A 72,089-nucleotide genomic window follows, 5' to 3' on the forward strand; every position below is an offset into this window, starting at 1 on the left:
ATGTTAGATCAGGAGAAAGCAGTAGTGTATGCTCCAATGTTAGATCAGGAGAATGCAGTAGTGTATGCTACAATGTTAGGTCAGGAGAAAGCAGTAGTGTATGCTCCAATGTTAGATCAGGAGAAAGCAGTAGTGTATGCTCCAATGTTAGATCAGGAGAATGCAGAAGTGTATGCTCCAATGTCAGATCAGGAGAAGCAGTAGTATATGCTCCAATGTCAGATCAGGAGAATACAGTAGTGTATGCTCCAATGTTATATCAGGAGAATACAGTAGTGTATGCTCCAATGTTAGGTCAGGAGAATACAGAAGTGTATGCTCCAATGTTAGATCAGGAGAATACAGTAGTGTATGCTCCAATGTAAGGTCAGGAGAATACAGTAGTGTATGCTCCAAAGTTAGGCCAGGAGAAAGCAGTAGTGTATGCTCCATTGTCAGATCAGGAGAAAGCAGTAGTGTATGCTCCAATGTCAGATCAGGAGAATACAGTTGTGTATGCTCCAATGTTATATCAGGAGAATACAGTAGTGTATGCTCCAATGTTATATCAGGAGAATACAGTAGTGTATGCTCCAATGTTATGTCAGGAAAATACAGTAGTGTATGCTCTAATGTTATATCAGGAGAATACAGTAGTGTATGCTCCAATATCAGGTCAGGAGAAAAGAGTAGTGTATGCTCCAATGTCAGGTCAGGAGAAAGCAGTATTGTATGCTCCAATGTCAGATGAGGAGAATGCAGTAGTGTATGCTCCAATGTCAGATCAGGAGAAAGCAGTAGTGTATGCTCCAATGTTAGGTCAGGAGAAAGCAGTAGTGTATGCTCCAATGTTAGGTCTGGAGAATACAGTAGTGTATGCTCCAATGTTAGGTCAGGAGAAAACAGTAGTGTATGCTCCAATGTTAGATCAGGAGAATACAGTAGTGTATGCTCCAATGTCAGGTCAGGAGAAAGCAGTAGTGTATGCTCCAATGTCAGATCACGATAATGCAGTAGTGTATGCTCCAATGTCAGGTCAGGATAATACAGTAGTGTATGCTCCAATGTCAGGTCAGGAGAAAGCAGTAGTGTATGCTCCAATGTCAGATCAGGAGAAAGCTGTAGTGTATGCTCCAATGTCAGATGAGGAGAAAGCTGTAGTGTATGCTCCAATGTCAGAGCAGGAGAATACAGTAGTGTATGCTCCAATGTTATATCAGGAGAATACAGTAGTGTATGCTCCAGTGTTAGATCAGGAGAATACAGTAGTGTATGCTCCAGTGTTAGGTCAGGAGAAAGCAGTAGTGTATGCTCCAGTGTTAGGTCAGGAGAAAGCAGTAGTGTATGCTCCAATGTCAGGTCAGGATAATGCAGTAGTGTATGCTCCAATGTTATATCAGGAGAATACAGTAGTGTATGCTCCAATGTTAGGTCAGGAGAATACAGAAGTGTATGCTCCAATGTTAGATCAGGAGAATACAGTAGTGTATGCTCCAATGTAAGGTCAGGAGAATACAGTAGTGTATGCTCCAAAGGTATATCAGCAGAGTATAGTAGTGTACGCTCCAATGTTAGGCCAGGAGAAAGCAGTAGTGTATGCTCCATTGTCAGATCAGGAGAAAGCAGTAGTGTATGCTCCAATGTCAGATCAGGAGAATACAGTTGTGTATGCTCCAATGTTATATCAGGAGAATACAGTAGTGTATGCTCCAATGTTATATCAGGAGAATACAGTAGTGTATGCTCCAATGTTATGTCAGGAAAATACAGTAGTGTATGCTCTAATGTTATATCAGGAGAATACAGTAGTGTATGCTCCAATGTCAGGTCAGGAGAAAAGAGTAGTGTATGCTCCAATGTCAGGTCAGGAGAATACAGTAGTGTATGCTCCAATGTTTTATCAGGAGAATACAGTAGTGCATGCTCCAGTGTTAGATCAGGAGAATACAGTAGTGTATGCTCCAGTGTTAGGTCAGGAGAAAGCAGTAGTGTATGCTCCAGTGTTAGGTCAGGAGAAAGCAGTAGTGTATGCTCCAATGTCAGGTCAGGATAATGCAGTAGTGTATGCTCCAATGTCAGGTCAGGATAATACAGTAGTGTATGCTCCAATGTCAGGTCAGGAGAAAGCAGTAGTGTATGCTCCAATGTCAGATCAGGAGAAAGCTGTAGTGTATGCTCCAATGTTAGATGAGGAGAAAGCAGTAGTGTATGCTCCAATGTCAGATCAGGAGAAATCAGTAGTGTATGCTCCAATGTCAGATCAGGAGAATGCAGTAGTGTATGCTCCAATGTTATATCAGGAGAATACAGTAGTGTATGCTCCAATGTTAGGTCAGGAGAAAGCAGTAGTGTATGCTCCAATGTTAGGTCAGGAGAAAGCAGTAGTGTATGCTCCAATGTCAGATCAGGAGAATGCAGTAGTGTATGCTCCAATGTCAGATCAGGAGAAAGCAGTAGTGTATGCTCCAATGTCAGATCAGGAGAAAGCAGTAGTGTATGCTCCAATGTCAGGTCAGGAGAAAGCAGTAGTGTATGCTCCAATGTCAGATCAGGAGAAAGCAGTAGTGTATGCTCCAATGTCAGATCAGGAGAAAGCAGTAGTGTATGCTCCAATGTCAGATCAGGAGAATACAGTAGTGTATGCTCCAATGTTATGTCAGGAAAATACAGTAGTGTATGCTCTAATGTTATATCAGGAGAATACAGTAGTGTATACTCCAATGTCAGGTCAGGAGAAAAGAGTAGTGTATGCTCCAATGTCAGGTCAGGAGAAAGCAGTAGTGTATGCTCCAATGTCAGATCAGGAGAATGCAGTAGTGTATGCTCCAATGTCAGATCAGGAGAAAGCAGTAGTGTATGCTCCAATGTTGGGTCTGGAGAAAGCAGTAGTGTATGCTCCAATGTTAGGTCAGGAGAATACAGTAGTGTATGCTCCAATGTTAGGTCAGGAGAAAACAGTAGTGTATGCTCCAATGTTAGATCAGGAGAATACAGTAGTGTATGCTCCAATGTTGGGTCAGGAGAAAACAGTAGTGTATGCTCCAATGTTAGATCAGGAGAATACAGTAGTGTATGCTCCAATGTTAGGTCAGGAGAAAGCAGTAGTGTATGCTCCAATGTCAGATCAGGATAATGCAGTAGTGTATGCTCCAATGTCCGGTCAGGATAATACAGTAGTGTATGCTCCAATGTCAGGTCAGGAGAAAGCAGTAGTGTATGCTCCAATGTCAGATCAGGAGAAAGGAGTAGTGTATGCTCAAATGTTAGATCAGGAGAAAGCAGTAGTGTATGCTCCAATGTTAAATCAGGAGAATACAGTAGTATTATACAGTAGTTATATCAGTAGTTACAGTAGAGAATACAGTAGTTATATCAGGAGAATGCAGTAGTGTATGCTCCAATGTCAGGTCAGGAGAATACAGTAGTGTATGCTCCAATGTTAGATCAGGAGAAAGCAGTAGTGTATGCTCCAATGTTAGGTAAGGAGACAGCAGTAGTGTATGCTCCAATGTCCGATCAGGAGAAAGCAGTAGTGTATGCTCCATTGTCAGATCAGGAGAATACGGTAGTGTATGGTCCAATGTTAGGTCAGGAGAAAGCAGTAGTATATGCTCAAATGTCAGATCAGGAGAAAGCAGTAGTGTATGCTCAAATGTTAGATCAGGAGAAAGCAGTAGTGTATGCTCCAATGTTAGATCAGGAGAAAGCAGTAGTGTATGCTGAAATGTCAGATCAGGAGAAAGCAGTAGTGTATGCTCAAATGTCAGATCAGGAGAAAGCAGTAATGTATCCTCCAATGTCAGATCAGGAGAAAGCAGTAGTGTATGCTCCAATGTCAGATCAGGAGAATACAGTAGTGTATGCTCCAATGTTATATCAGGAGAATACAGTAGTGTATGCTCCAATGTTAGGTCAGGAGAATACAGAAGTGTATGCTCCAATGTTAGATCAGGAGAATACAGTAGTGTGTGCTCCAATGTAAGGTCAGGAGAATACAGTAGTGTATGCTCCAAAGTTATATCAGCAGAGTATAGTAGTGTACGCTCCAATGTTAGGCCAGGAGAAAGCAGTAGTGTATGCTCCAATGTTAGATTAGGAGAATACCGTAGCGTATGCTCCAATGTTAGATCAGGAGAATACTGTAGTGTATGCTCCAATGTTAGATCAGGAGAAAGCAGTAGTGTATGCTCCAATGTCAGATCAGGAGAAAGCAGTAGTGTATGCTCCAATGTTAGATGAGGAGAAAGCAGTAGTGTATGCTCCGATGTCAGATCAGGAGAAAGCAGTAGTGTATGCTCCGATGTTAGATCAGGAGAATACAGTAGTGTATGCTCCGATGTTAGATCAGGAGAATACAGTAGTGTATGCTCCAATGTTAGGTCAGGAGAAAGCAGTAGTGTATGCTCCAATGTCAGATCAGGAGAATACAGTAGTGTATGCTCCAATGTCAGATCAGGAGAAAGCAGTAGTGTATGCTCCAATGTCAGATCAGGAGAATGCAGTAGTGTATGCTCCAATGTTATATCAGGAGAATGCAGTAGTGTATGCTCCAATGTTAGATCAGGAGAATACAGTAGTGTATGCTCCAATGTTAGGTCAGGAGAAAGCAGTAGTGTATGCTCCAATGTTAGGTCAGGAGAATACAGTAGTGTATGCTCCAATGTTAGATCAGGAGAAAGCAGTAGTGTATGCTCCAATGTTAAATCAGGAGAATGCAGTAGTGTATGCTACAATGTTAGGTCAGGAGAAAGCAGTAGTGTATGCTCCAATGTTAGATCAGGAGAAAGCAGTAGTGTATGCTCCAATGTCAGATCAGGAGAATGCAGAAGTGTATGCTCCAATGTCAGATCAGGAGAAGCAGTAGTATATGCTCCAATGTCAGATCAGGAGAATACAGTAGTGTATGCTCCAATGTTATATCAGGAGAATACAGAAGTGTATGCTCCAATGTTAGGTCAGGAGAATACAGAAGTGTATGCTCCAATGTTAGATCAGGAGAATACAGTAGTGTATGCTCCAATGTAAGGTCAGGAGAATACAGTAGTGTATGCTCCAAAGTTATATCAGCAGAGTATAGTAGTGTACGCTCCAATGTTAGGCCAGGAGAAAGCAGTAGTGTATGCTCCATTGTCAGATCAGGAGAAAGCAGTAGTGTATGCTCCAATGTCAGATCAGGAGAATACAGTTGTGTATGCTCCAATGTTATATCAGGAGAATACAGTAGTGTATGCTCCAATGTTATATCAGGAGAATACAGTAGTGTATGCTCCAATGTTATGTCTGGAAAATACAGTAGTATATGCTCTAATGTTATATCAGGAGAATACAGTAGTGTATGCTCCAATGTCAGGTCAGGAGAAAAGAGTAGTGTATGCTCCAATGTCAGGTCAGGAGAAAGCAGTATTGTATGCTCCAATGTCAGATCAGGAGAATGCAGTAGTGTATGCTCCAATGTCAGATCAGGAGAAAGCAGTAGTGTATGCTCCAATATTAGGTCAGGAGAAAGCAGTAGTGTATGCTCCAATATTAGGTCTGGAGAATACAGTAGTGTATGCTCCAATGTTAGGTCAGGAGAAAACAGTAGTGTATGCTCCAATGTTAGATCAGGAGAATACAGTAGTGTATGCTCCAATGTTAGGTCAGGAGAAAGCAGTAGTGTATGCTCCAATGTCAGATCAGGATAATGCAGTAGTGTATGCTCCAATGTCAGGTCAGGATAATACAGTAGTGTATGCTCCAATGTCAGGTCAGGAGAAAGCATTAGTGTATGCTCCAATGTCAGATCAGGAGAAAGCTGTAGTGTATGCTCCAATGTCAGATGAGGAGAAAGCTGTAGTGTATGCTCCAATGTCAGATCAGGAGAATACAGTAGTGTATGCTCCAATGTTATATCAGGAGAATACAGTAGTGTATGCTCCAGAGTTAGATCAGGAGAATACAGTAGTGTATGCTCCAGTGTTAGGTCAGGAGAAAGCAGTAGTGTATGCTCCAGTGTTAGGTCAGGAGAAAGCAGTAGTGTATGCTCCAATGTCAGGTAAGGATAATGCAGTAGTGTATGCTCCAATGTTATATCAGGAGAATACAGTAGTGTATGCTCCAATGTTAGGTCAGGAGAATACAGAAGTGTATGCTCCAATGTTAGATCAGGAGAATACAGTAGTGTATGCTCCAATGTAAGGTCAGGAGAATACAGTAGTGTATGCTCCAAAGTTATATCAGCAGAGTATAGTAGTGTACGCTCCAATGTTAGGCCAGGAGAAAGCAGTAGTGTATGCTCCATTGTCAGATCAGGAGAAAGCAGTAGTGTATGCTCCAATGTCAGATCAGGAGAATACAGTTGTGTATGCTCCAATGTTATATCAGGAGAATACAGTAGTGTATGCTCCAATGTTATATCAGGAGAATACAGTAGTGTATGCTCCAATGTTATGTCAGGAAAATACAGTAGTGTATGCTCTAATGTTATATCAGGAGAATACAGTAGTGTATGCTCCAATGTCAGGTCAGGAGAAAAGAGTAGTGTATGCTCCAATGTCAGGTCAGGAGAAAGCAGTAGTGTATGCTCCAATGTCAGATCAGGAGAATGCAGTAGTGTATGCTCCAATGTCAGATCAGGAGAAAGCAGTAGTGTATGCTCCAATGTTAGGTCAGGAGAAAGCAGTAGTGTATGCTCCAATGTTAGGTCTGGAGAATACAGTAGTGTATGCTCCAATGTTAGGTCAGGAGAAAACAGTAGTGTATGCTCCAATGTTAGGTCAGGAGAATACAGTAGTGTATGCTCCAATGTCAGATCAGGATAATGCAGTAGTGTATGCTCCAATGTCAGGTCAGGATAATACAGTAGTGTATACTCCAATGTCAGGTCAGGAGAAAGCAGTAGTGTATGCTCCAATGTCAGATCAGTAGAAAGCTGTAGTGTATGCTCCAATGTCAGATGAGGAGAAAGCTGTAGTGTATGCTCCAATGTCAGATCAGGAGAATACAGTAGTGTATGCTCCAATGTTATATCAGGAGAATACAGTAGTGTATGCTCCAGTGTTAGATCAGGAGAATACAGTAGTGTATGCTCCAGTGTTAGGTCAGGAGAAAGCAGTAGTGTATGCTCCAGTGTTAGGTCAGGAGAAAGCAGTAGTGTATGCTCCAATGTCAGGTCAGGATAATGCAGTAGTGTATGCTCCAATGTCAGGTCAGGATAATACAGTAGTGTATGCTCCAATGTCAGGTCAGGAGAAAGCAGTAGTGTATGCTCCAATGTCAGATCAGGAGAAAGCTGTAGTGTATGCTCCAATGTTAGATGAGGAGAAAGCAGTAGTGTATGCTCCAATGTCAGATCAGGAGAAAGCAGTAGTGTATGCTCCAATGTCAGATCAGGAGAATGCAGTAGTGTATGCTCCAATGTTATATCAGGAGAATACAGTAGTGTATGCTCCAATGTTAGGTCAGGAGAAAGCAGTAGTGTATGCTCCAATGTTAGGTCAGGAGAAAGCAGTAGTGTATGCTCCAATGTCAGATCAGGAGAATGCAGTAGTGTATGCTCCAATGTCAGATCAGTAGAAAGCAGTAGTGTATGCTCCAATGTCAGATCAGGAGAAAGCAGTAGTGTATGCTCCAATGTTAGGTCAGGAGAAAGCAGTAGTGTATGCTCCAATGTTAGCTCAGGAGAATACAGTAGTGTATGCTCCAATGTCAGGTCAGGAGAAAACAGTAGTGTATGCTCCAATGTCAGGTCAGGAGAATACAGTAGTGTATGCTCCAATGTCAGATCAGGAGAAAGCAGTAGTGTATGCTCCAATGTCAGATCAGGAGAAAGCAGTAGTGTATGCTCCAATGTTAGATGAGGAGAAAGCAGTAGTGTATGCTCCAATGTCAGATCAGGAGAATACAGTAGTGTATGCTCCAATGTCAGATCAGGAGAAAGCAGTAGTGTATGCTCCAATGTCAGATCAGGAGAATGCAGTAGTGTATGCTCCAATGTTATATCAGGAGAATGCAGTAGTGTATGCTCCAATGTTAGATCAGGAGAATACAGTAGTGTATGCTCCAATGTTAGGTCAGGAGAAAGCAGTAGTGTATGCTCCAATGTTAGGTCAGGAGAAAACAGTAGTGTGTGCTCCAATGTTAGGTCAGGAGAATACAGTAGTGTATGCTCCAATGTTAGATCAGGAGAAAGCAGTAGTGTATGCTCCAATGTTAGATCAGGAGAATGCAGTAGTGTATGCTACAATGTTAGGTCAGGAGAAAGCAGTAGTGTATGCTCCAATGTTAGATCAGGAGAAAGCAGTAGTGTATGCTCCAATGTTAGATCAGGAGAATGCAGAAGTGTATGCTCCAATGTCAGATCAGGAGAAGCAGTAGTATATGCTCCAATGTCAGATCAGGAGAATACAGTAGTGTATGCTCCAATGTTATATCAGGAGAATACAGTAGTGTATGCTCCAATGTTAGGTCAGGAGAATACAGAAGTGTATGCTCCAATGTTAGATCAGGAGAATACAGTAGTGTATGCTCCAATGTAAGGTCAGGAGAATACAGTAGTGTATGCTCCAAAGTTAGGCCAGGAGAAAGCAGTAGTGTATGCTCCATTGTCAGATCAGGAGAAAGCAGTAGTGTATGCTCCAATGTCAGATCAGGAGAATACAGTTGTGTATGCTCCAATGTTATATCAGGAGAATACAGTAGTGTATGCTCCAATGTTATATCAGGAGAATACAGTAGTGTATGCTCCAATGTTATGTCAGGAAAATACAGTAGTGTATGCTCTAATGTTATATCAGGAGAATACAGTAGTGTATGCTCCAATATCAGGTCAGGAGAAAAGAGTAGTGTATGCTCCAATGTCAGGTCAGGAGAAAGCAGTATTGTATGCTCCAATCTCAGATGAGGAGAATGCAGTAGTGTATGCTCCAATGTCAGATCAGGAGAAAGCAGTAGTGTATGCTCCAATGTTAGGTCAGGAGAAAGCAGTAGTGTATGCTCCAATGTTAGGTCTGGAGAATACAGTAGTGTATGCTCCAATGTTAGGTCAGGAGAAAACAGTAGTGTATGCTCCAATGTTAGATCAGGAGAATACAGTAGTGTATGCTGCAATGTCAGGTCAGGAGAAAGCAGTAGTGTATGCTCCAATGTCAGATCACGATAATGCAGTAGTGTATGCTCCAATGTCAGGTCAGGATCATACAGTAGTGTATGCTCCAATGTCAGGTCAGGAGAAAGCAGTAGTGTATGCTCCAATGTCAGATCAGGAGAAAGCTGTAGTGTATGCTCCAATGTCAGATGAGGAGAAAGCTGTAGTGTATGCTCCAATGTCAGATCAGGAGAATACAGTAGTGTATGGTATGCTCCAATGTTATATCAGGAGAATACAGTAGTGTATGCTCCAGTGTTAGATCAGGAGAATACAGAAGTGTATGCTCCAGTGTTAGGTCAGGAGAAAGCAGTAGTGTATGCTCCAGTGTTAGGTCAGGAGAAAGCAGTAGTGTATGCTCCAATGTCAGGTCAGGATAATGCAGTAGTGTATGCTCCAATGTTATATCAGGAGAATACAGTAGTGTATGCTCCAATGTTAGGTCAGGAGAATACAGAAGTGTAGGCTCCAATGTTAGATCAGGAGAATACAGTAGTGTATGCTCCAATGTAAGGTCAGGAGAATACAGTAGTGTATGCTCCAAAGTTATATCAGCAGAGTATAGTAGTGTACGCTCCAATGTTAGGCCAGGAGAAAGCAGTAGTGTATGCTCCATTGTCAGATCAGGAGAAAGCAGTAGTGTATGCTCCAATGTCAGATCAGGAGAATACAGTTGTGTATGCTCCAATGTTATATCAGGAGAATACAGTAGTGTATGCTCCAATGTTATATCAGGAGAATACAGTAGTGTATGCTCCAATGTTATGTCAGGAAAATACAGTAGTGTATGCTCTAATGTTATATCAGGAGAATACAGTAGTGTATGCTCCAATGTCAGGTCAGGAGAAAAGAGTAGTGTATGCTCCAATGTCAGGTCAGGAGAAAGCAGTAGTGTATGCTCCAATGTCAGATCAGGAGAATGCAGTAGTGTATGCTCCAATGTCAGATCAGGAGAAAGCAGTAGTGTATGCTCCAATGTTAGGTCAGGAGAAAGCAGTAGTGTATGCTCCAATGTTAGGTCTGGAGAATACAGTAGTGTATGCTCCAATGTTAGGTCAGGAGAAAACAGTAGTGTATGCTCCAATGTTAGATCAGGAGAATACAGTAGTGTATGCTCCAATGTTAGGTCAGGAGAAAGCAGTAGTGTATGCTCCAATGTCAGATCAGGATAATGCAGTAGTGTATGCTCCAATGTCAGGTCAGGATAATACAGTAGTGTATGCTCCAATGTCAGGTCAGGAGAAAGCAGTAGTGTATGCTCCAATGTCAGATCAGTAGAAAGCTGTAGTGTATGCTCCAATGTCAGATGAGGAGAAAGCTGTAGTGTATGCTCCAATGTCAGATCAGGAGAATACAGTAGTGTATGCTCCAATGTTATATCAGGAGAATACAGTAGTGTATGCTCCAGTGTTAGATCAGGAGAATACAGTAGTGTATGCTCCAGTGTTAGGTCAGGAGAAAGCAGTAGTGTATGCTCCAGTGTTAGGTCAGGAGAAAGCAGTAGTGTATGCTCCAATGTCAGGTCAGGATAATGCAGTAGTGTATGCTCCAATGTCAGGTCAGGATAATACAGTAGTGTATGCTCCAATGTCAGGTCAGGAGAAAGCAGTAGTGTATGCTCCAATGTCAGATCAGGAGAAAGCTGTAGTGTATGCTCCAATGTTAGATGAGGAGAAAGCAGTAGTGTATGCTCCAATGTCAGATCAGGAGAATGCAGTAGTGTATGCTCCAATGTCAGATCAGGAGAATACAGTAGTGTATGCTCCAATGTTATGTCTGGAAAATACAGTAGTGTATGCTCTAATGTTATATCAGGAGAATACAGTAGTGTATACTCCAATGTCAGGTCAGGAGAAAAGAGTAGTGTATGCTCCAATATCAGGTCAGGAGAAAGCAGTAGTGTATGCTCCAATGTCAGATCAGGAGAATGCAGTAGTGTATGCTCCAATGTCAGATCAGGAGAAAGCAGTAGTGTATGCTCCAATGTTGGGTCTGGAGAAAGCAGTAGTGTATGCTCCAATGTTAGGTCAGGAGAATACAGTAGTGTATGCTCCAATGTTAGGTCAGGAGAAAACAGTAGTGTATGCTCCAATGTTAGATCAGGAGAATACAGTAGTGTATGCTCCAATGTTGGGTCAGGAGAAAACAGTAGTGTATGCTCCAATGTTAGATCAGGAGAATACAGTAGTGTATGCTCCAATGTTAGGTCAGGAGAAAGCAGTAGTGTATGCTCCAATGTCAGATCAGGATAATGCAGTAGTGTATGCTCCAATGTCAGGTCAGGATAATACAGTAGTGTATGCTCCAATGTCAGGTCAGGAGAAAGCAGTAGTGTATGCTCCAATGTCAGATCAGGAGAAAGCAGTAGTGTATGCTCAAATGTTAGATCAGGAGAAAGCAGTAGTGTATGCTCCAATGTTAAATCAGGAGAATACAGTAGTATTATACAGTAGTTATATCAGTAGTTACAGTAGAGAATACAGTAGTTATATCAGGAGAATGCAGTAGTGTATGCTCCAATGTCAGGTCAGGAGAATACAGTAGTGTATGCTCCAATGTTAGATCAGGAGAAAGCAGTAGTGTATGCTCCAATGTTAGGTAAGGAGACAGCAGTAGTGTATGCTCCAATGTCCGATCAGGAGAAAGCAGTAGTGTATGCTCCATTGTCAGATCAGGAGAATACGGTAGTGTATGCTCCAATGTTAGGTCAGGAGAAAGCAGTAGTATATGCTCAAATGTCAGATCAGGAGAAAGCAGTAGTGTATGCTCAAATGTTAGATCAGGAGAAAGCAGTAGTGTATGCTCCAATGTTAGATCAGGAGAAAGCAGTAGTGTATGCTGAAATGTCAGATCAGGAGAAAGCAGTAGTGTATGCTCAAATGTCAGATCAGGAGAAAGCAGTAATGTATCCTCCAATGTCAGATCAGGAGAAAGCAGTAGTGTATGCTCCAATTTCAGATCAGGAGAATACAGTAGTGTATGCTCCAATGTTATATCAGGAGAATACAGTAGTGTATGCTCCAATGTTAGGTCAGGAGAATACAGAAGTGTATGCTCCAATGTTAGATCAGGAGAATACAGTAGTGTGTGCTCCAATGTAAGGTCAGGAGAATACAGTAGTGTATGCTCCAAAGTTATATCAGCAGAGTATAGTAGTGTACGCTCCAATGTTAGGCCAGGAGAAAGCAGTAGTGTATGCTCCAATGTTAGATCAGGAGAATACCGTAGCGTATGCTCCAATGTTAGATCAGGAGAATACTGTAGTGTATGCTCCAATGTTAGATCAGGAGAAAGCAGTAGTGTATGCTCCAATGTCAGATCAGGAGAAAGCAGTAGTGTATGCTCCAATGTTAGATGAGGAGAAAGCAGTAGTGTATGCTCCGATGTCAGATCAGGAGAAAGCAGTAGTGTATGCTCCGATGTTAGATCAGGAGAATACAGTAGTGTATGCTCCGATGTTAGATCAGGAGAATACAGTAGTGTATGCTCCAATGTTAGGTCAGGAGAAAGCAGTAGTGTATGCTCCAATGTCAGATCAGGAGAATACAGTAGTGTATGCTCCAATGTCAGATCAGGAGAAAGCAGTAGTGTATGCTCCAATGTCAGATCAGGAGAATGCAGTAGTGTATGCTCCAATGTTATATCAGGAGAATGCAGTAGTGTATGCTCCAATGTTAGATCAGGAGAATACAGTAGTGTATGCTCCAATGTTAGGTCAGGAGAAAGCAGTAGTGTATGCTCCAATGTTAGGTCAGGAGAATACAGTAGTGTATGCTCCAATGTTAGATCAGGAGAAAGCAGTAGTGTATGCTCCAATGTTAAATCAGGAGAATGCAGTAGTGTATGCTACAATGTTAGGTCAGGAGAAAGCAGTAGTGTATGCTCCAATGTTAGATCAGGAGAAAGCAGTAGTGTATGCTCCAATGTCAGATCAGGAGAATGCAGAAGTGTATGCTCCAATGTCAGATCAGGAGAAGCAGTAGTATATGCTCCAAAGTCAGATCAGGAGAATACAGTAGTGTATGCTCCAATGTTATATCAGGAGAATACAGTAGTGTATGCTCCAATGTTAGGTCAGGAGAATACAGAAGTGTATGCTCCAATGTTAGATCAGGAGAATACAGTAGTGTATGCTCCAATGTAAGGTCAGGAGAATACAGTAGTGTATGCTCCAAAGTTATATCAGCAGAGTATAGTAGTGTACGCTCCAATGTTAGGCCAGGAGAAAGCAGTAGTGTATGCTCCATTGTCAGATCAGGAGAAGCAGTAGTATATGCTCCAATGTCAGATCAGGAGAATACAGTAGTGTATGCTCCAATGTTATATCAGGAGAATACAGTAGTGTATGCTCCAATGTTAGGTCAGGAGAATACAGAAGTGTATGCTCCAATGTTAGATCAGGAGAATACAGTAGTGTATGCTCCAATGTAAGGTCAGGAGAATACAGTAGTGTATGCTCCAAAGTTATATCAGCAGAGTATAGTAGTGTACGCTCCAATGTTAGGCCAGGAGAAAGCAGTAGTGTATGCTCCATTGTCAGATCAGGAGAAAGCAGTAGTGTATGCTCCAATGTCAGATCAGGAGAATACAGTTGTGTATGCTCCAATGTTATATCAGGAGAATACAGTAGTGTATGCTCCAATGTTATATCAGGAGAATACAGTAGTGTATGCTCCAATGTTATGTCTGGAAAATACAGTAGTGTATGCTCTAATGTTATATCAGGAGAATACAGTAGTGTATGCTCCAATGTCAGGTCAGGAGAAAAGAGTAGTGTATGCTCCAATGTCAGGTCAGGAGAAAGCAGTATTGTATGCTCCAATGTCAGATCAGGAGAATGCAGTAGTGTATGCTCCAATGTCAGATCAGGAGAAAGCAGTAGTGTATGCTCCAATGTTAGGTCAGGAGAAAGCAGTAGTGTATGCTCCAATGTTAGGTCTGGAGAATACAGTAGTGTATGCTCCAATGTTAGGTCAGGAGAAAACAGTAGTGTATGCTCCAATGTTAGATCAGGAGAATACAGTAGTGTATGCTCCAATGTTAGGTCAGGAGAAAGCAGTAGTGTATGCTCCAATGTCAGATCAGGATAATGCAGTAGTGTATGCTCCAATGTCAGGTCAGGATAATACAGTAGTGTATGCTCCAATGTCAGGTCAGGAGAAAGCAGTAGTGTATGCTCCAATGTCAGATCAGGAGAAAGCTGTAGTGTATGCTCCAATGTCAGATGAGGAGAAAGCTGTAGTGTATGCTCCAATGTCAGATCAGGAGAATACAGTAGTGTATGCTCCAATGTTATATCAGGAGAATACAGTAGTGTATGCTCCAGTGTTAGATCAGGAGAATACAGTAGTGTATGCTCCAGTGTTAGGTCAGGAGAAAGCAGTAGTGTATGCTACAGTGTTAGGTCAGGAGAAAGCAGTAGTGTATGCTCCAATGTCAGGTCAGGATAATGCAGTAGTGTATGCTCCAATGTTATATCAGGAGAATACAGTAGTGTATGCTCCAATGTTAGGTCAGGAGAATACAGAAGTGTATGCTCCAATGTTAGATCAGGAGAATACAGTAGTGTATGCTCCAATGTAAGGTCAGAAGAATACAGTAGTGTATGCTCCAAAGTTATATCAGCAGAGTATAGTAGTGTACGCTCCAATGTTAGGCCAGGAGAAAGCAGTAGTGTATGCTCCATTGTCAGATCAGGAGAAAGCAGTAGTGTATGCTCCAATGTCAGATCAGGAGAATACAGTTGTGTATGCTCCAATGTTATATCAGGAGAATACAGTAGTGTATGCTCCAATGTTATATCAGGAGAATACAGTAGTGTATGCTCCAATGTTATGTCAGGAAAATACAATAGTGTATGCTCTAATGTTATATCAGGAGAATACAGTAGTGTATGCTCCAATGTCAGGTCAGGAGAAAAGAGTAGTGTATGCTCCAATGTCAGGTCAGGAGAAAGCAGTAGTGTATGCTCCAATGTCAGATCAGGAGAATGCAGTAGTGTATGCTCCAATGTCAGATCAGGAGAAAGCAGTAGTGTATGCTCCAATGTTAGGTCAGGAGAAAGCAGTAGTGTATGCTCCAATGTTAGGTCTGGAGAATACAGTAGTGTATGCTCCAATGTTAGGTCAGGAGAAAACAGTAGTGTATGCTCCAATGTTAGGTCAGGAGAATACAGTAGTGTATGCTCCAATGTCAGATCAGGATAATGCAGTAGTGTATGCTCCAATGTCAGGTCAGGATAATACAGTAGTGTATACTCCAATGTCAGGTCAGGAGAAAGCAGTAGTGTATGCTCCAATGTCAGATCAGTAGAAAGCTGTAGTGTATGCTCCAATGTCAGATGAGGAGAAAGCTGTAGTGTATGCTCCAATGTCAGATCAGGAGAATACAGTAGTGTATGCTCCAATGTTATATCAGGAGAATACAGTAGTGTATGCTCCAGTGTTAGATCAGGAGAATACAGTAGTGTATGCTCCTGTGTTAGGTCAGGAGAAAGCAGTAGTGTATGCTCCAGTGTTAGGTCAGGAGAAAGCAGTAGTGTATGCTCCAATGTCAGGTCAGGATAATGCAGTAGTGTATGCTCCAATGTCAGGTCAGGATAATACAGTAGTGTATGCTCCAATGTCAGGTCAGGAGAAAGCAGTAGTGTATGCTCCAATGTCAGATCAGGAGAAAGCTGTAGTGTATGCTCCAATGTTAGATGAGGAGAAAGCAGTAGTGTATGCTCCAATGTCAGATCAGGAGAAAGCAGTAGTGTATGCTCCAATGTCAGATCAGGAGAATGCAGTAGTGTATGCTCCAATGTTATATCAGGAGAATACAGTAGTGTATGCTCCAATGTTAGGTCAGGAGAAAGCAGTAGTGTATGCTCCAATGTTAGGTCAGGAGAAAGCAGTAGTGTATGCTCCAATGTCTGATCAGGAGAATGCAGTAGTGTATGCTCCAATGTCAGATCAGGAGAAAGCAGTAGTGTATGCTCCAATGTCAGATCAGGAGAAAGCAGTAGTGTATGCTCCAATGTCAGGTCAGGAGAAAGCAGTAGTGTATGCTCCAATGTCAGATCAGGAGAAAGCAGTAGTGTATGCTCCAATGTCAGATCAGGAGAAAGCAGTAGTGTATGCTCCAATGTCAGATCAGGAGAATACAGTTGTGTATGCTCCAATGTTATATCAGGAGCATACAGTAGTGTATGCTCCAATGTTATATCAGGAGAATACAGTAGTGTATGCTCCAATGTTATGTCAGGAAAATACAGTAGTGTATGCTCTAATGTTATATCAGGAGAATACAGTAGTATATACTCCAATGTCAGGTCAGGAGAAAAGAGTAGTGTATGCTCCAATGTCAGGTCAGGAGAAAGCAGTAGTGTATGCTCCAATGTCAGATCAGGAGAATGCAGTAGTGTATGCTCCAATGTCAGATCAGGAGAAAGCAGTAGTGTATGCTCCAATGTTGGGTCTGGAGAAAGCAGTAGTGTATGCTCCAATGTTAGGTCAGGAGAATACAGTAGTGTATGCTCCAATGTTAGGTCAGGAGAAAACAGTAGTGTATGCTCCAATGTTAGATCAGGAGAATACAGTAGTGTATGCTCCAATGTAAGGTCAGGAGAATACAGTAGTGTATGCTCCAAAGTTATATCAGCAGAGTATAGTAGTGTACGCTCCAATGTTAGGCCAGGAGAAAGCAGTAGTGTATGCTCCATTGTCAGATCAGGAGAAAGCAGTAGTGTATGCTCCAATGTCAGATCAGGAGAATACAGTTGTGTATGCTCCAATGTTATATCAGGAGAATACAGTAGTGTATGCTCCAATGTTATATCAGGAGAATACAGTAGTGTATGCTCCAATGTTATGTGAGGAAAATACAGTAGTGTATGCTCTAATGTTATATCAGGAGAATACAGTAGTGTATGCTCCAATGTCAGGTCAGGAGAAAAGAGTAGTGTATGCTCCAATGTCAGGTCAGGAGAAAGCAGTAGTGTATGCTCCAATGTCAGATCAGGAGAATGCAGTAGTGTATGCTCCAATGTCAGATCAGGAGAAAGCAGTAGTGTATGCTCCAATGTTAGGTCAGGAGAAAGCAGTAGTGTATGCTCCAATGTTAGGTCTGGAGAATACAGTAGTGTATGCTCCAATGTTAGGTCAGGAGAAAACAGTAGTGTATGCTCCAATGTTAGGTCAGGAGAATACAGTAGTGTATGCTCCAATGTCAGATCAGGATAATGCAGTAATGTATGCTCCAATGTCAGGTCAGGATAATACAGTAGTGTATACTCCAATGTCAGGTCAGGAGAAAGCAGTAGTGTATGCTCCAATGTCAGATCAGTAGAAAGCTGTAGTGTATGCTCCAATGTCAGATGAGGAGAAAGCTGTAGTGTATGCTCCAATGTCAGATCAGGAGAATACAGTAGTGTATGCTCCAATGTTATATCAGGAGAATACAGTAGTGTATGCTCCAGTGTTAGATCAGGAGAATACAGTAGTGTATGCTCCAGTGTTAGGTCAGGAGAAAGCAGTAGTGTATGCTCCAGTGTTAGGTCAGGAGAAAGCAGTAGTGTATGCTCCAATGTCAGGTCAGGATAATGCAGTAGTGTATGCTCCAATGTCAGGTCAGGATAATACAGTAGTGTATGCTCCAATGTCAGGTCAGGAGAAAGCAGTAGTGTATGCTCCAATGTCAGATCAGGAGAAAGCTGTAGTGTATGCTCCAATGTTAGATGAGGAGAAAGCAGTAGTGTATGCTCCAATGTCAGATCAGGAGAAAGCAGTAGTGTATGCTCCAATGTCAGATCAGGAGAATGCAGTAGTGTATGCTCCAATGTTATATCAGGAGAATACAGTAGTGTATGCTCCAATGTTAGATCAGGAGAAAGCAGTAGTGTATGCTCCAATGTTAGGTCAGGAGAAAGCAGTAGTGTATGCTCCAATGTCTGATCAGGAGAATGCAGTAGTGTATGCTCCAATGTCAGATCAGGAGAAAGCAGTAGTGTATGCTCCAATGTCAGATCAGGAGAAAGCAGTAGTGTATGCTCCAATGTCAGGTCAGGAGAAAGCAGTAGTGTATGCTCCAATGTCAGATCAGGAGAAAGCAGTAGTGTATGCTCCAATGTCAGATCAGGAGAAAGCAGTAGTGTATGCTCCAATGTCAGATCAGGAGAATACAGTTGTGTATGCTCCAATGTTATATCAGGAGCATACAGTAGTGTATGCTCCAATGTTATATCAGGAGAATACAGTAGTGTATGCTCCAATGTTATGTCAGGAAAATACAGTAGTGTATGCTCTAATGTTATATCAGGAGAATACAGTAGTGTATACTCCAATGTCAGGTCAGGAGAAAAGAGTAGTGTATGCTCCAATGTCAGGTCAGGAGAAAGCAGTAGTGTATGCTGCAATGTCAGATCAGGAGAATGCAGTAGTGTATGCTCCAATGTCAGATCAGGAGAAAGCAGTAGTGTATGCTCCAATGTTGGGTCTGGAGAAAGCAGTAGTGTATGCTCCAATGTTAGGTCAGGAGAATACAGTAGTGTATGCTCCAATGTTAGGTCAGGAGAAAACAGTAGTGTATGCTCCAATGTTAGATCAGGAGAATACAGTAGTGTATGCTCCAATGTTGGGTCAGGAGAAAACAGTAGTGTATGCTCCATTGTTAGATCAGGAGAATACAGTAGTGTATGCTCCAATGTTAGGTCAGGAGAAAGCAGTAGTGTATGCTCCAATGTCAGATCAGGATAATGCAGTAGTGTATGCTCCAATGTCAGGTCAGGATAATACAGTAGTGTATGCTCCAATGTCAGGTCAGGAAAAAGCAGTAGTGTATGCTCCAATGTCAGATCAGGAGAAAGCTGTAGTGTATGCTCCAATGTTAGATGAGGAGAAAGCAGTAGTGTATGCTCCAATGCCAGATCAGGAGAAAGCAGTAGTGTATGCTCCAATGTCAGATCAGGAGAATACAATAGTGTATGCTCCAATGGTAGGTCAGGAGAAGCAGTAGTGTATGCTTCAATGTCAGATCAGGACAATACAGTAGGGTATGCTCCAATGTCGGATCAGGAGAAAGCAGTAGTGTATGCTACAATGTCAGGTCAGGAGAATACAGTAGTGTATGCTCCAATGTCAGGTCAGGAGAATACAGTAGTGTATGCTCCAATGTTAGATCAGGAGAAAGCAGCAGTGTATGCTCCAATGTTAGGTAAGGAGAAAGCAGTAGTGTATGCTCCAATGTCAGATCAGGAGAAAGCAGTAGTGTATGCTCCAATGTCAGATCAGGAGAATACAATAGTGTATGCTCCAATGTCAGGTCAGGAGAAAGCAGTAGTGTATGCTCAAATGTCAGATCAGGAGAAAGCAGTAGTGTATGCTCAAATGTTAGATCAGGAGAAAGCAGTAGTGTATGCTCCAATGTTAAATCAGGAGAATACAGTAGTATTATACAGTAGTTATATCAGTAGTTACAGTAGAGAATACAGTAGTTATATCAGGAGAATGCAGTAGTGTATGCTCCAATGTCAGGTCAGGAGAATACAGTAGTGTATGCTCCAATGTTAGATCAGGAGAAAGCAGTAGTGTATGCTCCAATGTTAGGTAAGGAGACAGCAGTAGTGTATGCTCCAATGTCCGATCAGGAGAAAGCAGTAGTGTATGCTCCAATGTCAGATCAGGAGAATACGGTAGTGTATGCTCCAATGTTAGGTCAAGAGAAAGCAGTAGTATATGCTCAAATGTCAGATCAGGAGAAAGCAGTAGTGTATGCTCAAATGTTAGATCAGGAGAAAGCAGTAGTGTATGCTCCAATGTTAGATCAGGAGAAAGCAGTAGTGTATGCTCAAATGTCAGATCAGGAGAAAGCAGTAGTGTATGCTCAAATGTCAGATCAGGAGACAGCAGTAATGTATCCTCCAATGTCAGATCAGGAGAAAGCAGTAGTGTATGCTCCAATTTCAGATCAGGAGAATACAGTAGTGTATGCTCCAATGTTATATCAGGAGAATACAGTAGTGTATGCTCCAATGTTAGGTCAGGAGCATACAGAAGTGTATGCTCCAATGTTAGATCAGGAGAATACAGTAGTGTGTGCTCCAATGTAAGGTCAGGAGAATACAGTAGTGTATGCTCCAAAGTTATATCAGCAGAGTATAGTAGTGTACGCTCCAATGTTAGGCCAGGAGAAAGCAGTAGTGTATGCTCCAATGTTAGATCAGGAGAATACCGTAGCGTATGCTCCAATGTTAGATCAGGAGAATACTGTAGTGTATGCTCCAATGTTAGATCAGGAGAATACAGTAGTGTATGCTCCAATGTTATATCAGGAGAATACAGTAGTGTATGCTCCAATGTTAGATCAGGAGAAAGCAGTAGTGTATGCTCCAATGTTAGATCAGTAGAATACCGTAGTGTATGCTCCAATGTTAGATCAGGAGAATACAGTAGTGTATGCTCCAATGTTATGTCAGGAGAAAGCAGTAGTGTATGCCCCAATGTCAGATCAGGATAATGCAGTAGTGTATGCTCCAATGTCAGGTCAGGATAATACAGTAGTGTATGCTCCAATGTTAGGTCAGGAGAAAGCAGTAGTGTATGCTCAAATGTCAGATCAGGAGAAAGCTGTAGTGTATGCTCCAATGTCAGATGAGGAGAGAGCAGTAGTGTATGCTCCAATGTCAGATCAGGAAAAAGCAGTAGTGTATGCTCCAATGTCAGATCAGGAGAATGCAGTAGTGTATGCTCCAATGTTAGATCAGGAGAATGCAGTAGTGTATGCTCCAGTGTTAGATCAGGAGAATACAGTAGTGTATGCTCCAATGTTAGGTCAGGAGAAAACAGTAGTGTATGCTCCAATGTCAGGTCAGGAGAAAGCAGTAGTGTATGCTCCAATGTTATGTCAGGAGAATACAGTAGTGTATGCTCCAATGTTAGATCAGGAGAAAGCAGTAGTGTATGCTCCAATGTTAGATCAGAAGAATGCAGTAGTGTATGCTCTAATGTTATATCAGGAGAATACAGTAGTGTATGCTCCAATGTCAGGTCAGGAGAAAGCAGTAGTGTATGCTCCAATGTCAGATCAGGAGAAAGCAGTAGTGTATGCTCCAATGTCAGATCAGGAGAAAGCAGCAGTGTATGCTCCAATGTCAGATCAGGAGAATGCAGTTGTGTATGCTCCAATGTTATATCAGGAGAATACAGTAGTGTATGCTCCAATGTTATATCAGGAGAAAACAGTAGTGTATGCTCCAATGTCAGATCAGGAGAAAGCAGTAGTGTATGCTCCAATGTTAGGTCAGGAGAATACAGTAGTGTATGCTCCAATGTTAGGTCAGGAGAAAACAGTAGTGTATGCTCCAATGTTAGATCAGGAGAATACAGTAGTGTATGCTCCAATGTAAGGTCAGGAGAATACAGTAGTGTATGCTCCAAAGTTATATCAGCAGAGTATAGTAGTGTACGCTCCAATGTTAGGCCAGGAGAAAGCAGTAGTGTATGCTCCATTGTCAGATCAGGAGAAAGCAGTAGTGTATGCTCCAATGTCAGATCAGGAGAATACAGTTGTGTATGCTCCAATGTTATATCAGGAGAATACAGTAGTGTATGCTCCAATGTTATATCAGGAGAATACAGTAGTGTATGCTCCAATGTTATGTCAGGAAAATACAGTAGTGTATGCTCTAATGTTATATCAGGAGAATACAGTAGTGTATGCTCCAATGTCAGGTCAGGAGAAAAGAGTAGTGTATGCTCCAATGTCAGGTCAGGAGAAAGCAGTAGTGTATGCTCCAATGTCAGATCAGGAGAATGCAGTAGTGTATGCTCCAATGTCAGATCAGGAGAAAGCAGTAGTGTATGCTCCAATGTTAGGTCAGGAGAAAGCAGTAGTGTATGCTCCAATGTTAGGTCTGGAGAATACAGTAGTGTATGCTCCAATGTTAGGTCAGGAGAAAACAGTAGTGTATGCTCCAATGTTAGGTCAGGAGAATACAGTAGTGTATGCTCCAATGTCAGATCAGGATAATGCAGTAGTGTATGCTCCAATGTCAGGTCAGGATAATACAGTAGTGTATACTCCAATGTCAGGTCAGGAGAAAGCAGTAGTGTATGCTCCAATGTCAGATCAGTAGAAAGCTGTAGTGTATGCTCCAATGTCAGATGAGGAGAAAGCTGTAGTGTATGCTCCAATGTCAGATCAGGAGAATACAGTAGTGTATGCTCCAATGTTATATCAGGAGAATACAGTAGTGTATGCTCCAGTGTTAGATCAGGAGAATACAGTAGTGTATGCTCCAATGTTAGGTCAGGAGAAAGCAGTAGTGTATGCTCCAGTGTTAGGTCAGGAGAAAGCAGTAGTGTATGCTCCAATGTCAGGTCAGGATAATGCAGTAGTGTATGCTCCAATGTCAGGTCAGGATAATACAGTAGTGTATGCTCCAATGTCAGGTCAGGAGAAAGCAGTAGTGTATGCTCCAATGTCAGATCAGGAGAAAGCTGTAGTGTATGCTCCAATGTTAGATGAGGAGAAAACAGTAGTGTATGCTCCAATGTCAGATCAGGAGAAAGCAGTAGTGTATGCTCCAATGTCAGATCAGGAGAATGCAGTAGTGTATGCTCCAATGTTATATCAGGAGAATACAGTAGTGTATGCTCCAATGTTAGGTCAGGAGAAAGCAGTAGTGTATGCTCCAATGTTAGGTCAGGAGAAAGCAGTAGTGTATGCTCCAATGTCTGATCAGGAGAATGCAGTAGTGTATGCTCCAATGTCAGATCAGGAGAAAGCAGTAGTGTATGCTCCAATGTCAGATCAGGAGAAAGCAGTAGTGTATGCTCCAATGTCAAGTCAGGAGAAAGCAGTAGTGTATGCTCCAATGTCAGATCAGGAGAAAGCAGTAGTGTATGCTCCAATGTCAGATCAGGAGAAAGCAGTAGTGTATGCTCCAATGTCAGATCAGGAGAATACAGTTGTGTATGCTCCAATGTTATATCAGGAGCATACAGTAGTGTATGCTCCAATGTTATATCAGGAGAATACAGTAGTGTATGCTCCAATGTTATGTCAGGAAAATACAGTAGTGTATGCTCTAATGTTATATCAGGAGAATACAGTAGTGTATACTCCAATGTCAGGTCAGGAGAAAAGAGTAGTGTATGCTCCAATGTCAGGTCAGGAGAAAGCAGTAGTGTATGCTCCAATGTCAGATCAGGAGAATGCAGTAGTGTATGCTCCAATGTCAGATCAGGAGAAAGCAGTAGTGTATGCTCCAATGTTGGGTCTGGAGAAAGCAGTAGTGTATGCTCCAATGTTAGGTCAGGAGAATACAGTAGTGTATGCTCCAATGTTAGGTCAGGAGAAAACAGTAGTGTATGCTCCAATGTTAGATCAGGAGAATACAGTAGTGTATGCTCCAATGTTGGGTCAGGAGAAAACAGTAGTGTATGCTCCAATGTTAGATCAGGAGAATACAGTAGTGTATGCTCCAATGTTAGGTCAGGAGAAAGCAGTAGTGTATGCTCCAATGTCAGATCAAGATAATGCAGTAGTGTATGCTCCAATGTCAGGTCAGGATAATACAGTAGTGTATGCTCCAATGTCAGGTCAGGAAAAAGCAGTAGTGTATGCTCCAATGTCAGATCAGGAGAAAGCTGTAGTGTATGCTCCAATGTTAGATGAGGAGAAAGCAGTAGTGTATGCTCCAATGTCAGATCAGGAGAAAGCAGTAGTGTATGCTCCAATGTCAGATCAGGAGAATACAATAGTGTATGCTCCAATGGTAGGTCAGGAGAAGCAGTAGTGTATGCTTCAATGTCAGATCAGGAGAATACAGTAGGGTATGCTCCAATGTCGGATTAGGAGAAAGCAGTAGTGTATGCTACAATGTCAGGTCAGGAGAATACAGTAGTGTATGCTCCAATGTCAGGTCAGGAGAATACAGTAGTGTATGCTCCAATGTTAGATCAGGAGAAAGCAGCAGTGTATGCTCCAATGTTAGGTAAGGAGAAAGCAGTAGTGTATGCTCCAATGTCAGATCAGGAGAAAGCAGTAGTGTATGCTCCAATGTCAGATCAGGAGAATACAATAGTGTATGCTCCAATGTCAGGTCAGGAGAAAGCAGTAGTGTATGCTCAAATGTCAGATCAGGAGAAAGCAGTAGTGTATGCTCAAATGTTAGATCAGGAGAAAGCAGTAGTGTATGCTCCAATGTTAAATCAGGAGAATACAGTAGTATTATACAGTAGTTATATCAGTAGTTACAGTAGAGAATACAGTAGTTATATCAGGAGAATGCAGTAGTGTATGCTCCAATGTCAGGTCAGGAGAATACAGTAGTGTATGCTCCAATGTTAGATCAGGAGAAAGCAGTAGTGTATGCTCCAATGTTAGGTAAGGAGACAGCAGTAGTGTATGCTCCAATGTCCGATCAGGAGAAAGCAGTAGTGTATGCTCCAATGTCAGATCAGGAGAATACGGTAGTGTATGCTCCAATGTTAGGTCAGGAGAAAGCAGTAGTATATGCTCAAATGTCAGATCAGGAGAAAGCAGTAGTGTATGCTCAAATGTTAGATCAGGAGAAAGCAGTAGTGTATGCTCCAATGTTAGATCAGGAGAAAGCAGTAGTGTATGCTCAAATGTCAGATCAGGAGAAAGCAGTAGTGTATGCTCAAATGTCAGATCAGGAGACAGCAGTAATGTATCCTCCAATGTCAGATCAGGAGAAAGCAGTAGTGTATGCTCCAATTTCAGATCAGGAGAATACAGTAGTGTATGCTCCAATGTTATATCAGGAGAATACAGTAGTGTATGCTCCAATGTTAGGTCAGGAGCATACAGAAGTGTATGCTCCAATGTTAGATCAGGAGAATACAGTAGTGTGTGCTCCAATGTAAGGTCAGGAGAATACAGTAGTGTATGCTCCAAAGTTATATCAGCAGAGTATAGTAGTGTACGCTCCAATGTTAGGCCAGGAGAAAGCAGTAGTGTATGCTCCAATGTTAGATCAGGAGAATACCGTAGCGTATGCTCCAATGTTAGATCAGGAGAATACTGTAGTGTATGCTCCAATGTTAGATCAGGAGAATACAGTAGTGTATGCTCCAATGTTATATCAGGAGAATACAGTAGTGTATGCTCCAATGTTAGATCAGGAGAAAGCAGTAGTGTATGCTCCAATGTTAGATCAGTAGAATACCGTAGTGTATGCTCCAATGTTAGATCAGGAGAATACAGTAGTGTATGCTCCAATGTTATGTCAGGAGAAAGCAGTAGTGTATGCCCCAATGTCAGATCAGGATAATGCAGTAGTTTATGCTCCAATGTCAGGTCAGGATAATACAGTAGTGTATGCTCCAATGTTAGGTCAGGAGAAAGCAGTAGTGTATGCTCAAATGTCAGATCAGGAGAAAGCTGTAGTGTATGCTCCAATGTCAGATAAGGAGAGAGCAGTAGTGTATGCTCCAATGTCAGATCAGGAAAAAGCAGTAGTGTATGCTCCAATGTCAGATCAGGAGAATGCAGTAGTGTATGCTCCAATGTTATATCAGGAGAATGCAGTAGTGTATGCTCCAGTGTTAGATCAGGAGAATACAGTAGTGTATGCTCCAATGTTAGGTCAGGAGAAAACAGTAGTGTATGCTCCAATGTCAGGTCAGGAGAAAGCAGTAGTGTATGCTCCAATGTTATGTCAGGAGAATACAGTAGTGTATGCTCCAATGTTAGATCAGGAGAAAGCAGTAGTGTATGCTCCAATGTTAGATCAGAAGAATGCAGTAGTGTATGCTCTAATGTTATATCAGGAGAATACAGTAGTGTATGCTCCAATGTCAGGTCAGGAGAAAGCAGTAGTGTATGCTCCAATGTCAGATCAGGAGAAAGCAGTAGTGTATGCTCCAATGTCAGATCAGGAGAAAGCAGCAGTGTATGCTCCAATGTCAGATCAGGAGAATGCAGTTGTGTATGCTCCAATGTTATATCAGGAGAATACAGTAGTGTATGCTCCAATGTTATATCAGGAGAATACAGTAGTGTATGCTCCATTGTTATGTCAGGAAAATAGAGTAGTGTATGCTCTAATGTTATATCAGGAGAATACAGTAGTGTATGCTCCAATGTCAGGTCAGGAGAAAGCAGTAGTGTATGCTCCAATGTCAGATCAGGAGAATGCAGTAGTGTATGCTCCAATGTCAGATCAGGAGAAAGCAGTAGTGTATGCTCCAATGTTAGGTCAGGAGAAAGCAGTAGTGTATGCTCCAATGTTAGGTCAGGAGAATACAGTAGTGTATGCTCCAATGTTAGGTCAGGAGAAAACAGTAGTGTATGCTCCAATGTTAGATCAGGAGAATACAGTAGTGTATGCTCCAATGTTAGGTCAGGAGAAAGCAGTAGTGTATGCCCCAATGTCAGATCAGGATAATGCAGTAGTGTATGCTCCAATGTCAGGTCAGGATAATACAGTAGTGTATGCTCCAATGTCAGGTCAGGAGAAAGCAGTAGTGTATGCTCCAATGTCAGATCAGGAGAAAGCTGTAGTGTATGCTCCAATGTCAGATGAGGAGAAAGCAGTAGTGTATGCTCCAATGTCAGATCAGGAAAAAGCAGTAGTGTATGCTCCAATGTCAGATCAGGAGAATGCAGTAGTGTATGCTCCAATGTTATATCAGGAGAATAGAGTAGTGTATGCTCCAGTGTTAGATCAGGAGAATACAGTAGTGTATGCTCCAATGTTAGGTCAGGAGAAAGCAGTAGTGTATGCTCCAATGTTATGTCAGGAGAATGCAGTAGTGTATGCTCCAATGTTAGATCAGGAGAAAGCAGTAGTGTATGCTCCAATGTTAGATCAGAAGAATGCAGTAGTGTATGCTCTAATGTTATATCAGGAGAATACAGTAGTGTATGCTCCAATGTCAGGTCAGGAGAAAACAGTAGTGTATGCTCCAATGTCAGGTGAGGAGAAAGCAGTAGTGTATGCTCCAATGTCAGATCAGGAGAATGCAGTAGTGTATGCTCCAATGTCAGATCAGGAGAAAGCAGTAGTGTATGCTCCAATGTTAGGTCAGGAGTAAGCAGTAGTGTATGCTCCAATGTTAGCTCAGGAGAATACAGTAGTGTATGCTCCAATGTTCGGTCAGGAGAAAACAGTAGTGTATGCTCCAATGTCAGGTCAGGAGAATACAGTAGTGTATGCTCCAATGTCAGATCAGGAGAAAGCAGTAGTGTATGCTCCAATGTCAGATCAGGAGAAAGCAGTAGTGTATGCTCCAATGTTAGATGAGGAGAAAGCAGTAGTGTATGCTCCGATGTCAGATCTGGAGAAAGCAGTAGTGTATGCTCCGATGTCAGATCCAGAGAATGCAGTAGTGTTTGCTCCGATGTTATATCAGGAGAATACAGTAGTGTATGCTCCGATGTTAGATCAGGAGAATGCAGTAGTGTATGCTCCAATGTCAGATCAGGAGAAGCAGTAGTATATGCTCCAATGTCAGCTCAGGAGAAAACAGTAGTGTATGCTCCAATGTTAGGTCAGGAGAATACAGTAGTATATGCTCCATTGTCAGGTCAGGTGAAAGCAGTAGTGTATGCTCCAATGTTAGATCAGGAGAATGCAGTAGTGTATGCTCAAATGTCAGATCAGGAGAAAGCAGTAGTGTATGCTCAAATGTCAGATCAGGAGAAAGCAGTAATGTATCCTCCAATGTCAGATCAGGAGAAAGCAGTAGTGTATGCTCCAATTTCAGATCAGGAGAATACAGTAGTGTATGCTCCAATGTTATATCAGGAGAATACAGAAGTGTATGCTCCAATGTTAGATCAGGAGAATACAGTAGTGTGTGCTCCAATGTAAGGTCAGGAGAATACAGTAGTGTATGCTCCAAAGTTATATCAGCAGAGAATAGTAGTGTACGCTCCAATGTTAGGCCAGGAGAAAGCAGTAGTGTATGCTCCAATGTTAGATCAGTAGAATACCGTAGCGTATGCTCCAATGTTAGATCAGGAGAATACTGTAGTGTATGCTCCAATGTTAGATCAGGAGAATACAGTAGTGTATGCTCCAATGTTATATCAGGAGAATACAGTAGTGTATGCTCCAATGTTAGATCAGGAGAAAGCAGTAGTGTATGCTCCAATGTTAGATCAGTAGAATACCGTAGTGTATGCTCCAATGTTAGATCAGGAGAATACAGTAGTGTATGCTCCAATGTTATGTCAGGAGAAAGCAGTAGTGTATGCCCCAATGTCAGATCAGGATAATGCAGTAGTGTATGCTCCAATGTCAGGTCAGGATAATACAGTAGTGTATGCTCCAATGTTAGGTCAGGAGAAAGCAGTAGTGTATGCTCCAATGTCAGATCAGGAGAAAGCTGTAGTGTATGCTCCAATGTCAGATGAGGAGAGAGCAGTAGTGTATGCTCCAATGTCAGATCAGGAAAAAGCAGTAGTGTATGCTCCAATGTCAGATCAGGAGAATGCAGTAGTGTATGCTCCAATGTTATATCAGGAGAATGCAGTAGTGTATGCTCCAGTGTTAGATCAGGAGAATACAGTAGTGTATGCTCCAATGTTAGGTCAGGAGAAAACAGTAGTGTATGCTCCAATGTCAGGTCAGGAGAAATCAGTAGTGTATGCTCCAATGTTATGTCAGGAGAATACAGTAGTGTATGCTCCAATGTTAGATCAGGAGAAAGCAGTAGTGTATGCTCCAATGTTAGATCAGAAGAATGCAGTAGTGTATGCTCTAATGTTATATCAGGAGAATACAGTAGTGTATGCTCCAATGTCAGGTCAGGAGAAAACAGTAGTGTATGCTCCAATGTCAGATCAGGAGAAAGCAGTAGTGTATGCTCCAATGTCAGATCAGGAGAAAGCAGTAGTGTATGCTCCAATGTCAGGTCAGGAGAAAGCAGTAGTGTATGCTCCAATGTCAGATCAGGAGAAAGCAGTAGTGTATGCTCCAATGTCAGATCAGGAGAAAGCAGTAGTGTATGCTCCAATGTCAGATCAGGAGAATGCTGTTGTGTATGCTCCAATGTTATATCAGGAGAATACAGTAGTGTATGCTCCAATGTTATATCAGGAGAATACAGTAGTGTATGCTCCAATGTTATGTCAGGAAAATAGAGTAGTGTATGCTCTAATGTTATATCAGGAGAATACAGTAGTGTATGCTCCAATGTCAGGTCAGGAGAAAGCAGTAGTGTATGCTCCAATGTCAGATCAGGAGAATGCAGTAGTGTATGCTCCAATGTCAGATCAGGAGAAAGCAGTAGTGTATGCTCCAATGTTAGGTCAGGAGAAAGCAGTAGTGTATGCTCCAATGTTAGGTCAGGAGAATACAGTAGTGTATGCTCCAATGTTAGGTCAGGAGAAAACAGTAGTGTATGCTCCAATGTTAGATCAGGAGAATACAGTAGTGTATGCTCCAATGTTAGGTCAGGAGAAAGCAGTAGTGTATGCCCCAATGTCAGATCAGGATAATGCAGTAGTGTATACTCCAATGTCAGGTCAGGATAATACAGTAGTGTATGCTCCAATGTCAGGTCAGGAGAAAGCAGTAGTGTATGCTCCAATGTCAGATCAGGAGAAAGCTGTAGTGTATGCTCCAATGTCAGATGAGGAGAAAGCAGTAGTGTATGCTCCAATGTCAGATCAGGAAAAAGCAGTAGTGTATGCTCCAATGTCAGATCAGGAGAATGCAGTAGTGTATGCTCCAATGTTATATCAGGAGAATACAGTAGTGTATGCTCCAGTGTTAGATCAGGAGAATACAGTAGTGTATGCTCCAATGTTAGGTCAGGAGAAAGCAGTAGTGTATGCTCCAATGTTATGTCAGGAGAATGCAGTAGTGTATGCTCCAATGTTAGATCAGGAGAAAGCAGTAATGTATGCTCCAATGTTAGATCAGAAGAATGCAGTAGTGTATGCTCTAATGTTATATCAGGAGAATACAGTAGTGTATGCTCCAATGTCAGGTCAGGAGAAAACAGTAGTGTATGCTCCAATGTCAGGTGAGGAGAAAGCAGTAGTGTATGCTCCAATGTCAGATCAGGAGAATGCAGTAGTGTATGCTCCAATGTCAGATCAGGAGAAAGCAGTAGTGTATGCTCCAATGTTAGGTCAGGAGTAAGCAGTAGTGTATGCTCCAATGTTAGCTCAGGAGAATACAGTAGTGTATGCTCCAATGTTCGGTCAGGAGAAAACAGTAGTGTATGCTCCAATGTCAGGTCAGGAGAATACAGTAGTGTATGCTCCAATGTCAGATCAGGAGAAAGCAGTAGTGTATGCTCCAATGTCAGATCAGGAGAAAGCAGTAGTGTATGCTCCAATGTTAGATGAGGAGAAAGCAGTAGTGTATGCTCCGATGTCAGATCTGGAGAAAGCAGTAGTGTATGCTCCGATGTCAGATCCGGAGAATGCAGTAGTGTTTGCTCCGATGTTATATCAGGAGAATACAGTAGTGTATGCTCCGATGTTAGATCAGGAGAATGCAGTAGTGTATGCTCCAATGTCAGATCAGGAGAAGCAGTAGTATATGCTCCAATGTCAGCTCAGGAGAAAACAGTAGTGTATGCTCCAATGTTAGGTCAGGAGAATACAGTAGTATATGCTCCATTGTCAGGTCAGGTGAAAGCAGTAGTGTATGCTCCAATGTTAGATCAGGAGAATGCAGTAGTGTATGCTCAAATGTCAGATCAGGAGAAAGCAGTAGTGTATGCTCAAATGTCAGATCAGGAGAAAGCAGTAATGTATCCTCCAATGTCAGATCAGGAGAAAGCAGTAGTGTATGCTCCAATTTCAGATCAGGAGAATACAGTAGTGTATGCTCCAATGTTATATCAGGAGAATACAGAAGTGTATGCTCCAATGTTAGATCAGGAGAATACAGTAGTGTGTGCTCCAATGTAAGGTCAGGAGAATACAGTAGTGTATGCTCCAAAGTTATATCAGCAGAGAATAGTAGTGTATGCTCCAATGTTAGATCAGGAGAATACAGTAGTGTATGCTCCAATGTTAGATCAGGAGAAAGCAGTAGTGTATGCTCCAATGTTAGATCAGTAGAATACCGTAGTGTATGCTCCAATGTTAGATCAGGAGAATACAGTAGTGTATGCTCCAATGTTATGTCAGGAGAAAGCAGTAGTGTATGCCCCAATGTCAGATCAGGATAATGCAGTAGTGTATGCTCCAATGTCAGGTCAGGATAATACAGTAGTGTATGCTCCAATGTTAGGTCAGGAGAAAGCAGTAGTGTATGCTCCAATGTCAGATCAGGAGAAAGCTGTAGTGTATGCTCCAATGTCAGATGAGGAGAGAGCAGTAGTGTATGCTCCAATGTCAGATCAGGAAAAAGCAGTAGTGTATGCTCCAATGTCAGATCAGGAGAATGCAGTAGTGTATGCTCCAATGTTATATCAGGAGAATGCAGTAGTGTATGCTCCAGTGTTAGATCAGGAGAATACAGTAGTGTATGCTCCAATGTTAGGTCAGGAGAAAACAGTAGTGTATGCTCCAATGTCAGGTCAGGAGAAAGCAGTAGTGTATGCTCCAATGTTATGTCAGGAGAATACAGTAGTGTATGCTCCAATGTTAGATCAGGAGAAAGCAGTAGTGTATGCTCCAATGTTAGATCAGAAGAATGCAGTAGTGTATGCTCTAATGTTATATCAGGAGAATACAGTAGTGTATGCTCCAATGTCAGGTCAGGAGAAAACAGTAGTGTATGCTCCAATGTCAGATCAGGAGAAAGCAGTAGTGTATGCTCCAATGTCAGATCAGGAGAAAGCAGTAGTGTATGCTCCAATGTCAGGTCAGGAGAAAGCAGTAGTGTATGCTCCAATGTCAGATCAGGAGAAAGCAGTAGTGTATGCTCCAATGTCAGATCAGGAGAAAGCAGTAGTGTATGCTCCAATGTCAGATCAGGAGAATGCTGTTGTGTATGCTCCAATGTTATATCAGGAGAATACAGTAGTGTATGCTCCAATGTTATATCAGGAGAATACAGTAGTGTATGCTCCAATGTTATGTCAGGAAAATAGAGTAGTGTATGCTCTAATGTTATATCAGGAGAATACAGTAGTGTATGCTCCAATGTCAGGTCAGGAGAAAGCAGTAGTGTATGCTCCAATGTCAGATCAGGAGAATGCAGTAGTGTATGCTCCAATGTCAGATCAGGAGAAAGCAGTAGTGTATGCTCCAATGTTAGGTCAGGAGAAAGCAGTAGTGTATGCTCCAATGTTAGGTCAGGAGAATACAGTAGTGTATGCTCCAATGTTAGGTCAGGAGAAAACAGTAGTGTATGCTCCAATGTTAGATCAGGAGAATACAGTAGTGTATGCTCCAATGTTAGGTCAGGAGAAAGCAGTAGTGTATGCCCCAATGTCAGATCAGGATAATGCAGTAGTGTATGCTCCAATGTCAGGTCAGGATAATACAGTAGTGTATGCTCCAATGTCAGGTCAGGAGAAAGCAGTAGTGTATGCTCCAATGTCAGATCAGGAGAAAGCTGTAGTGTATGCTCCAATGTCAGATGAGGAGAAAGCAGTAGTGTATGCTCCAATGTCAGATCAGGAAAAAGCAGTAGTGTATGCTCCAATGTCAGATCAGGAGAATGCAGTAGTGTATGCTCCAATGTTATATCAGGAGAATACAGTAGTGTATGCTCCAGTGTTAGATCAGGAGAATACAGTAGTGTATGCTCCAATGTTAGGTCAGGAGAAAGCAGTAGTGTATGCTCCAATGTTATGTCAGGAGAATACAGTAGTGTATGCTCCAATGTTAGATCAGGAGAAAGCAGTAGTGTATGCTCCAATGTTAGATCAGAAGAATGCAGTAGTGTATGCTCTAATGTTATATCAGGAGAATACAGTAGTGTATGCTCCAATGTCAGGTCAGGAGAAAACAGTAGGGTATGCTCCAATGTCAGGTGAGGAGAAAGCAGTAGTGTATGCTCCAATGTCAGATCAGGAGAATGCAGTAGTGTATGCTCCAAGGTCAGATCAGGAGAAAGCAGTAGTGTATGCTCCAATGTTAGGTCAGGAGTAAGCAGTAATGTATGCTCCAATGTTAGCTCAGGAGAATACAGTAGTGTATGCTCCAATGTTCGGTCAGGAGAAAACAGTAGTGTATGCTCCAATGTCAGGTCAGGAGAATACAGTAGTGTATGCTCCAATGTCAGATCAGGAGAAAGCAGTAGTGTATGCTCCAATGTCAGATCAGGAGAAAGCAGTAGTGTATGCTCCAATGTTAGATGAGGAGAAAGCAGTAGTGTATGCTCCGATGTCAGATCTGGAGAAAGCAGTAGTGTATGCTCCGATGTCAGATCAGGAGAATGCAGTAGTGTTTGCTCCGATGTTATATCAGGAGAATACAGTAGTGTATGCTCCGATGTTAGATCAGGAGAATGCAGTAGTGTATGCTCCAATGTCAGATCAGGAGAAGCAGTAGTATATGCTCCAATGTCAGCTCAGGAGAAAACAGTAGTGTATGCTCCAATGTTAGGTCAGGAGAATACAGTAGTATATGCTCCATTGTCAGGTCAGGTGAAAGCAGTAGTGTATGCTCCAATGTTAGATCACGAGAATGCAGTAGTGTATGCTCCAATGTTAGGTCAGGAGAAAGCAGTAGTGTATGCTCCAATGTTAGATCAGGAGAAAGCAGTAGTGTATGCTCCAATGTTAGATGAGGAGAATACAGTAGTGTATGCTCCAATGTTAGTTCAGGAGAATACAGTAGTATTATACAGTAGTTATATCAGTAGTTACAGTAGAGAATACAGTAGTTATATCAGGAGAATGCAGTAGTGTATGCTCCAATGTCAGGTCAGGAGAATACAGTAGTGTATGCTCCAATGTTAGATCAGGAGAAAGCAGTAGTGTATGCTCCAATGTTAGGTAAGGAGAAAGCAGTAGTGTATGCTCCAATGTCAGATCAGGAGAAAGCAGTAGTGTATGCTCCAATGTCAGATCAGGAGAATACAATAGTGTATGCTCTTATGTTAGATCAGGAGAAAGCAGTAGTGTATGCTCAAATGTCAGATCAGGAGAAAGCAGTAGTGTATGCTCAAATGTTAGATCAGGAGAAAGCAGTAGTGTATGCTCCAATGTTAGATCAGGAGAAAGCAGTAGTGTATGCTCAAATGTCAGATCAGGAGAAAGCAGTAGTGTATGCTCAAATGTCAGATCAGGAGAAAGCAGTAATGTATGCTCCAATGTCAGATCAGGACAAAGCAGTAGTGTATGCTCCAATGTCAGATCAGGAGAATACAGTAGTGTATGCTCCAATGTTATATCAGGAGAATACAGTAGTGTATGCTCCAATGTTAGGTCAGGAGAATACAGAAGTGTATGCTCCAATGTTAGATCAGGAGAATACAGTAGTGTATGCTCCAATGTAAGGTCAGGAGAATACAGTAGTGTATGCTCCAAAGTTATATCAGCAGAGTATAGTAGTGTACGCTCCAATGTTAGGCCTGGAGAAAGCAGTAGTGTATGCTCCAATGTTAGATCAGAAGAATGCAGTAGTGTATGCTCTAATGTTATATCAGGAGAAAGCTGTAGTGTATGCTCCAATGTCAGATGAGGAGAAAGCAGTAGTGTATGCTCCAATGTCAGATCAGGAAAAAGCAGTAGTGTATGCTCCAATGTCAGATCAGGAGAATGCAGTAGTGTATGCTCCAATGTTATATCAGGAGAATACAGTAGTGTATGCTCCAGTGTTAGATCAGGAGAATACAGTAGTGTATGCTCCAATGTTAGGTCAGGAGAAAGCAGTAGTGTATGCTCCAATGTTATGTCAGGAGAATACAGTAGTGTATGCTCCAATGTTAGATCAGGAGAAAGCAGTAGTGTATGCTCCAATGTTAGATCAGAAGAATGCAGTAGTGTATGCTCTAATGTTATATCAGGAGAATACAGTAGTGTATGCTCCAATGTCAGGTCAGGAGAAAACAGTAGTGTATGCTCCAATGTCAGGTGAGGAGAAAGCAGTAGTGTATGCTCCAATGTCAGATCAGGAGAATGCAGTAGTGTATGCTCCAAGGTCAGATCAGGAGAAAGCAGTAGTGTATGCTCCAATGTTAGGTCAGGAGTAAGCAGTAATGTATGCTCCAATGTTAGCTCAGGAGAATACAGTAGTGTATGCTCCAATGTTCGGTCAGGAGAAAACAGTAGTGTATGCTCCAATGTCAGGTCAGGAGAATACAGTAGTGTATCCTGCAATGTCAGATCAGGAGAAAGCAGTAGTGTATGCTCCAATGTCAGATCAGGAGAAAGCAGTAGTGTATGCTCCAATGTTAGATGAGGAGAAAGCAGTAGTGTATGCTCCGATGTCAGATCTGGAGAAAGCAGTAGTGTATGCTCCGATGTCAGATCAGGAGAATGCAGTAGTGTTTGCTCCGATGTTATATCAGGAGAATACAGTAGTGTATGCTCCGATGTTAGATCAGGAGAATGCAGTAGTGTATGCTCCAATGTCAGATCAGGAGAAGCAGTAGTATATGCTCCAATGTCAGCTCAGGAGAAAACAGTAGTGTATGCTCCAATGTTAGGTCAGGAGAATACAGTAGTATATGCTCCATTGTCAGGTCAGGTGAAAGCAGTAGTGTATGCTCCAATGTTAGATCACGAGAATGCAGTAGTGTATGCTCCAATGTTAGGTCAGGAGAAAGCAGTAGTGTATGCTCCAATGTTAGATCAGGAGAAAGCAGTAGTGTATGCTCCAATGTTAGATGAGGAGAATACAGTAGTGTATGCTCCAATGTTAGTTCAGGAGAATACAGTAGTATTATACAGTAGTTATATCAGTAGTTACAGTAGAGAATACAGTAGTTATATCAGGAGAATGCAGTAGTGTATGCTCCAATGTCAGGTCAGGAGAATACAGTAGTGTATGCTCCAATGTTAGATCAGGAGAAAGCAGTAGTGTATGCTCCAATGTTAGGTAAGGAGAAAGCAGTAGTGTATGCTCCAATGTCAGATCAGGAGAAAGCAGTAGTGTATGCTCCAATGTCAGATCAGGAGAATACAATAGTGTATGCTCCAATGTTAGATCAGGAGAAAGCAGTAGTGTATGCTCAAATGTCAGATCAGGAGAAAGCAGTAGTGTATGCTCAAATGTTAGATCAGGAGAAAGCAGTAGTGTATGCTCCAATGTTAGATCAGGAGAAAGCAGTAGTGTATGCTCAAATGTCAGATCAGGAGAAAGCAGTAGTGTATGCTCAAATGTCAGATCAGGAGAAAGCAGTAATGTATGCTCCAATGTCAGATCAGGACAAAGCAGTAGTGTATGCTCCAATGTCAGATCAGGAGAATACAGTAGTGTATGCTCCAATGTTATATCAGGAGAATACAGTAGTGTATGCTCCAATGTTAGGTCAGGAGAATACAGAAGTGTATGCTCCAATGTTAGATCAGGAGAATACAGTAGTGTATGCTCCAATGTAAGGTCAGGAGAATACAGTAGTGTATGCTCCAAAGTTATATCAGCAGAGTATAGTAGTGTACGCTCCAATGTTAGGCCTGGAGAAAGCAGTAGTGTATGCTCCAATGTTAGATCAGAAGAATGCAGTAGTGTATGCTCTAATGTTATATCAGGAGAATACAGTAGTGTATGCTCCAATGTCAGGTCAGGAGAAAACAGTAGTGTATGCTCCAATGTCAGGTGAGGAGAAAGCAGTAGTGTATGCTCCAATGTCAGATCAGGAGAATGCAGTAGTGTATGCTCCAATGTCAGGTCAGGAGAAAACAGTAGTGTATGCTCCAATGTCAGGTGAGGAGAAAGCAGTAGTGTATGCTCCAATGTCAGATCAGGAGAATGCAGTAGTGTATGCTCCAATGTCAGATCAGGAGAAAGCAGTAGTGTATGCTCCAATGTTAGGTCAGGAGAAAGCAGTAGTGTATGCTCCAATGTCAGATCAGGAGAAAGCAGTAGTGTATGCTCCAGTGTTAGATCAGGAGAATGCAGTAGTGTATGCTCCAATGATAGGTCAGGAGAAAGCAATAGTGTATGCTTCAATGTCAGATCAGGAGAAAGCAGTAGTGTATGCTCCAATGTCAGATCAGGAGAATACAGTAGTGTATACTCCAATGTTAGGTCAGGAGAAAGCAGTAGTGTATGCTCCAATATCAGATCAGGAGAAAGCAGTAGTGTATGCTCCAATGTCAGATCAGGAGAACGCAGTAGTGTATGCTCCAATGTCAGATCAGGAGAAAGCAGTAGTGTATGCTCCAATGTCAGGTCAGGAGAAAGCAGTAGTGTATGCTCCAATGTCAGATCAGGAGAAAGCAGTAGTGTATGCTCCAATGTCAGATCAGGAGAAAGCAGTAGTGTATGCTCCAATGTCAGATCAGGAGAATACAGTTGTGTATGCTCCAATGTTATATCAGGAGAATACAGTAGTGTATGCTCCAATGTTATATCAGGAGAATACAGTAGTGTATGCTCCAATGTTATTTCAGGAAAATACAGTAGTGTATGCTCTAATGTTATATCAGGAGAATACAGTAGTGTATGCTCCAATGTCAGGTCAGGAGAAAAGAGTAGTGTATGCTCCAATGTCAGGTCAGGAGAAAGCAGTAGAGTATGCTCCAATGTCAGATCAGGAGAATGCAGTAGTGTATGCTCCAATGTCAGATCAGGAGAAAGCAGTAGTGTATGCTCCAATGTTAGGTCAGGAGAAAGCAGTAGTGTATGCTCCAATGTTAGGTCAGGAGAATACAGTAGTGTATGCTCCAATGTTAGGTCAGGAGAAAACAGTAGTGTATGCTCCAATGTTAGATCAGGAGAATACAGTAGTGTATGCTCCAATGTTAGGTCAGGAGAAAGCAGTAGTGTATGCCCCAATGTTAGATCAGGATAATGCAGTAGTGTATGCTCCAATGTCAGGTCTGGATAATATAGTAGTGTATGCTCCAATGTCAGGTCAGGAGAAAGCAGTAGTGTATGCTCCAAAGTCAGATCAGGATAATGCAGTATTGTATGCTCCAATGTCAGTTCTGGATAATATAGTAGTGTATGCTCCAATGTCAGGTCAGGAGAAAGCTGTAGTGTATGCTCCAATGTCAGATCAGGAGAATGCAGTAGAGTATGCTCCAATGTTATATCAGGAGAATACAGTAGTGTATGCTCCAGTGTTAGATCAGGAGAATACAGTAGTGTATGCTCCAATGTTAGGTCAGGAGAAAGCAGTAGTGTATGCTCCAATGTTAGGTCAGGAGAAAGCAGTAGTGTATGCTCCAATGTTAGATCAGGAGAATACAGTAGTGTATGCTCCAATGTCAGATCAGGAGAAAGCAGTAGAGTATGCTACAATGTCAGATCAGGAGAATGCAGTAGTGTATGCTCCAATGATAGATCAGGAGAATACAGTAGTGTATGCTCCAATGTTAGATCAGGAGAATACAGTAGTGTATGCTCCAATGTCAGGTCAGGAGAAAGCAGTAGTGTATGCTTCAATGTCAGGTCAGGAGAAAACAGTAGTGTATGCTCCAATGTCAGGTCAGGAGAAAGCAGTAGTGTATGCTCCAAAGTTAGGTCAGGAGAATACAGTAGTGTATGCTCCAATGTTATGTCAGGAGAATACAGTAGTGTATGCTCCAATGTTAGATCAGGAGAAAGCAGTAGTGTATGCTCCAATGTTAGATCAGGAGAAAGCAGTAGTGTATGCTCCAATGTTAGATCAGAGAATGCAGTAGTGTATGCTCTAATGTTATATCAGGAGAATACAGTAGTGTATGCTCCAATGTCAGGTCAGGAGAAAACAGTAGTGTATGCTCCAATGTCAGGTGAGGAGAAAGCAGTAGTGTATGCTCCAATGTCAGATCAGGAGAATGCAGTAGTGTATGCTCCAATGTCAGGTCAGGAGAAAACAGTAGTGTATGCTCCAATGTCAGGTGAGGAGAAAGCAGTAGTGTATGCTCCAATGTCAGATCAGGAGAATGCAGTAGTGTATGCTCCAATGTCAGATCAGGAGAAAGCAGTAGTATATGCTCCAATGTTAGGTCAGGAGAAAGCAGTAGTGTATGCTCCAATGTTAGCTCAGGAGAATACTGTAGTGTATGCTCCAATGTTAGGTCAGGAGAAAACAGTAGTGTATGCTCCAATGTCAGGTCAGTTGAATACAGTAGTGTATGGTCCAATGTCAGATCAGGAGAAAGCAGTAGTGTATGCTCCAATGTCAGATCAGGAGAAAGCAGTAGTGTATGCTCCAATGTTAGATGAGGAGAAAGCAGTAGTGTATGCTCCGATGTCAGATCAGGAGAAAGCAGTAGTGTATGCTCCGATGTTATATCAGGAGAATACAGTAGTGTATGCTCCAATGTTAGATCAGGAGAATACAGTAGTGTATGCTCCAATGTTAGGTCAGGAGAAAGCAGTAGTGTATGCTCCAATGTCAGATCAGGAGAATACAGTAGTGTATGCTCCAATGTCAGATCAGGAGAAAGCAGTAGTGTATGCTCCAATGTCAGATCAGGAGAATGCAGTAGTGTATGCTCCAATGTTATATCAGGAGAATGCAGTAGTGTATGCTCCAATGTTAGATCAGGAGAATGCAGTAGTGTATGCTCCAATGTTAGGTCAGGAGAAAGCAGTAGTGTATGCTCCATTGTTAGGTCAGGAGAAAACAGTAGTGTATGCTCCAATGTTAGGTCAGGAGAATACAGTAGTGTATGCTCCAATGTTAGATCAGGAGAAAGCAGTAGTGTATGCTCCAATGTTAGATCAGGAGAATGCAGTAGTGTATGCTACAATGTTAGGTCAGGAGAAAGCAGTAGTGTATGCTCCAATGTTAGATCAGGAGAAAGCAGTAGTGTATGCTCCAATGTTAGGTCAGGAGAATACAGAAGTGTATGCTCCAATGTTAGATCAGGAGAATACTGTAGTGTATGCTCCAATGTAAGGTCAGGAGAATACAGTAGTGTATGCTCCAAAGTTATATCAGCAGAGTATAGTAGTGTACGCTCCAATGTTAGGCCAGGAGAAAGCAGTAGTGTATGCTCCATTGTCAGATCAGGAGAAAGCAGTAGTGTATGCTCCAATGTCAGATCAGGAGAATACAGTTGTGTATGCTCCAATGTTATATCAGGAGAATACAGTAGTGTATGCTCCATTGTTATATCAGGAGAATACAGTAGTGTATGCTCCAATGTTATGTCAGGAAAATACAGTAGTGTATGCTCTAATGTTATATCAGGAGAATACAGTAGTGTATGCTCCAATGTCAGGTCAGGAGAAAAGAGTAGTGCATGCTCCAATGTCAGGTCAGGAGAAAGCAGTAGTGTATGCTCCAATGTCAGATCAGGAGAATGCAGTAGTGTATGCTCCAATGTCAGATCAGGAGAAAGCAGTAGTGTATGCTCCAATGTTAGGTCAGGAGAAAGCAGTAGTGTATGCTCCAATGTTAGGTCTGGAGAATACAGTAGTGTATGCTCCAATGTTAGGTCAGGAGAAAACAGTAGTGTATGCTCCAATGTTAGATCAGGAGAACACAGTAGTGTATGCTCCAATGTTAGGTCAGGAGAAATCAGTAGTGTATGCTCCAATGTCAGATCAGGATAATGCAGTAGTGTATGCTCCAATGTCAGGTCAGGATAATGCAGTAGTGTATGCTCCAATGTCAGGTCAGGAGAAAGCAGTAGTGTATGCTCCAATGTCAGATCAGGAGAAAGCTGTAGTGTATCCTCCAATGTCAGATGAGGAGAAAGCAGTAGTGTATGCTCCAATGTCAGATCAGGAGAATACAGTAGTGTATGCTCCAATGTTATATCAGGAGAATACAGTAGTGTATGCTCCAGTGTTAGATCAGGAGAATACAGTAGTGTATGCTCCAATGTTAGATCAGGAGAATACAGTAGTGTATGCTCCAATGTCAGGTCAGGAGAAAGCAGTAGTGTATGCTCCAATGTCAGATCAGGATAATGCAGTAGTGTATGCTCCAATGTCAGGTCAGGATAATACAGTAGTGTATGCTCCAATGTCAGGTCAGGAGAAAGCAGTAGTGTATGCTCCAATGTCAGATCAGGAGAAAGCTGTAGTGTATGCTCCAATGTTAGATGAGGAGAAAGCTGTAGTGTATGCTCCAATGTCAGATCAGGAGAAAGCAGTAGTGTATGCTCCAATGTCAGATCAGGAGAATGCAGTAGTGTATGCTCCAATGTTATATCAGGAGAATACAGTAGTGTATGCTCCAGTGTTAGATCAGGAGAATACAGTAGTGTATGCTCCAATGTTAGGTCAGGAGAAAGCAGTAGTGTATGCTCCAATGTTAGGTCTGGAGAAAGCAGTAGTGTATGCTCCAATGTCAGATCAGGAGAAAGCAGTAGTGTATGCTACAATGTCAGATCAGGAGAATGCAGTGGTGTATTCTCCAATGTTAGATCAGGAGAATACAGTAGTGTATGCTCCAATGTTAGATCAGGAGAATACAGTAGTGTATGCTCCAATGTCAGGTCAGGAGAAACCAGTAGTGTATGCTCCAATGTCATGTCAGGAGAAAACAGTAGTGTATGCTCCAATGTCAGGTCAGGAGAAAGCAGTAGTGTATGCTCCAATGTCAGGTCAGGAGAAAGCAGTAGTGTATGCTCCAATCTTAGGTCAGGAGAATGCAGTAGTGTATGCTCCAATGTTATATCAGGAGAATACAGTAGTATATGGTCCAATGTTAGATCAGGAGAAAGCAGTAGTGTATGCTCTAAGGTTAGATCAGGAGAATACAGTAGTGTATGCTCCAATGTCAGGTCAGGAGAAAAGAGTAGTGTATGCTCCAATGTCAGGTCAGGAGAAAGCAGTAGTGTATGCTCCAATGTCAGATCAGGAGAATGCAGTAGTGTATGCTCCAATGTCAGATCAGGAGAAAGCAGTAGTGTATGCTCCAATGTTAGGTCAGGAGAAAGCAGTAGTGTATGCTCCAATGTTAGGTCAGGAGAATGCAGTAGTGTATGCTCCAATGTTAGGTCAGGAGAAAACAGTAGTGTATGCTCCAATGTTAGCTCAGGAGAATACAGTAGTGTATGCTCCAATTTTCGGTCAGGAGAAAATAGTAGTGTATGCTCCAATGTCAGGTCAGGAGAATACAGTAGTGTATGCTCCAATGTCAGATCAGGAGAAAGCAGTAGTGTATGCTCCAATGTGAGGTCAGGAGAAAGCAGTAGTGTATGCTCCAATGTAAGGTCAGGAGAATACAGTAGTTTATGCTCCAATGTTAGGTCAGGAGAAAACAGTAGTGTATGCTCCAATGTTAGATCAGGAGAATACAGTAGTGTATGCTCCAATGTTATGTCAGGAAAATACAGTAGTGTATGCTCTAATGTTATATCAGGAGAATACAGTAGTGTATGCTCCAATGTCAGGTCAGGAGAAAAGAGTAGTGTATGCTCCAATGTCAGGTCAGGAGAAAGCAGTAGTGTATGCTCCAATGTTAGATCAGAAGAATGCAGTAGTGTATGCTCTAATGTTCTATCAGGAGAATACAGTAGTGTATGCTCCAATGTCAGGTCAGGAGAAAACAGTAGTGTATGCTCCAATGTCAGGTGAGGAGAAAGCAGTAGTGTATGCTCCAATGTCAGATCAGGAGAATGCAGTAGTGTATGCTCCAATGTCAGGTCAGGAGAAAACAGTAGTGTATGCTCCAATGTCAGGTGAGGAGAAAGCAGTAGTGTATGCTTCAATGTCAGATCAGGAGAATGCAGTAGTGTATGCTCCAATGTCAGGTCAGGAGAAAAGAGTAGTGTATGCTCCAATGTCAGGTCAGGATAATACAGTAGTGTATGCTCCAATGTCAGGTCAGGAGAAAGCAGTAGTGTATGCGCCAATGTCAGATGAGGAGAAAGCTGTAGTGTATGCTCCAATGTCAGATCAGGAGAATACAGTAGTGTATGCTCCAATGTTATATCAGGAGAATACAGTAGTGTATGCTCCAATGTTAGGTCAGGAGAAAGCAGTGGTGTATGCTCCAATGTTAGGTCAGGAGAAAACAGTAGTGTATGCTCCAATGTTAGGTCAGGAGAATACAGTAGTGTATGCTCCAATGTTAGATCAGGAGAAAGCAGTAGTGTATGCTCCAATGTTAGATCAGGAGAATGCAGTAGTGTATGCTACAATGTTAGGTCAGGAGAAAGCAGTAGTGTATGCTCCAATGTTAGATCAGGAGAAAGCAGTAGTGTATGCTCCAATGTTAGGTCAGGAGAATACAGAAGTGTATGCTCCAATGTTAGATCAGGAGAATACTGTAGTGTATGCTCCAATGTAAGGTCAGGAGAATACAGTAGTGTATGCTCCAAAGTTATATCAGCAGAGTATAGTAGTGTACGCTCCAATGTTAGGCCAGGAGAAAGCAGTAGTGTATGCTCCATTTTCAGATCAGGAGAAAGCAGTAGTGTATGCTCCAATGTCAGATCAGGAGAATACAGTTGTGTATGCTCCAATGTTATATCAGGAGAATACAGTAGTGTATGCTCCATTGTTATATCAGGAGAATACAGTAGTGTATGCTCCAATGTTATGTCAGGAAAATACAGTAGTGTATGCTCTAATGTTATATCAGGAGAATACAGTAGTGTATGCTCCAATGTCAGGTCAGGAGAAAAGAGTAGTGTATGCTCCAATGTCAGGTCAGGAGAAAGCAGTAGTGTATGCTCCAATGTCAGATCAGGAGAATGCAGTAGTGTATGCTCCAATGTCAGATCAGGAGAAAGCAGTAGTGTATGCTCTAATGTTAGGTCAGGAGAAAGCAGTAGTGTATGCTCCAATGTTAGGTCTGGAGAATACAGTAGTGTATGCTCCAATGTTAGGTCAGGAGAAAACAGTAGTGTATGCTCCAATGTTAGATCAGGAGAATACAGTAGTGTATGCTCCAATGTTAGGTCAGGAGAAATCAGTAGTGTATGCTCCAATGTCAGATCAGGATAATGCAGTAGTGTATGCTCCAATGTCAGGTCAGGATAATACAGTAGTGTATGCTCCAATGTCAGGTCAGGAGAAAGCAGTAGTGTATGCTCCAATGTCAGATCAGGAGAAAGCAGTAGTGTATGCTCCAATGTCAGATCAGGAGAATGCAGTAGTGTATGCTCCAATGTTATATCAGGAGAATACAGTAGTGTATGCTCCAGTGTTAGATCAGGAGAATACAGTAGTGTATGCTCCAATGTTAGATCAGGAGAATACAGTAGTGTATGCTCCAATGTCAGGTCAGGAGAAAGCAGTAGTGTATGCTCCAATGTCAGATCAGGATAATGCAGTAGTGTATGCTCCAATGTCAGGTCAGGATAATATAGTAGTGTATGCTCCAATGTCAGGTCAGGAGAAAGCAGTAGTGTATGCTCCAATGTCAGATCAGGAGAAAGCTGTAGTGTATGCTCCAATGTTAGATGAGGAGAAAGCTGTAGTGTATGCTCCAATGTCAGATCAGGAGAAAGCAGTAGTGTATGCTCCAATGTCAGATCAGGAGAATGCAGTAGTGTATGCTCCAATGTTATATCAGGAGAATACAGTAGTGTATGCTCCAGTGTTAGATCAGGAGAAGACAGTAGTGTATGCTCCAATGTTAGGTCAGGAGAAAGCAGTAGTGTATGCTCCAATGTCAGGTCTGGAGAAAGCAGTAGTGTATGCTCCAATGTCAGATCAGGAGAAAGCAGTAGTGTATGCTACAATGTCAGATCATGAGAATGCAGTGGTGTATTCTCCAATGTTAGATCAGGAGAATACAGTTGTGTATGCTCCAATGTTAGATCAGGAGAATACAGTAGTGTATGCTCCAATGTCAGGTCAGGAGAAACCAGTAGTGTATGCTCCAATGTCATGTCAGGAGAAAACAGTAGTGTATGCTCCAATGTCAGGTCAGGAGAAAGCAGTAGTGTATGCTCCAATGTCAGGTCAGGAGAAAGCAGTAGTGTATGCTCCAATCTTAGTTCAGGAGAATGCAGTAGTGTATGCTCCAATGTTATATCAGGAGAATACAGTAGTATATGGTCCAATGTTAGATCAGGAGAAAGCAGTAGTGTATGCTCTAAGGTTATATCAGGAGAATACAGTAGTGTATGCTCCAATGTCAGGTCAGGAGAAAAGAGTAGTGTATGCTCCAATGTCAGGTCAGGAGAAAGCAGTAGTGTATGCTCCAATGTCAGATCAGGAGAATGCAGTAGTGTATGCTCCAATGTCAGATCAGGAGAAAGCAGTAGTGTATGCTCCAATGTAAGGTCAGGAGAAAGCAGTAGTGTATGCTCCAATGTTAGGTCAGGAGAATGCAGTAGTGTATGCTCCAATGTTAGGTCAGGAGAAAACAGTAGTGTATGCTCCAATGTTAGCTCAGGAGAATACAGTAGTGTATGCTCCAATTTTCGGTCAGGAGAAAACAGTAGTGTATGCTCCAATGTCAGGTCAGGAGAATACAGTAGTGTATGCTCCAATGTCAGATCAGGAGACAGCAGTAGTGTATGCTCCAATGTGAGGTCAGGAGAAAGCAGTAGTGTATGCTCCAATGTAAGGTCAGGAGAATACAGTAGTTTATGCTCCAATGTTAGGTCAGGAGAAAACAGTAGTGTATGCTCCAATGTTAGATCAGGAGAATACAGTAGTGTATGCTCCAATGTTATGTCAGGAAAATACAGTAGTGTATGCTCTAATGTTATATCAGGAGAATACAGTAGTGTATGCTCCAATGTCAGGTCAGGAGAAAAGAGTAGTGTATGCTCCAATGTCAGGTCAGGAGAAAGCAGTAGTGTATGCTCCAATGTTAGATCAGAAGAATGCAGTAGTGTATGCTCTAATGTTATATCAGGAGAATACAGTAGTGTATGCTCCAATGTCAGGTCAGGAGAAAACAGTAGTGTATGCTCCAATGTCAGGTGAGGAGAAAGCAGTAGTGTATGCTCCAATGTCAGATCAGGAGAATGCAGTAGTGTATGCTCCAATGTCAGGTCAGGAGAAAACAGTAGTGTATGCTCCAATGTCAGGTGAGGAGAAAGCAGTAGTGTAAGCTCCAATGTCAGATCAGGAGAATGCAGTAGTGTATGCTCCAATGTCAGGTCAGGAGAAAAGAGTAGTGTATGCTCCAATGTCAGGTCAGGATAATACAGTAGTGTATGCTCCAATGTCAGGTCAGGAGAAAGCAGTAGTGTATGCTCCAATGTCAGATGAGGAGAAAGCTATAGTGTATGCTCCAATGTCAGATCAGGAGAATACAGTAGTGTATGCTCCAATGTTATATCAGGAGAATACAGTAGTGTATGCTCCAGTGTTAGATCAGGAGAATATAGTAGTGTATGCTCCAGTGTTAGGTCAGGAGAAAGCAGTAGTGTATGCTCCAGTGTTAGGTCAGGAGAAAGCAGTAGTGTATGCTCCAGTGTTAGGTCAGGATAATGCAGTAGTGTATGCTCCAATGTCAGGTCAGGAGAAAGCAGTAGTGTATGCTCCAATGTCAGATCAGGAGAAAGCTGTAGTGTATGCTCCAATGTTAGATGAGGAGAAAGCAGTAGTGTATGCTCCAATGTCAGATCAGGAGAAAGCAGTAGTGTATGCTCCAATGTCAGATCAGGAGAATGCAGTAGTGTATGCTCCAATGTTATATCAGGAGAATACAGTAGTGTATGCTCCAGTGTTAGATCAGGAGAATACAGTAGTGTATGCTCCAGTGTTAGGTCAGGAGAAAACAGTAGTGTATGCTCCAATGTTAGGTCAGGAGAAAGCAGTAGTGTATGCTCCAATGACAGATCAGGAGAATGCAGTAGTGTATGCTCCAATGTCAGATCAGGAGAAAGCAGTAGTGTATGCTCCAATGTCAGCTCAGGAGAAAGCAGTAGTGTATGCTCCAATGTCAGCTCAGGAGAAAGCAGTAGTGTATGCTCCAATGTCAGATCAGGAGAAAGCAGTAGTGTATGCTCCAATGTCAGATCAGGAGAAAGCAGTAGTGTATGCTCCAATGTCAGATCAGGAGAATACAGTTGTGTATGCTCCAATGTTATATCAGGAGAATACAGTAGTGTATGCTCCAATGTTATATCAGGAGAATACAGTAGTGTATGCTCCAATGTTATGTCAGGAAAATACAGTAGTGTATGCTCTAATGTTATATCAGGAGAATACAGTAGTGTATGCTCCAATGTCAGGTCAGGAGAAAAGAGTAGTGTATGCTCCAATGTCAGGTCAGGAGAAAGCAGTAGTGTATGCTCCAATGTCAGATCAGGAGAATGCAGTAGTGTATGCTCCAATGTCAGATCAGGAGAAAGCAGTAGTGTATGCTCCAATGTTGGGTCTGGAGAAAGCAGTAGTGTATGCTCCAATGTTAGATCAGGAGAATACAGTAGTGTATGCTCCAATGTTAGGTCAGGAGAAAACAGTAGTGTATGCTCCAATGTTAGATCAGGAGAATACAGTAGTGTATGCTCCAATGTTGGGTCAGGAGAAAACAGTAGTGTATGCTCCAATGTTAGATCAGGAGAATACAGTAGTGTATGCTCCAATGTTAGGTCAGGAGAAAGCAGTAGTGTATGCTCCAATGTCAGATCAGGATAATGCAGTAGTGTATGCTCCAATGTCAGGTCAGGATAATACAGTAGTGTATGCTCCAATGTCAGGTCAGGAGAAAGCAGTAGTGTATGCTCCAATGTCAGATCAGGAGAAAGCTGTAGAGTATGCTCCAATGTTAGATGAGGAGAAAGCAGTAGTGTATGCTCCAATGTCAGATCAGGAGAAAGCAGTAGTGTATGCTCCAATGTCAGATCAGGAGAATACAATAGTGTATGCTCCAATGTTAGGTCAGGAGAAGCAGTAGTGTATGCTCCAATGTTAGATCAGGAGAATACAGTAGTGTATGCTCCAATGTCAGATCAGGAGAAAGCAGTAGTGTATGCTACAATGTCAGGTCAGGAGAATACAGTAGTTTATGCTCCAATGTCAGGTCAGGAGAATACAGTAGTGTATGCTCCAATGTTAGATCAGGAGAAAGCAGTAGTGTATGCTCCAATGTTAGGTAAGGAGAAAGCAGTAGTGTATGCTCCAATGTCAGATCAGGAGAAAGCAGTAGTGTATGCTCCAATGTCAGATCAGGAGAATACAGTAGTGTATGCTCCAATGTCAGGTCAGGAGAAAGCAGTAGTGTATGCTCAAATGTCAGATCAGGAGAAAGCAGTAGTGTATGCTCAAATGTTAGATCAGGAGAAAGCAGTAGTGTATGCTCCAATGTTAAATCAGGAGAATACAGTAGTATTATACAGTAGTTATATCAGTAGTTACAGTAGAGAATACAGTAGTTATATCAGGAGAATGCAGTAGTGTATGCTCCAATGTCAGGTCAGGAGAATACAGTAGTGTATGCTCCAATGTTAGATCAGGAGAAAGCAGTAGTGTATGCTCCAATGTCAGGTAAGGAGAAAGCAGTAGTGTATGCTCCAAGGTCAGATCAGGAGAAAGCAGTAGTGTATGCTCCAATGTCAGATCAGGAGAATACAGTAGTGTATGCTCCAATGTTAGGTCAGGAGAAAGCAGTAGTATATGCTCAAATGTCAGATCAGGAGAAAGCAGTAGTGTATGCTCAAATGTTAGATCAGGAGAAAGCAGTAGTGTATGCTCCAATGTTAGATCAGGAGAAAGCAGTAGTGTATGCTCAAATGTCAGATCAGGAGAAAGCAGTAGTGTATGCTCAAATGTCAGATCAGGAGAAAGCAGTAGTGTATGCTCAAATGTCAGATCAGGAGAAAGCAGTAATGTATCCTCCAATGTCAGATCAGGAGAAAGCAGTAGTGTATGCTCCAATGTCAGATCAGGAGAATACAGTAGTGTATGCTCCAATGTTATATCAGGAGAATACAGTAGTGTATGCTCCAATGTTAGGTCAGGAGAATACAGAAGTGTATGCTCCAATGTTAGATCAGGAGAATACAGTAGTGTGTGCTCCAATGTAAGGTCAGGAGAATACAGTAGTGTATGCTCCAAAGTTATATCAGCAGAGTATAGTAGTGTACGCTCCAATGTTAGGCCAGGAGAAAGCAGTAGTGTATGCTCCAATGTTAGATCAGGAGAATACCGTAGCGTATGCTCCAATGTTAGATCAGGAGAATACTGTAGTGTATGCTCCAATGTTAGATCAGGAGAATACAGTAGTGTATGCTCCAATGTTATATCAGGAGAATACAGTAGTGTATGCTCCAATGTTAGATCAGGAGAAAGCAGTAGTGTATGTTCCAATGTTAGATCAGGAGAATACCGTAGTGTATGCTCCAATGTTAAATCAGGAGAATACAGTAGTGTATGCTCCAATGTCAGGTCAGGAGAAAGCAGTAGTGTATGCTCCAATGTCAGATCAGGATAATGCAGTAGTGTATGCTCCAATGTCAGATCAGGATAATGCAGTAGTTTATGCTCCAATGTCAGGTCAGGATAATACAGTAGTGTATGCTCCAATGTCAGGTCAGGAGAAAGCAGTAGTGTATGCTCCAATGTCAGATCAGGAGAAAGCTGTAGTGTATGCTCCAATGTCAGATGAGGAGAGAGCAGTAGTGTATGCTCCAATGCTTGATCAGGAAAAAGCAGTAGTGTATGCTCCAATGTCAGATCAGGAGAATGCAGTAGTGTATGCTCCAATGTTATATCAGGAGAATACAGTAGTGTATGCTCCAGTGTTAGATCAGGAGAATACAGTAGTGTATGCTCCAATGTTAGGTCAGGGGAAAACAGTAGTGTATGCTCCAATGTCAGGTCAGGAGAAAGGAGTAGTGTATGCTCCAATGTTATGTCAGGAGAATACAGTAGTGTATGCTCCAATGTTAGATCAGGAGAAAGCAGTAGTCTATGCTCCAATGTTAGATCAGAAGAATGCAGTAGTGTATGCTCTAATGTTATATCAGGAGAATACAGTAGTGTATGCTCCAATGTCAGGTCAGGAGAAAACAGTAGTGTATGCTCCAATGTCAGATCAGGAGAAAGCAGTAGTGTATGCTCCAATGTCAGATCAGGAGAAAGCAGTAGTGTATGCTCCAATGTCAGGTCAGGAGAAAGCAGTAGTGTATGCTCCAATGTCAGATCAGGAAAAAGCAGTAGAGTATGCTCCAATGTCAGATCAGGAGAAAGCAGTAGTGTATGCTCCAATGTCAGATCAGGAGAATGCAGTTGTGTATGCTCCAATGTTAGATCAGGAGAATACAGTAGTGTATGCTCCAATGTTATATCAGGAGAATACAGTAGTGTATGCTCTAATGTTATATCAGGAGAATACAGTAGTGTATGCTCCAATGTCAGGTCAGGAGAAAAGAGTAGTGTATGCTCCAATGTCAGGTCAGGAGAAAGCAGTAGTGTATGCTCCAATGTCAGATCAGGAGAATGCAGTAGTGTATGCTCCAATGTCAGATCAGGAGAAAGCAGTAGTGTATGCTCCAATGTTAGGTCAGGAGAAAGCAGTAGTGTATGCTCCAATGTTAGGTCAGGAGAATACAGTAGTGTATGCTCCAATGTTAGGTCAGGAGAAAACAGTAGTGTATGCTCCAATGTTAGATCAGGAGAATACAGTAGTGTATGCTCCAATGTTAGGTCAGGAGAAAGCAGTAGTGTATGCCCCAATGTCACATCAGGATAATGCAGTAGTGTATGCTCCAATGTCAGGTCAGGATAATACAGTAGTGTATGCTCCAATGTCAGGTCAGGAGAAAGCAGTAGTGTATGCTCCAATGTCAGATCAGGAGAAAGCTGTAGTGTATGCTCCAATGTCAGATGAGGAGAAAGCAGTAGTGTATGCTCCAATGTCAGATCAGGAAAAAGCAGTAGTGTATACTCCAATGTCAGATCAGGAGAATGCAGTAGTGTATGCTCCAATGTTATATCAGGAGAATACAGTAGTGTATGCTCCAGTGTTAGATCAGGAGAATACAGTAGTGTATGCTCCAATGTTAGGTCAGGAGAAAACAGTAGTGTATGCTCCAATGTCAGGTCAGGAGAAAGCAGTAGTGTATGCTCCAATGTTATGTCAGGAGAATACAGTAGTGTATGCTCCAATGTTAGATCAGGAGAAAGCAGTAGTGTATGCTCCAATGTTAGATCAGAAGAATGCAGTAGTGTATGCTCTAATGTTATATCAGGAGAATACAGTAGTGTATGCTCCAATGTCAGGTCAGGAGTAAGCAGTAGTGTATGCTCCAATGTTAGCTCAGGAGAATACAGTAGTGTATGCTCCAATGTCAGGTCAGGAGAAAACAGTAGTGTATGCTCCAATGTCAGGTCAGGAGAATACAGTAGTGTATGCTCCAATGTCAGATCAGGAGAAAGCAGTAGTGTATGCTCCAATGTCAGATCAGGAGAAAGCAGTAGTTTATGCTCCAATGTTAGATGAGGAGAAAGCAGTAGTGTATGCTCCAATGTCAAATCTGGAGAAAGCAGTAGTGTATGCTCCGATGTCAGATCAGGAGAATGCAGTAGTGTTTGCTCCGATGTTATATCAGGAGAATACAGTAGTGTATGCTCCAATGTTAGATCAGGAGAATGCAGTAGTGTATGCTCCAATGTCAGATCAGGAGAAGCAGTAGTATATGTTCCAATGTCAGCTCAGGAGAAAACAGTAGTGTATGCTCCAATGTTAGGTCAGGAGAAAGCAGTAGTGTATGCTCCAATGTTAGGTCAGGTGAAAGCAGTAGTGTATGCTCCAATGTCAGATCAGGAGAAAGCAGTAGTGTATGCTCCAATGTTAGATCAGGAGAATACAGTAGTGTATGCTCCAATGTCAGGTCAGGAGAAAGCAGTAGTGTATGCTCCAATGTCAGTTCAGGAGAATGCAGTAGTATATGCTCCAATGTTAGATCAGGAGAATACAGTAGTGTATGCTCCAATGTCAGGTCAGGAGAAAGCAGTAGTGTATGCTCCAATGTCAGGTCAGGAGAAAACAGTAGTGTATGCTCCAATGTCTGGTCAGGAGAAAGCAGTAGTGTATGCTCCAATGTTAGGTCAGGAGAATACAGTAGTGTATGCTCCAATGTTATGTCAGGAGAATACAGTAGTATATGGTCCAATGTTAGATCAGGAGAAAGCAGTAGTGTATGCTCCAATGTTAGATCAGGAGAATGCAGTAGTGTATGCTCCAATGTTAGGTCAGGAGAAAGCAGTAGTGTATGCTCCAATGTTAGATCAGGAGAAAGCAGTAGTGTATGCTCCAATGTCAGATCAGGAGAATACAGTAGTGTATGCTCCAATGTTAGTTCAGGAGAATACAGTAGTATTATACAGTAGTTATATCAGTAGTTACAGTAGAGAATACAGTAGTTATATCAGGAGAATGCAGTAGTGTATGCTCCAATGTCAGGTCAGGAGAATACAGTAGTGTATGCTCCAATGTTAGATCAGGAGAAAGCAGTAGTGTATGCTCCAATGTTAGGTAAGGAGAAAGCAGTAGTGTATGCTCCAATGTCAGATCAGGAGAAAGCAGTAGTGTATGCTCCAATGTCAGATCAGGAGAATACAATAGTGTATGCTCCTATGTTAGGTCAGGAGAAAGCAGTAGTGTATGCTCAAATGTCAGATCAGGAGAAAGCAGTAGTGTATGCTCAAATGTTAGATCAGGAGAAAGCAGTAGTGTATGCTCCAATGTTAGATCAGGAGAAAGCAGTAGTGTATGCTCAAATGTCAGATCAGGAGAAAGCAGTAGTGTATGCTCAAATGTCAGATCAGGAGAAAGCAGTAATGTATGCTCCAATGTCAGATCAGGAGAAAGCAGTAGTGTATGCTCCAATGTCAGATCAGGAGAATACAGTAGTGTATGCTCCAATGTTATATCAGGAGAATACAGTAGTGTATGCTCCAATGTTAGGTCAGGAGAATACAGAAGTGTATGCTCCAATGTTAGATCAGGAGAATACAGTAGTGTATGCTCCAATGTAAGGTCAGGAGAATACAGTAGTGTATGCTCCAAAGTTATATCAGCAGAGTTTAGTAGTGTACGCTCCAATGTTAGGCCTGGAGAAAGCAGTAGTGTATGCTCCAATGTTAGATCAGGAGAATACTGTAGTGTATGCTCCAATGTTAGATCAGGAGAATACCGTAGTGTATGCTCCAATGTTAGATCAGGAGAATACAGGAGTGTATGCTCCAATGTTATATCAGGAGAATACAGTAGTGTATGCTCCAATGTTAGATCAGGAGAATGCAGTAGCGTATGCTCCAATGTTAGGTCAGGAGAAAGCAGTAGTTTATGCTCCAATGTTAGATCAGGAGAAAGCAGTAGTGTATGCTCCAATGTTATATCAGGAGAATACAGTAGTGTATGCTCCAATGTTAGATCAGGAGAATACAGTAGTGTATGCTCCAATGTTAGATCAGGAGAATACAGTAGTGTATGCTCCAATGTTAGGTCAGGAGAAAGCAGTAGTGTATGCTCCAATGTTAGATCAGGAGAATGCAGTAGTGTATGCTCCAATGATAGGTCAGGAGAAAGCAATAGTGTATGCTTCAATGTCAGATCAGGAGAAAGCAGTAGTGTATGCTCCAATGTCAGATCAGGAGAATACAGTAGTGTATACTCCAATGTTAGGTCAGGAGAAAGCAGTAGTGTATGCTCCAATATCAGATCAGGAGAAAGCAGTAGTGTATGCTCCAATGTCAGATCAGGAGAACACAGTAGTGTATGCTCCAATGTCAGATCAGGAGAAAGCAGTAGTGTATGCTCCAATGTCAGGTCAGGAGAAAGCAGTAGTGTATGCTCCAATGTCAGATCAGGAGAAAGCAGTAGTGTATGCTCCAATGTCAGATCAGGAGAAAGCAGTAGTTTATGCTCCAATGTCAGATCAGGAGAATGCAGTTGTGTATGCTCCAATGATATATCAGGAGAATACAGTAGTGTATGCTCCAATGTTATATCAGGAGAATACAGTAGTGTATGCTCCAATGTTATGTCAGGAAAATAGAGTAGTGTATGCTCTAATGTTATATCAGGAGAATACAGTAGTGTATGCTCCAATGTCAGGTCAGGAGAAAAGAGTAGTGTATGCTCCAATGTCAGGTCAGGAGAAAGCAGTAGTGTATGCTCCAATGTCAGATCAGGAGAATGCAGTAGTGTATGCTCCAATGTCAGATCAGGAGAAAGCAGTAGTGTATGCTCCAATGTTAGGTCAGGAGAAAGCAGTAGTGTATGCTACAATGTCAGGTCAGGAGAATACAGTAGTGTATGCTCCAATGTTAGGTCAGGAGAAAACAGTAGTGTATGCTCCAATGTTAGATCAGGAGAATACAGTAGTGTATGCTCCAATGTTAGGTCAGGAGAAAGCAGTAGTGTATGCCCCAATGTCAGATCAGTAGTGTATGCTCCAATGTCAGGTCAGGAGAAAGCAGTAGTGTATCCTCCAATGTTATGTCAGGAGAATACAGTAGTGTATGCTCCAATGTTAGATCAGGAGAAAGCAGTAGTGTATGCTCCAATGTTAGATCAGAAGAATGCAGTAGTGTATGCTCTAATGTTATATCAGGAGAATACAGTAGTGTATGCTCCAATGTCAGGTCAGGAGAAAACAGTAGTGTATGCTCCAATGTCAGGTGAGGAGAAAGCAGTAGTGTATGCTCCAATGTCAGATCAGGAGAAAGCAGTAGTGTATGCTCCAATGTTAGGTCAGGAGTAAGCAGTAGTGTATGCTCCAATGTTAGCTCAGGAGAATACAGTAGTGTATGCTCCAATGTCAGGTCAGGAGAAAACAGTAGTGTATGCTCCAATGTCAGGTCAGGAGAATACAGTAGTGTATGCTCCAATGTCAGATCAGGAGAAAGCAGTAGTGTATGCTCCAATGTCAGATCAGGAGAAAGCAGTAGTGTATGCTCCAATGTTAGATGAGGAGAAAGCAGAAGTGTATGCTCCAATGTCAGATCTGGAGAAAGCAGTAGTGTATGCTCCGATGTCAGATCAGGAGAATGCAGTAGTGTTTGCTCCGATGTTATATCAGGAGAATACAGTAGTGTATGCTCCAATGTTAGCTCAGGAGAATGCAGTAGTGTATGCTCCAATGTCAGATCAGGAGAAGCAGTAGCATATGCTCCAATGTCAGCTCAGGAGAAAACAGTAGTGTATGCTCCAATGTTAGGTCAGGAGAAAGCAGTAGTGTATGCTCCAATGTCAGATCAGGAGAATGCAGTAGTGTATGCTCCAATGTTATATCAGGAGAATACAGTAGTGTATGCTCCAGTGTTAGATCAGGAGAATACAGTAGTGTATGCTCCAATGTTAGGTCAGGGGAAAACAGTAGTGTATGCTCCAATGTCAGGTCAGGAGAAAGGAGTAGTGTATGCTCCAATGTTATGTCAGGAGAATACAGTAGTGTATGCTCCAATGTTATATCAGGAGAAAGCAGTAGTCTATGCTCCAATGTTAGATCAGAAGAATGCAGTAGTGTATGCTCTAATGTTATATCAGGAGAATACAGTAGTGTATGCTCCAATGTCAGGTCAGGAGAAAACAGTAGTGTATGCTCCAATGTCAGATCAGGAGAAAGCAGTAGTGTATGCTCCAATGTCAGATCAGGAGAAAGCAGTAGTGTATGCTCCAATGTCAGGTCAGGAGAAAGCAGTAGTGTATGCTCCAATGTCAGATCAGGAAAAAGCAGTAGAGTATGCTCCAATGTCAGATCAGGAGAAAGCAGTAGTGTATGCTCCAATGTCAGATCAGGAGAATGCAGTTGTGTATGCTCCAATGTTAGATCAGGAGAATACAGTAGTGTATGCTCCAATGTTATATCAGGAGAATACAGTAGTGTATGCTCTAATGTTATATCAGGAGAATACAGTAGTGTATGCTCCAATGTCAGGTCAGGAGAAAAGAGTAGTGTATGCTCCAATGTCAGGTCAGGAGAAAGCAGTAGTGTATGCTCCAATGTCAGATCAGGAGAATGCAGTAGTGTATGCTCCAATGTCAGATCAGGAGAAAGCAGTAGTGTATGCTCCAATGTTAGGTCAGGAGAAAGCAGTAGTGTATGCTCCAATGTTAGGTCAGGAGAATACAGTAGTGTATGCTCCAATGTTAGGTCAGGAGAAAACAGTAGTGTATGCTCCAATGTTAGATCAGGAGAATACAGTAGTGTATGCTCCAATGTTAGGTCAGGAGAAAGCAGTAGTGTATGCCCCAATGTCAGATCAGGATAATGCAGTAGTGTATGCTCCAATGTCAGGTCAGGATAATACAGTAGTGTATGCTCCAATGTCAGGTCAGGAGAAAGCAGTAGTGTATGCTCCAATGTCAGATCAGGAGAAAGCTGTAGTGTATGCTCCAATGTCAGATGAGGAGAAAGCAGTAGTGTATGCTCCAATGTCAGATCAGGAAAAAGCAGTAGTGTATACTCCAATGTCAGATCAGGAGAATGCAGTAGTGTATGCTCCAATGTTATATCAGGAGAATACAGTAGTGTATGCTCCAGTGTTAGATCAGGAGAATACAGTAGTGTATGCTCCAATGTTAGGTCAGGAGAAAACAGTAGTGTATGCTCCAATGTCAGGTCAGGAGAAAGCAGTAGTGTATGCTCCAATGTTATGTCAGGAGAATACAGTAGTGTATGCTCCAATGTTAGATCAGGAGAAAGCAGTAGTGTATGCTCCAATGTCAGGTCAGGAGAATACAGTAGTGTATGCTCCAATGTTAGATCAGGAGAATACAGTAGTGTATGCTCCAATGTCAGGTCAGGAGAAAGCAGTAGTGTATGCTCCAATGTCAGTTCAGGAGAATGCAGTAGTATATGCTCCAATGTTAGATCAGGAGAATACAGTAGTGTATGCTCCAATGTCAGGTCAGGAGAAAGCAGTAGTGTATGCTCCAATGTCAGGTCAGGAGAAAACAGTAGTGTATGCTCCAATGTCTGGTCAGGAGAAAGCAGTAGTGTATGCTCCAATGTTAGGTCAGGAGAATACAGTAGTTTATGCTCCAATGTTATTTCAGGAGAATACAGTAGTATATGGTCCAATGTTAGATCAGGAGAAAGCAGTAGTGTATGCTCCAATGTTAGATCAGGAGAATGCAGTAGTGTATGCTCCAATGTTAGGTCAGGAGAAAGCAGTAGTGTATGCTCCAATGTTAGATCAGGAGAAAGCAGTAGTGTATGCTCCAATGTCAGATCAGGAGAATACAGTAGTGTATGCTCCAATGTTAGTTCAGGAGAATACAGTAGTATTATACAGTAGTTATATCAGTAGTTACAGTAGAGAATACAGTAGTTATATCAGGAGAATGCAGTAGTGTATGCTCCAATGTCAGGTCAGGAGAATACAGTAGTGTATGCTCCAATGTTAGATCAGGAGAAAGCAGTAGTGTATGCTCCAATGTTAGGTAAGGAGAAAGCAGTAGTGTATGCTCCAATGTCAGATCAGGAGAAAGCAGTAGTGTATGCTCCAATGTCAGATCAGGAGAATACAATAGTGTATGCTCCTATGTTAGGTCAGGAGAAAGCAGTAGTGTATGCTCAAATGTCAGATCAGGAGAAAGCAGTAGTGTATGCTCAAATGTTAGATCAGGAGAAAGCAGTAGTGTATGCTCCAATGTTAGATTAGGAGAAAGCAGTAGTGTATGCTCAAATGTCAGATCAGGAGAAAGCAGTAGTGTATGCTCAAATGTCAGACCAGGAGAAAGCAGTAATGTATGCTCCAATGTCAGATCAGGAGAAAGCAGTAGTGTATGCTCCAATGTCAGATCAGGAGAATACAGTAGTGTATGCTCCAATGTCAGGTCAGGAGAAAACAGTAGTGTATGCTCCAATGTCAGGTCAGGAGAATACAGTAGTGTATGCTCCAATGTTAGATCAGGAGAATACAGTAGTGTATGCTCCAATGTCAGATGAGGAGAAGCAGTAGTGTATGCTCCAATGTCAGATCAGGAGAATGCAGTAGTGTATGCTCCAATGTTATATCAAGAGAATACAGTAGTGTATGCTCCAGTGTTAGATCAGGAGAATACAGTAGTGTATGCTCCAATGTTAGGTCAGGGGAAAACAGTAGTGTATGCTCCAATGTCAGGTCAGGAGAAAGGAGTAGTGTATGCTCCAATGTTATGTCAGGAGAATACAGTAGTGTATGCTCCAATGTTAGATCAGGAGAAAGCAGTAGTCTATGCTCCAATGTTAGATCAGAAGAATGCAGTAGTGTATGCTCTAATGTTATATCAGGAGAATACAGTAGTGTATGCTCCAATGTCAGGTCAGGAGAAAACAGTAGTGTATGCTCCAATGTCAGATCAGGAGAAAGCAGTAGTGTATGCTCCAATGTCAGATCAGGAGAAAGCAGTAGTGTATGCTCCAATGTCAGGTCAGGAGAAAGCAGTAGTGTATGCTCCAATGTCAGATCAGGAAAAAGCAGTAGAGTATGCTCCAATGTCAGATCAGGAGAAAGCAGTAGTGTATGCTCCAATGTCAGATCAGGAGAATGCAGTTGTGTATGCTCCAATGTTAGATCAGGAGAATACAGTAGTGTATGCTCCAATGTTATATCAGGAGAATACAGTAGTGTATGCTCTAATGTTATATCAGGAGAATACAGTAGTGTATGCTCCAATGTCAGGTCAGGAGAAAAGAGTAGTGTATGCTCCAATGTCAGGTCAGGAGAAAGCAGTAGTGTATGCTCCATTGTCAGATCAGGAGAATGCAGTAGTGTATGCTCCAATGTCAGATCAGGAGAAAGCAGTAGTGTATGCTCCAATGTTAGGTCAGGAGAAAGCAGTAGTGTATGCTCCAATGTTAGGTCAGGAGAATACAGTAGTGTATGCTCCAATGTTAGGTCAGGAGAAAACAGTAGTGTATGCTCCAATGTTAGATCAGGAGAATACAGTAGTGTATGCTCCAATGTTAGGTCAGGAGAAAGCAGTAGTGTATGCCCCAATGTCAGATCAGGATAATGCAGTAGTGTATGCTCCAATGTCAGGTCAGGATAATACAGTAGTGTATGCTCCAATGTCAGGTCAGGAGAAAGCAGTAGTGTATGCTCCAATGTCAGATCAGGAGAAAGCTGTAGTGTATGCTCCAATGTCAGATGAGGAGAAAGCAGTAGTGTATGCTCCAATGTCAGATCAGGAAAAAGCAGTAGTGTATACTCCAATGTCAGATCAGGAGAATGCAGTAGTGTATGCTCCAATGTTATATCAGGAGAATACAGTAGTGTATGCTCCAGTGTTAGATCAGGAGAATACAGTAGTGTATGCTCCAATGTTAGGTCAGGAGAAAACAGTAGTGTATGCTCCAATGTCAGGTCAGGAGAAAGCAGTAGTGTATGCTCCAATGTTATGTCAGGAGAATACAGTAGTGTATGCTCCAATGTCAGGTCAGGAGAAAACAGTAGTGTATGCTCCAATGTCAGGTGAGGAGAAAGCAGTAGTGTATGCTCCAATGTCAGATCAGGAGAAAGCAGTAGTGTATGCTCCAATGTTAGGTCAGGAGTAAGCAGTAGTGTATGCTCCAATGTTAGCTCAGGAGAATACAGTAGTGTATGCTCCAATGTCAGGTCAGGAGAAAACAGTAGTGTATGCTCCAATGTCAGGTCAGGAGAATACAGTAGTGTATGCTCCAATGTCAGATCAGGAGAAAGCAGTAGTGTATGCTCCAATGTCAGATCAGGAGAAAGCAGTGGTTTATGCTCCAATGTTAGATGAGGAGAAAGCAGTAGTGTATGCTCCAATGTCAGATCTGGAGAAAGCAGTAGTGTATGCTCCGATGTCAGATCAGGAGAATGCAGTAGTGTTTGCTCCGATATTATATCAGGAGAATACAGTAGTGTATGCTCCAATGTTAGATCAGGAGAATGCAGTAGTGTATGCTCCAATGTCAGATCAGGAGAAGCAGTAGTATATGCTCCAATGTCAGCTCAGGAGAAAACAGTAGTGTATGCTCCAATGTTAGGTCAGGAGAAAGCAGTAGTGTATGCTCCAATGTTAGGTCAGGTGAAAGCAGTAGTGTATGCTCCAATGTCAGATCAGGAGAAAGCAGTAGTGTATGCTCCAATGTTAGATCAGGAGAATACAGTAGTGTATGCTCCAATGTCAGGTCAGGAGAAAGCAGTAGTGTATGCTCCAATGTCAGTTCAGGAGAATGCAGTAGTATATGCTCCAATGTTAGATCAGGAGAATACAGTAGTGTATGCTCCAATGTCAGGTCAGGAGAAAGCAGTAGTGTATGCTCCAATGTCAGGTCAGGAGAAAACAGTAGTGTATGCTCCAATGTCTGGTCAGGAGAAAGCAGTAGTGTATGCTCCAATGTTAGGTCAGGAGAATACAGTAGTGTATGCTCCAATGTTATGTCAGGAGAATACAGTAGTATATGGTCCAATGTTAGATCAGGAGAAAGCAGTAGTGTATGCTCCAATGTTAGATCAGGAGAATGCAGTAGTGTATGCTCCAATGTTAGGTCAGGAGAAAGCAGTAGTGTATGCTCCAATGTTAGATCAGGAGAAAGCAGTAGTGTATGCTCCAATGTCAGATCAGGAGAATACAGTAGTGTATGCTCCAATGTTAGTTCAGGAGAATACAGTAGTATTATACAGTAGTTATATCAGTAGTTACAGTAGAGAATACAGTAGTTATATCAGGAGAATGCAGTAGTGTATGCTCCAATGTCAGGTCAGGAGAATACAGTAGTGTATGCTCCAATGTTAGATCAGGAGAAAGCAGTAGTGTATGCTCCAATGTTAGGTAAGGAGAAAGCAGTAGTGTATGCTCCAATGTCAGATCAGGAGAAAGCAGTAGTGTATGCTCCAATGTCAGATCAGGAGAATACAATAGTGTATGCTCCTATGTTAGGTCAGGAGAAAGCAGTAGTGTATGCTCAAATGTCAGATCAGGAGAAAGCAGTAGTGTATGCTCAAATGTTAGATCAGGAGAAAGCAGTAGTGTATGCTCCAATGTTAGATCAGGAGAAAGCAGTAGTGTATGCTCAAATGTCAGATCAGGAGAAAGCAGTAGTGTATGCTCAAATGTCAGATCAGGAGAAAGCAGTAATGTATGCTCCAATGTCAGATCAGGAGAAAGTAGTAGTGTATGCTCCAATGTCAGATCAGGAGAATACAGTAGTGTATGCTCCAATGTTATATCAGGAGAATACAGTAGTGTATGCTCCAATGTTAGGTCAGGAGAATACAGAAGTGTATGCTCCAATGTTAGATCAGGAGAATACAGTAGTGTATGCTTCAATGTAAGGTCAGGAGAATACAGTAGTGTATGCTCCAAAGTTATATCAGCAGAGTTTAGTAGTGTACGCTCCAAAGTTAGGCCTGGAGAAAGCAGTAGTGTATGCTCCAATGTTAGATCAGGAGAATACTGTAGTGTATGCTCCAATGTTAGATCAGGAGAATACCGTAGTGTATGCTCCAATGTTAGATCAGGAGAATACAGTAGTGTATGCTCCAATGTTATATCAGGAGAATACAGTAGTGTATGCTCCAATGTTAGATCAGGAGAATGCAGTAGCGTATGCTCCAATGTTAGGTCAGGAGAAAGCAGTAGTTTATGCTCCAATGTTAGATCAGGAGAAAGCAGTAGTGTATGCTCCAATGTTATATCAGGAGAATACAGTAGTGTATGCTCCAATGTTAGATCAGGAGAATACAGTAGTGTATGCTCCAATGTTAGATCAGGAGAATACAGTAGTGTATGCTCCAATGTTAGGTCAGGAGAAAGCAGTAGTGTATGCTCCAATGTTAGATCAGGAGAATGCAGTAGTGTATGCTCCAATGATAGGTCAGGAGAAAGCAATAGTGTATGCTTCAATGTCAGATCAGGAGAAAGCAGTAGTGTATGCTCCAATGTCAGATCAGGAGAATACAGTAGTGTATACTCCAATGTTAGGTCAGGAGAAAGCAGTAGTGTATGCTCCAATATCAGATCAGGAGAAAGCAGTAGTGTATGCTCCAATGTCAGATCAGGAGAACGCAGTAGTGTATGCTCCAATGTCAGATCAGGAGAAAGCAGTAGTGTATGCTCCAATGTCAGGTCAGGAGAAAGCAGTAGTGTATGCTCTAATGTCAGATCAGGAGAAAGCAGTAGTGTATGCTCCAATGTCAGATCAGGAGAAAGCAGTAGTGTATGCTCCAATGTCAGATCAGGAGAATGCAGTTGTGTATGCTCCAATGATATATCAGGAGAATACAGTAGTGTATGCTCCAATGTTATATCAGGAGAATACAGTAGTGTATGCTCCAATGTTATGTCAGGAAAATAGAGTAGTGTATGCTCTAATGTTATATCAGGAGAATACAGTAGTGTATGCTCCAATGTCAGGTCAGGAGAAAAGAGTAGTGTATGCTCCAATGTCAGGTCAGGAGAAAGCAGTAGTGTATGCTCCAATGTCAGATCAGGAGAATGCAGTAGTGTATGCTCCAATGTCAGATCAGGAGAAAGCAGTAGTGTATGCTCCAATGTTAGGTCAGGAGAAAGCAGTAGTGTATGCTACAATGTCAGGTCAGGAGAATACAGTAGTGTATGCTCCAATGTTAGGTCAGGAGAAAACAGTAGTGTATGCTCCAATGTTAGATCAGGAGAATACAGTAGTGTATGCTCCAATGTTAGGTCAGGAGAAAGCAGTAGTGTATGCCCCAATGTCAGATCAGTAGTGTATGCTCCAATGTCAGGTCAGGAGAAAGCAGTAGTGTATCCTCCAATGTTATGTCAGGAGAATACAGTAGTGTATGCTCCAATGTTAGATCAGGAGAAAGCAGTAGTGTATGCTCCAATGTTAGATCAGAAGAATGCAGTAGTGTATGCTCTAATGTTATATCAGGAGAATACAGTAGTGTATGCTCCAATGTCAGGTCAGGAGAAAACAGTAGTGTATGCTCCAATGTCAGGTGAGGAGAAAGCAGTAGTGTATGCTCCAATGTCAGATCAGGAGAAAGCAGTAGTGTATGCTCCAATGTTAGGTCAGGAGTAAGCAGTAGTGTATGCTCCAATGTTAGCTCAGGAGAATACAGTAGTGTATGCTCCAATGTCAGGTCAGGAGAAAACAGTAGTGTATGCTCCAATGTCAGGTCAGGAGAATACAGTAGTGTATGCTCCAATGTCAGATCAGGAGAAAGCAGTAGTGTATGCTCCAATGTCAGATCAGGAGAAAGCAGTAGTGTATGCTCCAATGTTAGATGAGGAGAAAGCAGAAGTGTATGCTCCAATGTCAGATCTGGAGAAAGCAGTAGTGTATGCTCCGATGTCAGATCAGGAGAATGCAGTAGTGTTTGCTCCGATGTTATATCAGGAGAATACAGTAGTGTATGCTCCAATGTTAGATCAGGAGAATGCAGTAGTGTATGCTCCAATGTCAGATCAGGAGAAGCAGTAGTATATGCTCCAATGTCAGCTCAGGAGAAAACAGTAGTGTATGCTCCAATGTTAGGTCAGGAGAAAGCAGTAGTGTATGCTCCAATGTTAGGTCAGGTGAAAGCAGTAGTGTATGCTCCAATGTCAGATCAGGAGAAAGCAGTAGTGTATGCTCCAATGTCAGATCAGGAGAATACAGTAGTGTATGCTCCAATGTCAGGTCAGGAGAAAGCAGTAGTGTATGCTCCAATGTCAGTTCAGGAGAATGCAGTAGTATATGCTCCAATGTTAGATCAGGAGAATACAGTAGTGTATGCTCCAATGTCAGGTCAGGAGAAAGCAGTAGTGTATGCTCCAATGTCAGGTCAGGAGAAAACAGTAGTGTATGCTCCAATGTCTGGTCAGGAGAAAGCAGTAGTGTATGCTCCAATGTTAGGTCAGGAGAATACAGTAGTGTATGCTCCAATGTTATGTCAGGAGAATACAGTAGTATATGGTCCAATGTTAGATCAGGAGAAAGCAGTAGTGTATGCTCCAATGTTAGATCAGGAGAATGCAGTAGTGTATGCTCCAATGTTAGGTCAGGAGAAAGCAGTAGTGTATGCTCCAATGTTAGATCAGGAGAAAGCAGTAGTGTGTGCTCCAATGTTAGATCAGGAGAATACAGTAGTGTATGCTCCAATGTTAGTTCAGGAGAATACAGTAGTATTATACAGTAGTTATATCAGTAGTTACAGTAGAGAATACAGTAGTTATATCAGGAGAATGCAGTAGTGTATGCTCCAATGTCAGGTCAGGAGAATACAGTAGTGTATGCTCCAATGTTAGATCAGGAGAAAGCAGTAGTGTATGCTCCAATGTTAGGTAAGGAGAAAGCAGTAGTGTATGCTCCAATGTCAGATCAGGAGAAAGCAGTAGTGTATGCTCAAATGTTAGATCAGGAGAAAGCAGTAGTGTATGCTCCAATGTTAGATCAGGAGAAAGCAGTAGTGTATGCTCAAATGTCAGATCAGGAGAAAGCAGTAGTGTATGCTCAAATGTCAGTTCAGGAGAAAGCAGTAATGTATGCTCCAATGTCAGATCAGGAGAAAGCAGTAGTGTATGCTCCAATGTCAGATCAGGAGAATACAGTAGTGTATGCTCCAATGTTATATCAGGAGAATACAGTAGTGTATGCTCCAATGTTAGGTCAGGAGAATACAGAAGTGTATGCTCCAATGTTAGATCAGGAGAATACAGTAGTGTATGCTCCAATGTAAGGTCAGGAGAATACAGTAGTGTATGCTCCAAAGTTATATCAGCAGAGTATAGTAGTGTACGCTCCAATGTTAGGACTGGAGAAAGCAGTAGTGTATGCTCCAATGTTAGATCAGGAGAATACTGTAGTGTATGCTCCAATGTTAGATCAGGAGAATACCGTAGTGTATGCTCCAATGTTAGATCAGGAGAATACAGTAGTGTATGCTCCAATGTTATATCAGGAGAATACAGTAGTGTATGCTCCAATGTTAGATCTGGAGAAAGCAGTAGTGTATGCTCCAATGTTAGATCAGGAGAATGCAGTAGCGTATGCTCCAATGTTAGGTCAGGAGAAAGCAGTAGTTTATGCTCCAATGTTAGATCAGGAGAAAGCAGTAGTGTATGCTCCAATGTTATATCAGGAGAATACAGTAGTCTATGCTCCAATGTTAGATCAGGAGAATACAGTAGTGTATGCTCCAATGTTAGATCAGGAGAATACAGTAGTGTATGCTCCAATGTTAGGTCAGGAGAAAGCAGTAGTGTATGCTCCAATGTTAGATCAGGAGAATGCAGTAGTGTATGCTCCAATGATAGGTCAGGAGAAAGCAATAGTGTATGCTTCAATGTCAGATCAGGAGAAAGCAGTAGTGTATGCTCCAGTGTCAGATCAGGAGAATACAGTAGTGTATACTCCAATGTTAGGTCAGGAGAAAGCAGTAGTGTATGCTCCAATATCAGATCAGGAGAAAGCAGTAGTGTATGCTCCAATGTCAGATTAGGAGAACGCAGTAGTGTATGCTCCAATGTCAGATCAGGAGAAAGCAGTAGTGTATGCTCCAATGTCAGGTCAGGAGAAAGCAGTAGTGTATGCTCCAATGTCAGATCAGGAGAAAGCAGTAGTGTATGCTCCAATGTCAGATCAGGAGAAAGCAGTAGTGTATGCTCCAATGTCAGATCAGGAGAATACAGTTGTGTATGCTCCAATGTTATATCAGGAGAATACAGTAGTGTATGCTCCAATGTTATATCAAGAGAATACAGTAGTGTATGCTCCAATGTTATGTCAGGATAATACAGTAGTGTATGCTCTAATGTTATATCAGGAGAATACAGTAGTGTATGCTCCAATGTCAGGTCAGGAGAAAAGAGTAGTGTATGCTCCAATGTCAGGTCAGGAGAAAGCAGTAGTGTATGCTCCAATGTCAGATCAGGAGAATGCAGTAGTGTATGCTCCAATGTCAGATCAGGAGAAAGCAGTAGTGTATGCTCCAATGTTAGGTCAGGGGAAAGCAGTAGTGTATGCTCCAATGATAGGTCAGGAGAATACAGTAGTGTATGCTCCAATGTTAGGTCAGGAGAAAACAGTAGTGTATGCTCCAATGTTAGATCAGGAGAATACAGTAGTATATGCTCCAATGTTAGGTCAGGAGAAAGCAGAAGTGTATGCCCCAATGTCAGATCAGGATAATGCAGTAGTGTATGCTCCAATGTCAGGTCTGGATAATATAGTAGTGTATGCTCCAATGTCAGGTCAGGAGAAAGCAGTAGTGTATGCTCCAATGTCAGATCAGGAGAAAGCTGTAGTGTATGCTCCAATGTCAGATCAGGAGAATGCAGTAGTGTATGCTCCAATGTTATATCAGGAGAATACAGTAGTGTATGCTCCAGTGTTAGATCAGGAGAATACAGTAGTGTATGCTCCAATGTTAGGTCAGGAGAAAGCAGTAGTGTATGCTCCAATGTTAGGTCAGGATAAAGCAGTAGTGTATGCTCCAATGTTAGATCAGGAGAATACAGTAGTGTATGCTCCAATGTCAGATCAGGAGAAAGCAGTAGAGTATGCTACAATGTCAGATCAGGAGAATGCAGTAGTGTATGCTCCAATGATAGATCAGGAGAATACAGTAGTGTATGCTCCAATGTTAGATCAGGAGAATACAGTAGTGTATGATCCAATGTCAGGTCAGGAGAAAGCAGTAGCGTATGCTTCAATGTCAGGTCAGGAGAAAACAGTAGTGTATGCTCCAATGTCAGGTCAGGAGAAAGCAGTAGTGTATGCTCCAATGTTAGGTCAGGAGAATACAGTAGTGTATGCTCCAATGTTATATCAGGATAAATACAGTAGTGTATGCTCCAATGTTAGATCAGGAGAAAGCAGTAGTGTATGCTCCAATGTTAGATCAGGAGAAAGCAGTAGTGTATGCTCCAATGTTAGATCAGAAGAATGCAGTAGTGTATGCTCTAATGTTATATCAGGAGAATACAGTAGTGTATGCTCCAATGTCAGGTCAGGAGAAAACAGTAGTGTATGCTCCAATGTCAGGTGAGGAGAAAGCAGTAGTGTATGCTCCAATGTCAGATCAGGAGAACGCAGTAGTGTATGCTCCAATGTCAGATCAGGAGAAAGCAGTAGTGTATGCTCCAATGTCAGGTCAGGAGAAAGCAGTAGTGTATGCTCCAATGTCAGATCAGGAGAAAGCAGTAGTGTATGCTCCAATGTCAGATCAGGAGAAAGCAGTAGTGTATGCTCCAATGTCAGATCAGGAGAAAGCAGTAGTGTATGCTCCAATGTCAGATCAGGAGAATACAGTAGTGTATGCTCCAATGTTAGTTCAGGAGAATACAGTAGTATTATACAGTAGTTATATCAGTAGTTACAGTAGAGAATACAGTAGTTATATCAGGAGAATGCAGTAGTGTATGCTCCAATGTCAGGTCAGGAGAATACAGTAGTGTATGCTCCAATGTTAGATCAGGAGAAAGCAGTAGTGTATGCTCCAATGTTAGGTAAGGAGAAAGCAGTAGTGTATGCTCCAATGTCAGATCAGGAGAAAGCAGTAGTGTATGCTCCAATGTCAGATCAGGAGAATACAATAGTGTATGCTCCTATGTTAGGTCAGGAGAAAGCAGTAGTGTATGCTCAAATGTCAGATCAGGAGAAAGCAGTAGTGTATGCTCAAATGTTAGATCAGGAGAAAGCAGTAGTGTATGCTCCAATGTTAGATCAGGAGAAAGCAGTAGTGTATGCTCAAATGTCAGATCAGGAGAAAGCAGTAGTGTATGCTCAAATGTCAGATCAGGAGAAAGCAGTAATGTATGCTCCAATGTCAGATCAGGAGAAAGTAGTAGTGTATGCTCCAATGTCAGATCAGGAGAATACAGTAGTGTATGCTCCAATGTTATATCAGGAGAATACAGTAGTGTATGCTCCAATGTTAGGTCAGGAGAATACAGAAGTGTATGCTCCAATGTTAGATCAGGAGAATACAGTAGTGTATGCTTCAATGTAAGGTCAGGAGAATACAGTAGTGTATGCTCCAAAGTTATATCAGCAGAGTTTAGTAGTGTACGCTCCAAAGTTAGGCCTGGAGAAAGCAGTAGTGTATGCTCCAATGTTAGATCAGGAGAATACTGTAGTGTATGCTCCAATGTTAGATCAGGAGAATACCGTAGTGTATGCTCCAATGTTAGATCAGGAGAATACAGTAGTGTATGCTCCAATGTTATATCAGGAGAATACAGTAGTGTATGCTCCAATGTTAGATCAGGAGAATGCAGTAGCGTATGCTCCAATGTTAGGTCAGGAGAAAGCAGTAGTTTATGCTCCAATGTTAGATCAGGAGAAAGCAGTAGTGTATGCTCCAATGTTATATCAGGAGAATACAGTAGTGTATGCTCCAATGTTAGATCAGGAGAATACAGTAGTGTATGCTCCAATGTTAGATCAGGAGAATACAGTAGTGTATGCTCCAATGTTAGGTCAGGAGAAAGCAGTAGTGTATGCTCCAATGTTAGATCAGGAGAATGCAGTAGTGTATGCTCCAATGATAGGTCAGGAGAAAGCAATAGTGTATGCTTCAATGTCAGATCAGGAGAAAGCAGTAGTGTATGCTCCAATGTCAGATCAGGAGAATACAGTAGTGTATACTCCAATGTTAGGTCAGGAGAAAGCAGTAGTGTATGCTCCAATATCAGATCAGGAGAAAGCAGTAGTGTATGCTCCAATGTCAGATCAGGAGAACGCAGTAGTGTATGCTCCAATGTCAGATCAGGAGAAAGCAGTAGTGTATGCTCCAATGTCAGGTCAGGAGAAAGCAGTAGTGTATGCTCTAATGTCAGATCAGGAGAAAGCAGTAGTGTATGCTCCAATGTCAGATCAGGAGAAAGCAGTAGTGTATGCTCCAATGTCAGATCAGGAGAATGCAGTTGTGTATGCTCCAATGATATATCAGGAGAATACAGTAGTGTATGCTCCAATGTTATATCAGGAGAATACAGTAGTGTATGCTCCAATGTTATGTCAGGAAAATAGAGTAGTGTATGCTCTAATGTTATATCAGGAGAATACAGTAGTGTATGCTCCAATGTCAGGTCAGGAGAAAAGAGTAGTGTATGCTCCAATGTCAGGTCAGGAGAAAGCAGTAGTGTATGCTCCAATGTCAGATCAGGAGAATGCAGTAGTGTATGCTCCAATGTCAGATCAGGAGAAAGCAGTAGTGTATGCTCCAATGTTAGGTCAGGAGAAAGCAGTAGTGTATGCTACAATGTCAGGTCAGGAGAATACAGTAGTGTATGCTCCAATGTTAGGTCAGGAGAAAACAGTAGTGTATGCTCCAATGTTAGATCAGGAGAATACAGTAGTGTATGCTCCAATGTTAGGTCAGGAGAAAGCAGTAGTGTATGCCCCAATGTCAGATCAGTAGTGTATGCTCCAATGTCAGGTCAGGAGAAAGCAGTAGTGTATCCTCCAATGTTATGTCAGGAGAATACAGTAGTGTATGCTCCAATGTTAGATCAGGAGAAAGCAGTAGTGTATGCTCCAATGTTAGATCAGAAGAATGCAGTAGTGTATGCTCTAATGTTATATCAGGAGAATACAGTAGTGTATGCTCCAATGTCAGGTCAGGAGAAAACAGTAGTGTATGCTCCAATGTCAGGTGAGGAGAAAGCAGTAGTGTATGCTCCAATGTCAGATCAGGAGAAAGCAGTAGTGTATGCTCCAATGTTAGGTCAGGAGTAAGCAGTAGTGTATGCTCCAATGTTAGCTCAGGAGAATACAGTAGTGTATGCTCCAATGTCAGGTCAGGAGAAAACAGTAGTGTATGCTCCAATGTCAGGTCAGGAGAATACAGTAGTGTATGCTCCAATGTCAGATCAGGAGAAAGCAGTAGTGTATGCTCCAATGTCAGATCAGGAGAAAGCAGTAGTGTATGCTCCAATGTTAGATGAGGAGAAAGCAGAAGTGTATGCTCCAATGTCAGATCTGGAGAAAGCAGTAGTGTATGCTCCGATGTCAGATCAGGAGAATGCAGTAGTGTTTGCTCCGATGTTATATCAGGAGAATACAGTAGTGTATGCTCCAATGTTAGATCAGGAGAATGCAGTAGTGTATGCTCCAATGTCAGATCAGGAGAAGCAGTAGTATATGCTCCAATGTCAGCTCAGGAGAAAACAGTAGTGTATGCTCCAATGTTAGGTCAGGAGAAAGCAGTAGTGTATGCTCCAATGTTAGGTCAGGTGAAAGCAGTAGTGTATGCTCCAATGTCAGATCAGGAGAAAGCAGTAGTGTATGCTCCAATGTCAGATCAGGAGAATACAGTAGTGTATGCTCCAATGTCAGGTCAGGAGAAAGCAGTAGTGTATGCTCCAATGTCAGTTCAGGAGAATGCAGTAGTATATGCTCCAATGTTAGATCAGGAGAATACAGTAGTGTATGCTCCAATGTCAGGTCAGGAGAAAGCAGTAGTGTATGCTCCAATGTCAGGTCAGGAGAAAACAGTAGTGTATGCTCCAATGTCTGGTCAGGAGAAAGCAGTAGTGTATGCTCCAATGTTAGGTCAGGAGAATACAGTAGTGTATGCTCCAATGTTAGATCAGGAGAAAGCAGTAGTGTGTGCTCCAATGTTAGATCAGGAGAATACAGTAGTGTATGCTCCAATGTTAGTTCAGGAGAATACAGTAGTATTATACAGTAGTTATATCAGTAGTTACAGTAGAGAATACAGTAGTTATATCAGGAGAATGCAGTAGTGTATGCTCCAATGTCAGGTCAGGAGAATACAGTAGTGTATGCTCCAATGTTAGATCAGGAGAAAGCAGTAGTGTATGCTCCAATGTTAGGTAAGGAGAAAGCAGTAGTGTATGCTCCAATGTCAGATCAGGAGAAAGCAGTAGTGTATGCTCAAATGTTAGATCAGGAGAAAGCAGTAGTGTATGCTCCAATGTTAGATCAGGAGAAAGCAGTAGTGTATGCTCAAATGTCAGATCAGGAGAAAGCAGTAGTGTATGCTCAAATGTCAGTTCAGGAGAAAGCAGTAATGTATGCTCCAATGTCAGATCAGGAGAAAGCAGTAGTGTATGCTCCAATGTCAGATCAGGAGAATACAGTAGTGTATGCTCCAATGTTATATCAGGAGAATACAGTAGTGTATGCTCCAATGTTAGGTCAGGAGAATACAGAAGTGTATGCTCCAATGTTAGATCAGGAGAATACAGTAGTGTATGCTCCAATGTAAGGTCAGGAGAATACAGTAGTGTATGCTCCAAAGTTATATCAGCAGAGTATAGTAGTGTACGCTCCAATGTTAGGACTGGAGAAAGCAGTAGTGTATGCTCCAATGTTAGATCAGGAGAATACTGTAGTGTATGCTCCAATGTTAGATCAGGAGAATACCGTAGTGTATGCTCCAATGTTAGATCAGGAGAATACAGTAGTGTATGCTCCAATGTTATATCAGGAGAATACAGTAGTGTATGCTCCAATGTTAGATCTGGAGAAAGCAGTAGTGTATGCTCCAATGTTAGATCAGGAGAATGCAGTAGCGTATGCTCCAATGTTAGGTCAGGAGAAAGCAGTAGTTTATGCTCCAATGTTAGATCAGGAGAAAGCAGTAGTGTATGCTCCAATGTTATATCAGGAGAATACAGTAGTCTATGCTCCAATGTTAGATCAGGAGAATACAGTAGTGTATGCTCCAATGTTAGATCAGGAGAATACAGTAGTGTATGCTCCAATGTTAGGTCAGGAGAAAGCAGTAGTGTATGCTCCAATGTTAGATCAGGAGAATGCAGTAGTGTATGCTCCAATGATAGGTCAGGAGAAAGCAATAGTGTATGCTTCAATGTCAGATCAGGAGAAAGCAGTAGTGTATGCTCCAGTGTCAGATCAGGAGAATACAGTAGTGTATACTCCAATGTTAGGTCAGGAGAAAGCAGTAGTGTATGCTCCAATATCAGATCAGGAGAAAGCAGTAGTGTATGCTCCAATGTCAGATTAGGAGAACGCAGTAGTGTATGCTCCAATGTCAGATCAGGAGAAAGCAGTAGTGTATGCTCCAATGTCACGTCAGGAGAAAGCAGTAGTGTATGCTCCAATGTCAGATCAGGAGAAAGCAGTAGTGTATGCTCCAATGTCAGATCAGGAGAAAGCAGTAGTGTATGCTCCAATGTCAGATCAGGAGAATACAGTTGTGTATGCTCCAATGTTATATCAGGAGAATACAGTAGTGTATGCTCCAATGTTATATCAAGAGAATACAGTAGTGTATGCTCCAATGT

The sequence above is a fragment of the Taudactylus pleione genome, unplaced genomic scaffold, assembly GCF_031769625.1.
Source record: "Taudactylus pleione unplaced genomic scaffold, aTauple2 ptg000256l, whole genome shotgun sequence".
Lineage (NCBI taxonomy): Eukaryota > Metazoa > Chordata > Amphibia > Anura > Myobatrachidae > Taudactylus > Taudactylus pleione.